Here is a 72,089-nt window from a genome sequence, read left to right as displayed (position 1 = left end):
AGGGCATTATATGCAACGAATAAGCATGTTGATATGATTGAAGAGGAGAAGGAGGATGAGAAAAGGAAGATTCAACCATATACCCTTGTTTGAGGTGGAAGGGGTGTATGGGAATACAGTGTATTCAGTACATTATAAAAAAGACATTTAAAGTGCCTTTATGTTCATTAGCTTTCCTCTGGTGTAGTCGAGTAGTTATGGTCAATCCAGGCCTTGTTAATTTTTATAAGAGTCAACCTGTCAGCATTTTCAGTTGACAGGCAGATACGCTTATCTGTTATAATGCCACCAGCAGCACTAAATACCTACTCAGACAAAACTCTGCTGGCAGGGCAGGCCAGCACCTCCAAGGCGTAGAGCGCTAGTTCATGCCACGTGTCCAGCTTGGACACCCAGTAGTTGTAAGGCACTGAGGGATCATTGAGGACGCTGACACGGACTGCTATGTACTCCTTCACCATCTTCCAAAATTTTCCCCTCCTTGTGACACTAGACCGTGCATCGGGGTGAGGGTGCTGGCGGGGTGTCATGAAACTGTCCCAGCCTTTGGAGACTGCCTCTGTTGGAACTGCTTTGTGTTCTCCCATCCTCGGTTGACCAAGGAACTACGGACTCTACCGTCAGCGTTCTCAGATAGAAATTTTTTGAGCAATTTTTCAACAAGGATCTTCTGGTATTGCACTGTTTTGCTTGTCCTCTCCACTAGAGATATAAGAGATGAGAAGTTATCTTTTTAGCGGGGGTCGAGAAGGGTGAACAACCAGTAATCTGTGTTGTCTAAAATGCGTATAACGCACGGGTCGCGGTAAAGGCAGCCTAACATGAAGTCAGCCATGTGTGCCAGAGTACCAACAGGCAAGACATCGTTGTCATCATCAGGAGGATCACTCTCAATCTCTTCATCCTCTTCCTCCTCTTCTGCCCACCCACGCTGAACAGATGGAATTAAACTTCGCGCTGAGAAGACGAACTGAGGGTGGTCTGGTTATCACCCTGTGTAATGTCTTCCCCCATTTCCACCTCTTCCACATGCAAAGCGCCCGCCTTAAATTGTGAGCAGCGAGTGTTTGAGTAGACACAGAAGTGGGATAGTTACGCTGATAATAATGTTATCGCCCCTCACCATCTGTGTTGATTCTTCGAAGTTTCTTAAAACCTCACAGAGGTCAGACATCCATACCCACTCTTTGCTTGTGAATACCGGAAGCTGACTGGAAAGGCGACGACCATGTTGCAGCTGGTATTCAACTACTGCCCTCTGCTGCTCACAAAGCCTGGCCAACATGTGGAACGTGGAGTTCCAGCACATGCTCTCATCGCACAACAGCCGGTGAGCTGGCAATTGCAAGCACTGCTGCAGCGTTGACAGACTGGCTGAAACACACACGTGGCGCACCTTCACCAGTAGCTCAGGCAAATTGGGGTAGGTTGATAAATGCTGAACCACAAGGTTGAACACGTGGGCTAGGCATGGGATGTGTCTGAGCTTGCCGAGCTCTAAAGCCACCACCAAGTTACGGCCATTATCAGAAACAACCATGCCTGGTTGTAGGTTGAGTGGCGGGTCTCTTATCCCCTGCCACAGCTCTGCGGCGGTGTGATGTTTGTCCCCTAAGCATATCAGCTTCAGCACGGCCTGTTGCCGCTTCCCCACTGCAGTGCTACACTGCTTTCAGCTACAGACTGATGACTGACTGGTGGTGCAAAATTCGGAGGTGGAAGTGGAGGAGGAGAAGTGGGGTTTGGAGCCACTAATGTAGGTGCTGGCGGAAACCATGTAGGGCCCGCAATTCTTGGCATTGGTAGCACTTGTGCCATCCAAGGGTACGACTCGCTCCCGTCCTCCACAACATTCACCCAGTGTGCCGCCAGGGAAATGTAGCGTCCCTGGCCGAATGCACTTGTCCATGTGTTCATGGTTAAGTGGACCTTCTCAGTAACTGCAATAGTCAGGGCACATGTGATGTTACAGGACAAATGTTGGTGTAAGGCAGGCACGGCACACCTTGAAAAATAGTGGCGGCTGGGGACTGCATAATGCGGGATGGCCGCTGACATCAGGCTGCGGAAGGCCTCAGTGTCCACAAGCCTAAATAGCAACATTTCCAAGGTCAGTAATTTGGAAATTTGAGCATTTAGTGCTATGGCCTGTGGGTGGGTGGCTGGGTATTTGCGCTTGTGTTCAAAGGCCTGGGGTAAGCACATTTTGTATGCTGCGCTGGGACACGGAAGTGGATGTGGTCGCTGTTGGTGGATTACACTTTCAAGGAATGTACATAAAAAGTTCGGACCACGCGTGTCATAAATAAAAGGTATAAAACAGAATTTTTTCTTTCTTTTTCTTCCTCCCTTCAAAAAGTAACCGAGGTCTGCAGATCTCCTATTAATGGATATCCTGCAACTTACAAAGAAAAACAATAGGGTAGATCCGTATGGTTTTTCTGCCCTGTGGTACACAGGTTGTACTTACACAGCACTCCTTCAATATCGAGTGTATCACAGGTTTCCTCTGCAGTTTAGTTGGTTCTCCGCAGGGAAGGTGCACGTTCACACACTGCTACACAGGGTTCAACCACGGGCTTGATTACAGCATACGCCTGGTGAGTCTACTGAGATTCCCAACTTCTTTAAATTCACAATTTTCTGTGGATACAAGTTGCTCCCACCATAGTGAAGCTCCGATAGCTATTTTAAAAAGGTTTATTAGTACATACTTACAAACATGCACTTAAAATCGCATAAAAATCCCAGCGTCTTTACTCCTTGCCCGACCCAGGTTTCGCTCCTTGAGCTTCGTCAGGGGCACACGTCGCTGATGGTGCTTGCGAAGGTCCAGGTGCAGGGCGTGAGGCATCCGGGCCTGCGCCTTAGACAGTGGATTGGCCAGCACGTAACATAGGGGAAGAGGAGGCAGTAGTGTGGCCTGCAGACACAGATTGTGGACCCAGGCGTTCGTCCCACTTATTACAGTGCGTTGATGCCATGTGGCAGATCATGTTGGTGGTGGTGAGATTGCTATTGTTCATGCCCTGGCTCATTTTTTTATAGCACAGGTTGCAAACTACTATTATTTTGTCGTCCGCACTTTCATCAAAAAAGCGCCATACTACGGAACATCTAACCCTTCGGCAAGGGAGATTAATGCAAGGGGGTGCTCCATGGAACCGTTGCCAGGCCGTCTTTATGGTGTGGCCCGCCTTCACCCTTTTGGCACCCCACTGCCTCTTCCAGCCTGTTGCGGTGCTGCAGAACCCTCCCCCTCTGTACTGCTGTCCTCGCTCGGCTTTCCAACTTCCCAGGTTGGGTCTGTGACCTCATCGTCCACCACCTCTTCTTCCACTTCCTCACTCTGATTATCCTCCTGATTTGTTGACCTAACCACAACCTCAGTGATTGACAACTGTGTCTCATCCTCTTCATCAACCTCTTGAGACATTAATTGCTGTTGACTCATTGGCAACTGTGTCTCATCATCATCTACCTTCCTCACCGTCATGTTCTTGTGACTGTGGATGCTCAAGAGGTTGGGAATCAGGGCACAAGATCTCATGTCCCTCTTCAAGCGTGCTTGGCCAGAGGGCCAAATCATGTAATGGCGATGAAAAGAGGTCCTTGGAATATCCGAGTGTGGGATCACCTTTTTGGCCAGACTGTACATGGTGGGAGGAAGGAGGATCAGGGTGAGGATTGTGTTGACTAGACTGCTGGCTACTGAGACTGGACTTGGTGGAAGACAGGGTGGTGCTTAACCGACTGGAAGCATTATCTGCTGCAATCCAACCAACCAAGTGCTCGCACTGGGCTGATTTCGCGACCATTGTCCTGCGCCGCCCTGAAAACTGAGACTGAAACTAGGTATTTTTTTTTTTGTGTGCTCTGGCAGCAGGCACAGTTTCTCCGCGCCCAGGGCCTCTGCGTGCACCATCAGCATCACGGCCACCTCCCTGTCCCTTACTGCTCGCCTTCTTCATTTTAAATGTGATATATGCTTGAAAGTATGACACACATAGTAGTGTAGGATTAGTGTAGAATTTGGAAGTGTATGCACAAAATATTTTACAAAGGAATTTGTGATGAGGAAACGTTATACAGGACAGGTACTACAGGTAATGTCACTGTTCGCAGTGTCTACGGAAAAAGTACACTGGATGTCACTGATATTTTAGGGATGCGCACACTTTAAACAGGAGATGTGGCGCGGATAATTTAACTGTCCATAGCGGACACCGTCTACGGAAAAAGTACACTGGATGTCACTGATATTTTAAGGGATGCACACACTTAACACAGCAGATGTGGCGCGAATTATTTAACTGTCCGCAGCGGCCTATTGCACTGTAGACCGTGCGCTAAAAAGATATATTGCTGCTGTCACACACAATAGTCCTTAAAAGGACTTTTGGATCTCTGAAAAGATTTTTGTATAAAAATCTTCCTATTACACTCCCTACACTATCTGTCCCTTCCTATGCACAGTTCTCCCTAACACTGAGCAATTTAGCGCAGGTTGCTCTACAAACATATATTGCTGATGTCACACACAATAGTCCTTACAAGGACTTTTGGGTCTATGAAACGTTTTTGTGCAAAAAAAAATATTCAATTACACTCCCTCTCCCTTCCTATGCTCATCTCTCCCTGACTACGAATGAGCCGAACATGCGTCATCGGGTGCTATATAGCACCCGATGAGGCGTTCCGGCCAGCCAATCACTGTAATGCCAGTAGCCAACATGGCTACTGGCATTACAGTAAGGGCAGTACTTACCTGCACGTTTATTGGCTGCGGGGAGGAGACTCGAGCATGGAGCTTGAGCACATGCGGTACTCGACCGAGTACCGCCATGTGCCGAGCATCGAGATGCTTGAGCCGAACAGGTGTTCGGCCGAGCATGCTCGATCAACACTAATATACACACATATATATCAATCATATATACTGTACATATAGTACACACACATATACAGTGCTGCCCATAATTATTCATACCCCTGGCAAATTTTGACTTAAAGTTACTTTTATTCAACCAGCAAGTAATTTTTTGACGGGAAATGACATAGGTGTCTCCCAAAAGATAATAAGACGATGTACAAGAGGCATTATTGTGGAAAAAAAAACATTTCTCAGCTTTTATTTACATTTGAGCAAAACGTGTCCAGTCCAAAATTATTCATACCCTTATCAATAATCAATAGAAAAGCCTTTATTGGCTATTACAGCAATCAAACGCCTATAATTCCTATAATTGCAGACCAGCTTTTTGCATGTCTCCACAGGTATTTTTGCCCATTCATCTTTAGGAATGAGCTCCAAATCTTTCAGTTTGGAGAGTCTTCTTGCCATCACCCTGATCTTTAGCTCCCTCCACAGATTCTCAATTGGATTCAAGTCTGGACTCTGGCTGGGCCACTCCAAAACGTTAATGTTGTTATCTGCTAACCATTTCTTCACCATTTTTGCTGTGTGTTTTGTGTCATTGTCATGCTGAAATGTCCACTGGTGCACAAGGCCAAGTTTCTCTGCGGAACGCACATTGCTGGTGTCCGTGTTTTGCCAATCCGCGGATCCGAAAAACACGTTACGGACGTGTGAATAGAGCCAAAATCTGAACATAGTGCCTTCGCAAGAGACTCCAAAATGCACTCTGCTGAATGACAGAGAAGGTTCTCCACTTTGCCTGTCATTCCCTTAACTGTGAAGTCTGCAACGGGCTGTTTGTTGACACTACCCCCCCCCCCCAGGTGTAGACAAGCCTTGCATTTAAAGTCTTATTCTGCACCATGACATGCAATCGATCATCCAGGATGCGCATTGGAGCCAAACGCCTAGGACACCGCCAGCAGCCGGGGAACGCAGCAGAATCTTCGATGATGGGAAGGTGAACTAATCCTGGCGCATGAGCAGGGGACACTTGAAGACCCTGGCCGAGGATCAGTGCCTTCGGTTCTCCGACGGGCACAGGACGGATAGCTCCTGTTGTGGGCCGGAGCCCAGCGTGTGTGCGGTGATGAGCGGCGGTACCCATTACTCCTCACAGACAAAAGGAGGATGAGATAGCCGCTGATAAACACCATCACTAATACTGTCCTCTGGCTTGGAGGATTCCTCACACGGTTAAGATGGCTGTACATCCGCAGTGTTCTGCTACTGACTCGATGTACATGATTTGAAAAATGATAGCAGACCGGTGCGTGCGTCCTGTGTATCGCTGTGTGCTAATTACATAAATTAAAGTAATACATTTAACATTTTTAGACTAAAAAATACTCTATATAGAAAATAATCTATAGATAATTAAATGTAATAAAATAGCAACCATTCATTAATTTCTAAAATTAATCGACATATAAATGATACCTCAAATTAATCAGAACATAAATATGAAAATAAAGATAAAAACTAATAATTAAAATACTTTTTATTTCATGAATATAAAAATTTACTAAATTTAAAATATATAAATAATTAAATAGATAAAAAATGGTTAACCTGTATCAATCAATTAATGTAGAATTACATGAAATAAATAAATATACAACTATATAAAAACATTTAAAAAAAATATTTTAAATAACAGCATTAAATAAAAATATATATATATACATCAATAAATACATTTAACAATTCATAATTAAACAAATAAATGATTATTCATAGACATAAATAAATAAAAACAAAACAAATTTCTTAAATAAAAATGTTAAATTAATACATAATTAAATAGAGCAATATATAATTTAAAAAAATAAAAAAACAACGGAGTTTAGGAGGGAGAGACAAGGAGAGAGATGGACAAGAGACCCTTCAACGGCCTGAACCGAGAGCGGGGGCCAAGAAGTCACTGCCGATACAGGACTCGTTCATTTTAATGAATGTAAGTCTGTCCACGGAGTCAGTGGACAGACGGGTCCGCTTGTCCACCCCACCTGCCGCGCTAAATGTCCGCTCAGATAGTACGCTGGAGGGGGGCAAGATAGTAACTCCAGCGCATACTGAGCAAGCTTACAGCAGGTGTCTAGCCTGGCAATCCAGTACTCCATGGGGTCATCAGTGCTCATGCTGTCGGAAGCACCAACAGACCCCATGTAGTATGCCACCATGCGGGCCAGCCGCTAGTGGTGACTGCTGCTGCTGCTGCTACTGGGTCGCGCAGACTGGTAGAACGACCTCATCTCACCCATAAGGTCACTTGCTCGGCTGGTGCTGCTGGGACCAGCCACCTGCTGGGTGAGATGGGCGGGGAGAACTGGAGTGTGAGGCCGAGGGTTTGCCTGCTCCAGCCGCTTGATCAGAGAGGCCCGCAGTTGATCCATCCGGGCCTGTCTACGGCTGGCTTGGATGAACTACTCCAGTTTCCCCTTGCAGCGAGGGTCTAAAAGAGTGGCCAACCAATAATCTTCCCCCTCCTTTAATCTCCTGATCCGGGGGTTCCTCCTGAGGCATCACGGCATGTGGACAGTGATAGGGAAGAGAACAGCACGCTGTGACTGTTCATGGCTTCCCGGGACCATGACCTCTTGGTCCTCCTGCTGCTGTTGCTGCTGCTCCGGGTGGGAGCTGCCCCACCCCTGGACTAACGGTGCCCCCAGCACCGGCTCTCCCTCCTGACCAGGCCCAGACTCCTTGACGTCTACAAATTCTTCCGCATCCTCCTCTTCCTCGTCCCGGGCCTGGTCCTGGTGGAGCATTGCTGCCTCTTCTTGCTCCACCAAGGCACTCTCCCCAGCCTCGAGCAGGCGATCTAGTGTCCTGTCCAGCAGGAACACTATGGGGAGCACGTCATTGAGACCGATATGCTCCCTGCTGACCATCTTGGTTGCCTGCTCAAATGGGGCCAACATGTGGCAGACCTGCTGTATCTGCCCCTACTCCATATTAGTGATATATGGGAGTGGCTGTGATGGCCCTGAAATGCCTAGGTCCAGCAGGTATTCCCTCACCGCCCATCGCTGCTCCCACAACCTCTTCAGCATGTGGAGGGTGGAGTTCCACAGCGTCACACTGTCCACAATCAGCCTGTGAGGGGGCAGGCTGTTGTTCTTCTGCAGTTTGGACAGGGACGCTGCAGCGGTTGGGGAGCATCGGAAGTGGCTGCCAATCCTCCTTACCCTAGGCACAATGTCACTCAACCCTGGCTATGTTCAAAAGGTTGAGGACATATGCCATGCAGGGCACGTGAGTAAGACTGCCAGCATGGAGGGCGGCAAATAGGTTGCTATCGTTGTCACAGACAACCATACCTGCCTCTAGCCTGCGGGGTGCCAGCTACTTCTGGACCTGAGATTGTAGTGCGGCCAGAACATCAGGTCCAGTGTTTCTCCATTCCCCTAAGCTCACAAGCTGGAGCACGGCCTGGCAGCGGACGTGCCCCACACTTGCGTAGCTACGGGGACGCTTGCTGGGGGCTCAGCTGCCGTGGAGACAGTGGCTTGTGGGGGGAGAGCAGCAGTTCTCCCCCTGGACACCCTGGGGCGGCACCACAAAGTCAGATACCGCTGATCCATCCCCGGCGCCCTCGGAGGGACACCCAATGGGCATTACAACTTATGTATTGTCCCTGCCCATATCTGCTTATACAAGAATCCATTGTCAGATGCACCCTGTCGCAGACAGCGTATGATCCAGCGACAGGGATACATTCTGCACAATGTGCTGGTGTAGGGACAGGAACGCCGGTCCTGGCAAAGAATGGGGGCTGGGGACACGCCATCTGGGTTGTGCCTGCTCCAACATCTGCCTGACTGGATTGTTGTCCACAAGATTGAAGGGCAGCAGATGTTGGGCAATAAACCCTTGCCAGGAGCCCATTGAGTGAACGCACACGTCCGGTCCCTGGGGGCGTAGGGGCGTGGTATGTCGGCAACCGAGGGCTGGTGCCGGACGGCATTGGAGGACATAGAGGAGGGTGCGGTGGAGGCAGAGGTATGGCTGCCGGTACCACTACCTCTAGGAGAGGGAGTGGGGGAGTGGGAATGCCTTGTTCGATGTGGTTAGGATGGCTGCAGGACAGTGGCAGGAGCTGCTGTCCCCTGCACACTGCTGGTGGCACTGCTTTTACGACCACCCTGCATCTGTTCCCACTCCCACCAGTGGTTGACTCGCATGTGCTGGGTGAGGGCAGTGGTACCCAGCTGAGGCACAGACCTCCCTCTCCTCACCCTGGCATGGCACAGCTTACAAATGCAAATTGTGGCATCATCTACTGCCAGGGTGAAGTAAGCCCAAACAGGCGACTTACGCACCGGCCTTCTGTCAGATGCGGTGGTGCTGACTTGTGCCTGTTCGGGCTCGGTGTGCACAGGTAGAGCTGGCTGCTGCTGCCTCCTCCTACTGCCATTACCAGTGGAGCTCCTGACGCTGAGCTCCCTGGCAACCTGTCGCACCGTTTGCCTCGGGTGCCTACCTTCCTCCTCATCAGTGCTGCTGATGCCTGACAAGGGAGGTGGCACCCATTCTCGGTCACCCTCCTCTTCGTCCCCCGATATGTCAGACCCAAGGCCAATAAGTGGTGGGCTGAGGGAAACAGCAGACGTGGAGCCCCTGACCTGGCTCCTCTGTCCCCTCACTGATGCCTGGGTCTGACTAGGTGCAGGGTTTCACTGGCTGAAACCACCCGCACCTGTTGTAAGGGATGTCACTGGGGTACATACCTCCATCCCTTCCAAAAGGTCCTGACCCTGAGGACTGAACTGCAATTCAGCCTCCTGCATTACCTCCCCCAAGATGTCCCTCTCACTGTCGCTGTCAAACAGGAGCAGGGTAGATTCTTGGGGGCTGGGGGTTGGTCCTACAGGAGACGAACTGCTGCTGCTGCTCGGAGTCGGGGCAGAGGACTCTGTGGCTCTGGCTTGTGCCATGAGAGACACTACTTCCTCAGCATCCTGAGAGGAAATGGTCCGGACAACCGTGACACCTGTGTCCACCCCTTGGTGGGTAGAGGAGCGGCCCCGTGCTGGCAGCGGTCCAGCACTGGAACCAACTACCCTCCAACCCCTGCTGCTTGAATGCGAAGACCTCATATTTTTATATTTAAAAAAATATTATAATACGGAAATTAGGGAAAAACTTTATTAGGATGGGGACTGTGGTGCAATAATTAACAAAAATTATATAGAATCAATAACAGTAAAACCATTTTTTTATTTTTTTTTATTTTAACTAACAAAAGACGTAGACACTACACCAACTAGACAGTAAAAAAATAACACTAAAACTTATAATAATTATTATTATATTTTTTTTAAATAGCAAAAGACGGAGACACTGACGCAGACAATACACCAACTAAATAGTAAAAAACTAACACTAAAACTTAGTTTTTTTAGTTTTTTTATTTAACTAACAAAAGACGCAGACACTACACCAACTGAACAGTAAGAACCTAACACTAAAATAAACTTTTTTTTATTTTTTTTATTTAACTAACAAAAGACGCAGACACTGACGCAGATACTATAACAACTAAACAGTAAAAGACTAACACTAATAAACTTTTTTTTTTATAACAGAAGACGTAGACAAAAACACACACTACACCAACTAAACAGTAAGAAATAAAAACGAATAAACTTTATTATTTTTTTATTACACAGACACTAAACTAAAACACACCTAAAGCCTACACTATACCATACGTAACCTACAACCTGCACTTGTACCTATTAGCTACACTATTCCCTAATAGAGATGCCGTGAACATAAAATTTTCCGTTCGCGAACAGCGAACGCGAATTTTCGCAAATGTTTGCGAACGGGCGAACCGCCATTGACTTCAATGGGCAGGCGAATTTTAAAACCCACAGGGACTCTTTCTGGCCACAATAGTGATGGAAAAGTTGTTTCAAGGGGACTAACACCTGGACTGTGGCATGCCGGAGGGGGATCCATGGCAAAACTCCCATGGAAAATTACATAGTTGACGCAGAGTTGGATTTTATCCCATAAAGGGCATAAATCACCTAACAATCCCAATTTTTTTTTTGAACAATGTGGTTTAAAACATCCAGTGTGTGTATACGATCAGGTATGATGTTGTATCGATCAGGTAGTGTAAGGGTTACGCCCGCTTCACAGACATTGACAGACCAAACTCCCCTTTTAATGCACTGCAAACCACCGCAAACAATCCATTTGCCCAACCGCAAACTTCCCATTTGCACAAGGTTGGATACCAAGCTAGCCATGTCCCGTTGATGTCATTGAAGGTTTCTTCCTCCACCCAGCCACGTACAATACCAAGGGTCCCGGAAAGGTGAATTGAATTGATTTTTCGAATGGGGAGATGGTTAAAAAAACGCTGGCTCTCTCCCCTTTGTTTGAATCCACGGTCACTGCGTCTGTGCCGTGCAATTTACTGTCCCACCCGATATGAGTGGTATTTCCTGTAGTTCTCTCTTCTCATCAGTTAAATCCCTGTTACGTCCCCAATCTGGGGTCCATTTATTAAAAAGATTTTTCGAACGGGGAGATGGTTAAAAAATTGCTGGCTCCCTCCCCTTTGTTTGAATCCACGCCACGGTCACTGCGTCTGCGCTGTGCAATTTACTGTCCCACCCGATATGAGTGGTATTTCCTGTAGTTCTCTCTTCTCATCAGTTTAATCCCTGTTACGTCCCATATCAGGGTGGGATTGCCTTTTGTGGAAAAAAAATTCGGCCGGGTATCTTCGACTGCCTTCACAGTGACAGACCAAACTCTGATACACCAAACTGAATTGATTTTAGGAATTGGGAGATGGAAAAAGCAGCTTGGTCGGTCCTCTTACTCCCAAGTTGGGGCACTGCGCGTGCACGGAGCAATGTGCTGTGACACACTATATGAGTGGTGTCTTAACTAGTACTATTCCTATCAGTTTAATCCCTGTTACATCCCCTATCCGGGGACGTGTGTCGAATTGATTAACCATTGTCGAATTAACGAACCATTACGACATCCTGGAATAACTTAGTTCTGAGCTTTATACTTGATTTGTATTGGAATTGTTGGGGATTTTTTAAATTGTCTGCATTATTTCTAATAAACTATTAAGAGACTTTATTATGATTTTTTTTATTTTATGTATTAAAAACCCACCCACAACTTAAAAATAGATAAATAAAAAAATTTAAGTTTTTTCTATGAAAAAACATCCAGCCGTCCCGATCGCTTTTGGTCTGATCATAAAGAAGCAACGGCCTTATCATATGGGGTGTGGCAACATTGCCAACACACTCATAGAGGTGATGATCGCTTTATTGTGATACGCAAGCCCCTTCACCACAACAAGGTAACGATCACGAAAGGGGAATTTACACTTGTATGTGCCTTTTTTTTGTTCTGTTTTTGCAGCCACAGTGCAGCACCAGAGAACAGAAAAATTAGGCATGTACACATGCCTAAAAAACAATGTTATTGTTGCAGCCTCTGTTGTAGCAGCGGCCGGAAAAATTGATGTTTTCAAGTTAGAAAGGTGACTAAAACATTGCGGCTTGAACCCTAGTTGGTGGCGGAGAATTCACGAAAGTCATCCGGTATGCAGACATTAAATACAGCAGCGTGGGGACCATTTTGAGGCCAAGGCATGTCAGGCCTTTTGTTAGTTAAACGTATCCCCTACTGTCAGTCCCTTCGGGATCCATGCCTCATTCATCTTAATGAAGGTGAGGTAATAAACACTTTTTTGACCGAGGCGACTTCTTTTGTCAGTGACAATGCCTCCTGCTGCACTGAAGGTCCTTTCTGACAGGACACTTGAAGCGGGGCAGGCCAGAAGTTCTATCGCAAACTGGGATAGCTTAGGCCACAGGTCAAGCCTGCACACCCAGTAGTCAAGGGGTTCATCGCTCCTCAGAGTGTCGATATCTGCAGTTAAGGCAAGGTAGTCTGCCACCTGTCGGTCGAGTCGTTCTCTAAGGCTGGATCCCGAAGGGCTGTGGTGATGTGTAGGACTGAAAAAGCTCTGCATGTCCTCCATCAACAACACATCTGTAAAGCGTCCTGTCCTTGCCGCCGTGGTCGTGGTAGGAGGAGGATTACTTTCACCTCTTCCCCAGTTAGATTCCCGTTGTGCTGTGACATCCCCCTTATAAGCTGTGTGAAGCATATTTTTTAGTTTGGTTTTGAACTGCTGAATCCTTTCTGACTTCTGGTAATTTGGTAACATTTCCGCCACTTTCTGCTTATACCGGGGGTCTAGTAGCGTGGCCACCCAGTACAGGTCATTCTCCTTCATCCTTTTTATACGAGAGTCCCTCAACAGACATGACAGCATGAAAGACCCCCTTTGCACAAGGTTGGATGCCGAGCTACTCATTTCCCGTTCCTCCTCCTCACTGATGTCATTGACGGTCTGTTCTTCCCCCCAGCCACGTACAACACCACGGGTCCCAGATAGGTGACAACAACGAGCACCCTGGGATGCCTGCTGTGGTTGGTCTTCCTCCTCCTCAAAGCTACATTCCTCCTCTGACTCCTCTTCCTCATACTCCTCTTGCAGCGTTGCCACAGGTCCGGCAAGCGATGATGACAAGGCTGTTTCTGGTGGTGATGATGACCACAACTCTTCCCGCTCATCTACAGCCTGATCCAGCACTCTTCGCAGGGTACGCTCCAGGAAGAAAACAAATGGGATGAGGTCACTGATGGTGCCTTCGGTGCGACTGACTAGGTTTGTCACCTCCTCAAAAGGACGTATGAGCCTACAGGCATTGCGCATGAGCGTCCAGTAACGTGGCAAAAACATTCCCAGCTCCGCAGAGGCTGTCCTAGCACCCCGGTCATACAAATACTCGTTGACTGCTTTTTCTTGTTGGAGCAGGCGGTCGAACATTAGGAGTGTTGAATTCCAACGTGTCAGGCTGTCGCAAATCAAGCGCCTCACTGACATGTTGTTTCAGCGCTGAATGTCTGCAAAGTGCGCCATGGCCGATTAGGAACGCCTGAAATGGCCACACACCTTCCTGGCCTGCTTGAGGACGTCCTGTAAGCCTGGGTACTTAGACACAAAGCATTGTACGATGAGATTCAACACATGTGCCATGCACGGCACATGTGACAACTTGCCCAAATTCAATGTCGCCAACAAATTGCTTCCATTGTCACACACCACTTTACCGATCTCCAGTTGGTGCGGGGTCAGCCACTGATCCACCTGTGCGTTCAGGGCGGACAGGGGTGCTGGTCCGGTGTGGCTCTCTGCTTTCAGGCAAGTCAACCCCAAGACAGCGTGACACTGTCGTACCCGGGATGTGGAATAGCCCCTGGGGAGCTGGGGGGGTTCAGTTGATGTGCAGCCAGACACCGCAGCAGAAGAGGACTCAGCCAAGGAGGTTATGGAAGAGGATGGAGTAGGAGGAGTAGAGGAGGTGGCAGTAGGCCTGCCTGCAAGTCGTGGCGGTGTCACCAACTCCGCTGCAGAGCCACGCATTCCATGCTTGGCAGCCATCAGCAGGTTGACCCAATGCGCAGTGTAGGTGATATATCTGCCCTGACCGTGCTTTGCAGACCAGGTATCAGTGGTCAGATGGACCCTTGCCCCAACACTGTATACCAGAGATGCCATGACTTCCTTTTCAATCACGAGTAAAGGTTTGGGATTGCCTTATTAGAAAAAGAATTTCGTCCGGGTACCTTACACTGTGGTGTCCCAATAGCGACAAATTTTTTGAAGGCCTCAGACTCCACCAGCTGGTATGGTAAAAGCTGGCGGGCTAAGAGTTCCATCAAGCCAGCTGTCAGACGCCGGGCAAGGGGGTGACTCTGTGACATTGGCTTCTTACGCTCAAACATTTCCTTAACAGACACCTGACTGTGGGCAGATGAGATGGAACTGCTCAAGGTGAGAGGCGATGTGGCGGGTGGTTGAGAGGAGGCAAGGAGGACAGCAGTGGTTGACGTGGCTGAGGATGCTGGACCAGGAGGAGGATGGTGGCTTTGAGCTTGTGTGCTGCTTCTACTCGTCATCATGTGTTGATCCCATAGGCGTTTGTGATGTGCGATCATGTGCCTTCGCAAAGAAGTTGTACCTAGGTGGGTGTTAGATTTCCCACGACTCAGTTTCTTTTGGCACAGGTTGCAAATGGCATCGCCGGTGTCAGAGGCAGACACACAAAAAAAATGCCACACTGCTGAGCTTTGCAATGACGGCATTCTGGTGGTGGCAACAGCATGCGTTGATTGGCATGCTGTCTGGCTGACCCCGGGTGCCGATACATGCTGTCTGACTGTGCCACTAGCTCCTTGCGACGACCTGCCCCTGCTTCCAACTCGTCTCCTCCTTCTCTCTGAATCCCCTTCTGAACTTTCCCCCTCTTCTTCTTCTCTTCGAGCAGGCACCCACGTGGCATCCACGGACACATAGTCATCATCAACCGCTTCACTTGTATTTGACATTTCAGCAAAGGAAGCAGCAGCGGGTACAACATCATCATCATCATCACACTGTACGTCCATGTGTGTAATGCTGCCTGACAGAGACATATCCCTGTTATCTACATCCCCTGGCAATAATGGTTGTGCATCACTAATTTCATCCAACTGATGTGTAAATAACTCCTCTGAGGGATCAAGTGAAGCGGCTGTGGTGGCTGTGGTGGTAGTGGTGGTGGTGGCGGCGGGCAGGAGAGTGGTGACCAAAGCTGAGCTGGAGGAGGATGGTGCGTCAAGGTTCTTAGCGGAAGCTGTTGAAGATTGGGTGTCCTGTGTAAGCCAGTCAACTATTTTCTCAGAATTTCTTGGGTTCAGGGTATGTGGCCTCTGAACACTGGGCATTATTCCAGGGCCAGTGGAAATCACAGCACCACGAACACGACGGCCCCTGTGGCGTGGCCTGCCTCTGTCATTTTTTATTAGATAAGTGTTACTATGCGTGCAAGGTACTGTGCCACTCTATATAAGTGGTGGGCAGTGGGCACAGTACAGTCTGTGTGGGCCTGACACACACGGACTTGCAAATGTAATTAGATCACAGTTAAATTTAAAATAGATTTTTTTTTCCTGCAAGGTATTTGGGCGAATGACACCCTGTAACAGTATGGGTGCAGGCCTAACCAGCCACTAGCCAGTGGACACAATAGAGTATGTGTGGGTGCCTGACACACACGGGCTTGCAAATGTGATTAGATCACAGAAAAATATTAAATAGATTTTTTTTTTATCTCCAAGGTATTTTCTGTCACACCCTGTATGAATGGTGTGCACTGTGCACACAGTGCTGTCTATGAATGAGCCTGCAGCCTCTCACACACGGGCAGCCAGGCAACTGCAATATATATATATATATGAAAAAAAGCAGGCTGATGCACCAGCCCTGAAAAGGGCTTTTTGGGGTGCTGTCTGGACGCTGTCCTTACAGCAGATGTGTCTATGGACACAGAACACTGCCCTAGCTAACGCTTTCCCTATTGAATCAGCAGCAGCTACACTGTCCCTCCTCTCACTGTGAATGCAGATTCCGAATGAATCTAAAATGGATGCTGTCCTGTAGGTGGGAGGGTCTGGGAGGGAGGGTCTGCTGCTGATTGGCTGGAATGTGTCTGCTGACTGTGAGGTAGAGGGTCAAAGTTTACTCAATGATGATATATAGGGGGCGGACCAAACATCGCATATGTTCGCCCGCAGCGGCAAACGCGAATAAGCTATGTTCGCCGGGAACTATTCTCCGGCGAATAGTTCTGGACATCACTATTCCCTAACTAACCTATACTATCTCACACTAAAAAAAATGAATATATTTCAGCTATCTATACCCTACACTACACCCTGCACTAGAAACTATCAGCTACACTATTCCCTAACCTATACTATTTCACACTAAATAAATTAATATATTTCAGATAACTAACACTATACCCTAAACTTTAACCTAACAGCTACACTGACCTACCCTATCTAACACTATCAGTTCTCTATAAATACGATTTAGAATTTGCTTTTAAAAAAGCATAGCACAGGACAGTATTCCGCTCCTCTCTCAATCAACACCACATGAAACTGCACAAAATGGCTGCTGTGAAAAAATCTTATAAGTAAGGGGTGGGCAACTTTCTTATTGGTTTCTAGGGATGTTCCTAACCTCTTTGACTCCTTCTATTTGGCCCACAAGCTAAAAGAAGGGATGGATTAGTGTCCTCTAGAAGTGCCGATATTCGCATTGCAAATATATTCGCGTTATGAATATTCGCGCTTGAATCACTTACTCGTCAATGTAAGTAAGATTGGAGCCTTTGGACTTTTGGGACACAATCAAGAAACAGGGGGGGATGATGACATTACTTTGCACAGCACAGATCATTGTAATATGTACTGTGGAAAAAAATAAAATAAAATTGAATATTCGTAAAGCGAATATTTCGATATTCTACATATTCGCGAAAATGGTGCATTAATAAATGCTAAGTTCTTTGCCTTTCTCTTCCGGTATGTGTCGATATTCGCATTGAAAATATATTAGCGTTACGAATATTCGCGCTTCAATCACTTACTCGTCAATGTAAGTAAGATTGGAGACTTTAGACTTTTGGGACACAATCAAGAAACAGGGAGGGATGATGACATTACTTTACACAGTACAGATCATTGTAATGTGTACTGTGGAGAAAAAAAAATATTCGTAAAGCGAATATTTCGCTATTCTACATATTCGTGAAAATGGTGCTATATAAATGCTAAGCTCTTTGCCTCTCTCTTCAGGAATAAGTGCCAATATTCGCATCGCAAATATATTCGCATTACGAAGATTCGCTCTTCAATCGCTTACTCATCAATGTAAGTAAGATTGAAGCCTTTGGACTTTGGGGACACAATCAAGAATATGTAATAAATGTGTACTGTGAATTTGTTATAAAAAACAAAAAAGCTAATATTTGTTTTTACGAATATATATCACTATATTCTAAATATTCGCTTTTCGAATATTCTCGCTCAACACTATTCAGCGGCAAGTGAATGTATCTGTGGCACACAGTGTTGGTGTCAAGAGACATTTGACCACAGACACGTGGTCTAGCAAACACAGGCATGGAAGGTACATAACTTTTACTGCCCACTGGGTGAACCTTCTGATGGCCGTCAAGCATGTAACCCGTGGCACCCATGTGGATTTGGTGTTACCGCCACGGATTGCTTGCAGACCTGCCTCTTCTTCTCCTCCTCCTACTCCATCCTCCGTCTTCTCCTCGGCTGACTACTTCTTTTCCACTGCTACCAACTCTTCCGCTGCACCCCCCAAGCTCCCCAGAACCTATTCGACGTGCCAGGTGAGAAATTGCTATGCTGTGCATCTGCTGTTGTGCCTGGAAGCCAAGAGCCACACCGGTCCTGCACTCCTTTCAGCTATGCGGTCACAGGCCGATCAGTGGCCAACCCCGCTCAATTTCACATTTGGTAAAGTGGTGTGCGACAACGGTGCCAATCTGCTGAGCGCCCGGAAACAGGGCAAAATGACACATGTGCCATGCATGGCACACGTCCTGAACTTAGTAGTGCAGAGATTCATTGCCAAATACCCCGGGGTCCAGGACGTCTTGCGGCAGGCCAGGAAAATCGCTGGCCATTTTAGAAGATCTTACACGGCAATGGCTCGCCTTGTTGACGTTCAGCGGCAACACCGCTTGCCCATCAGACGTCTGATTTGTGACTGCCCGACACGCTGGAACTTCACCTTGTATATGCTTGGTAGGCTGCTACAGCAGAAACATACCATTAATGACTACCTGTACGAACTCTGCGGCAGGACTTGTTCTGGGGAGCTTGTTTTTTTTTTCACCGCGCCAGTGGCTGCAACGCATGCAGACTTTTGCGGCCATTTGATGAGATCACCAAACTGGTAAGTGACTTTGTACCTTATGCCTTCTTTCTGGAGCGTGCATTGCGTCGTGTCATTGATCAAGCCGCCGAGGAGCAGGAGCTGGAAGATGAGGAAGTCACAATGCTGAATGAATTCCCAGGGGGGCCTACTCCTGAGACAAGTCAGCAGGAGTCTGAAGAGGAGTCAGAGGAGGATGGTTCCTGGGGGAGGAGGAGGAGGAGCAAGAAGAGCAGGCTTTAAACTTTTCTGGGATCTCTGGTGCTGTCTATGGATGGGAGAGGAGACCGGGGACGACATTCTCCTGGGCGATGAGCAGGAGCCAGGCCACTCCACTGCTTCCAATTTAGTGCGAATGGGGGTCTTCATGCTCCAGTGTTTTAAGAGGGACCCCCCCATAGAAAAAGCATAAAGGGCAAGGACCAGTACTGGGTGGCAATGTACAAAGACCCCTGGTACAAACACAAAATGGCAGACATGTTACCAGCATCACAGAGGGCTGTCAAAATGCATTTCCAGGCCTTGCTTCGAGAGATGCTGCATTCTGCTGTTGCGGGCACTGGCAGAGGAATTTCCACCCACAGAGAAACAGTTGTGAGTACCAATCCTACAGCGCATGCAAGAAGAGGGCGGTTTGAAGATGTGTTGGTCACCGCATCGACACCTGCCCTCCAGATCCAGCCTCAGGGAACACCTAGACCGACAGGTGTCTGACTACGCGGACGCTCTGAGAAGCGAGGAACCCCTTCACTACTGGGTGTGCAGACTTGATCTGTTGCCAGAGCTGGCACAATTTGCCATGGAACTCTTGGCTTGCCCATCGTCGAGTGTCCTGTCCGAAAGGACGTTCAGCGCAGCAGGGGGAATCGTGACTGATAAGAGCACTCGCCTAGCTCACGACAGTGTGGACTACCTCACATTTCTAAAAATGAATGAGGCATGGATCTCAGAGGAAGTCAACACTTGTGACGACCACGTTTAATTGAATTTCCTCATGCCAGCCCACACATATCCGCCTACACCCAGAACAAAGAAGGGTTCCTGTCTTATGTAAATACAGCAGCATAAAAGGCCTTTTCTGTGCAGTGAATGCCTAATGTTTGGGACCTCAGAGGAATTCAACACCTGTGATGACCATGTGTTATCGAATTTCAACTATTATCATTTGGGGTTTTTTCAAGAGGGGGGATTTCGTTAGCCATGTTTTTAATCCAATTTTATATTTTTTGTTCTTTTAAACATATGTATTTCACATATATTTGTACTGGCCTGCAGTAAAATTGATATCCAAAGACTGTCTAATATACCTCCAGCCACATTATCAATTGTTCTTTTCTGTACGGTGAATGAATAATTTTTGGGGCCTGTAGTCCACTGGCCTGCAGTAAAATTGATATCCATTGACCAACTAATATACCTCCAGCCACGTAATCACTTGATCTGTTCTGTGCGGTGAATGCCTAATTGTTGGGGCCTCGGAGGAATTCAACACCTGTGATGACCAAGTGTTATCGAATGCAACCTATTATCATTTGAGGTTTATTCAAGAGGGGGGATTTCGTTAGCCATGTTTTTAATCCAATTTTATATTTTTTGATCTTTTAAATATATGTATTTGACATGTATTTGTACTGGCCTGCGGTTGATATCCATTGACCGTCTAATATACCTCCAACCACATAATCACTTGTTCTTTTATGTACATTGAATTAATAATTTTTGGGGTCTGTAGTTCACTGGCCTGAAGTAAAATTGATATTCAATGACCGTCTAATATACCTCCAGCCTCATAATCACTTGATCTGTTCTGTGCGGTGAGTGCCTAATTGTTGGGGCCTCGGAGGAATTCAACACCTGTGATGACCAAGTGTTATCGAATGCAACCTATTATCATTTGAGTTTTTTTTTAAGAGGGGGGATTTCGTTAGCCATGTTTTTAATCCAATTTTATATTTTTTGTTCTTTTAAATATATGTATTTGACATGTATTTGTACTAGCCTGCGGTTGATATTCAATGACCGTCTAATATACCTCCAACCACATAATCACTTGTTCTTTTCTGTACATTGAATTCATAATTTTTGGGGCCTGTAGTCCACTGGCCTGAAGTAAAAATGATATTCAATGACCGTCCAATATACCTCCAGCCATATAATCACTTGATGATTTCTGTCCGGTGAATGCCTAATGCTTGGGGCGGGGCCTGTACTTCTGTGGCCTAAAATAAAATCTTTCTAGGCTCCAGCATGGCACATTTTTTAGAGTTTCCCTTTAAGACGCATAAAAATGGCCCCTGATTAAAATACATATTTTTGTGGGAATTTTTGCCATTGATCCCCCTCTTGTAAGTATTTGGTGTCTGCAATAATGACCTGAAGGTTTTTCAGGTTCGCCTGCCAATAAAGTGAATGGAGCCCGCCGCAAACTTGTGGTTCGCGAACATTTGATCACATTCGTGAATCGTCATGGCCGATGTTCGGCCATCATTAATGCCCTATACTCAACCTTAGCCCGAAACAGTCCCTAATGGTGGAGCCTCTCCATCCTCCTTCCTTTCCTGATTATCCGTATAATGGCCCTAATCAATGACCTTACTACTAATTACTCCAATGCGTTTCCCCCAGTGTGGGTTTATAAGGGGGTCCGTGCAAGTAAGATAAAGAGGTCCTCTAAGAAGATAAATATAGATATATAGAAAAATAGAAAAACAAAAACAGGGGAAGAAGGCTGGCAGAATTGATAAACAGCACCACGGCCCAGATGAGTCATATGTAGTAGAGGATGGAATGATGCATCTGCTCGACATATGATGGTCCCAGTGCGATCGCCAAGTCCCTCGGGTGCACAATGCTGCAGAGGTAATTAATAATCGCCGGCGCTGGGTTTTGTGTTCTGGTATACATAGATTTACTGTGCATCAAACTCATTGTCAACAGGTGGTCTAACATATAGGCACATATACCTAGTTCACCTATTGATCCCTTAATAATTAATCTGTTCTGTTATACATAGACTTACTGTGCATCAGACATTGTCAACTGGTAGTCTAATATATAGGCGCATTTACCTTGTTCACCTACTGCACCTTTAATAATTAATCTTTTCTGTTATACATAGACTTACTATGCATCATACTCATTGTCAACAGGTGGTCTAATATGTAGGCACATTTACCTAGCTCACCTATTGCACCTTTAATATTTAATCTGTTATATTACTGATTCAGTTGTGATAACCTCTGTGCCCTCACCTGTGATGCAACTGCCTCTTTCTTTTGCTGCCACTTCTGCTCCGAAAAGTTATGCATGCCGCCGGCTGTGCTCCGCTTTTTAGCAAGGACAAGTTTAGTGGGGCCAGCACAGACTTGGAGGAGAGGTCCGATGAATCTGCCCTGAGGCATGCAAATAGCGATGATGATAGTCAGTAGTGTTGACCGCGAATATTCTAATCATAAATTTTTATTGCGAATATTGGCACTTCGAGGATTTGCAAATATCTAGAATATAGTGCGAGCACTCATGCACTTGGCTACAAATTGAAGTATGCATACAATTTATTTAACAATAAGTATACATATACGCATTTAAAACAATAAAAACGATAAAAAATAGCATATAATACAGTACGCACAAAATTTGCTGTGCAAATGACTATATTGATGCAACCTATATTTGGTCTACCGCCATTTCACATTTGCTATTAAGACTTCTAAAAATATTTAAATATATTTTTTTTCCTGTGGCCGTATCCTCGGATAGAAGGTAGAATGTCACTTTGGGTGCACACGTTACACCTATTGTAAAGTCACAGAAACATACTCGTGTATTTCCCGATAAATCGCGTAGCACTGTGTATAAAGTCTTTCTTTAGACTTCCATTTTGCCAATATATTTGAACAATCTTTATAGATGTTTGGCTTAGCTCCTTCCCAATGTATACTTCGGATATCTCACGATCACTTGGCGAGGAGCTCAGAGTGTTTGCCGGCGTATCTCGTAGCTCTCCTCAAACCAAGGAAATTTGAATCTCATGGGAGTAACTCAAGATATCGCGGGAGCTCACACGCTCTATCGACTGTGATTATATTCAAATCCTAGAATCAAAGTGCTCGCCCAGCTTTCTACATATCTATTACCTACAACCAGAGGGTTGGGTGTTCCCCTCTTTTGGGCTTGTAGCACCATACCAGAGCTAATCACGAGTGAGACAGATCAGCTTATTGTAATTAGAATATAGTGCTATTACTTCATAATCGCGAATATTCTAGATTTTTTTTTTATCAGTACCCATGATCCCTCACTGCTTCTTGCTTATGGGTCAATGAGAAGGCTGAAATATCTTTATGAGTAAGGTTGATCGCAAATTTTCGTATCGCGATTTTCTATTATCGAAAATCTTTATCGTGAATTTTCCAATTGCTGATTTTCGCAATCAAGAAAATAATTACTGGAGATCACGAATTCTCGAATTCACAAATATATGACGAATATTCTCCCAAATATTTGAAAAATATCGCAAATGTGAATATTTCCCCTGCCGCTCATCACTGTTAAGCACCACCCTGTCATCCACAATGTCCAGTCTCAGTAGCCAAGAGTATGGTCAACAGAATCCTTACCCTGATACTCCTTCCACCTATCATGGAGAGTCTTGATAAACTAGTGATCCCACACTCGGATATTCCGAGGAGCTGTTTTCATCGCTTTTCCTAAATTTTGGCCTCTCGCCACACCCGCTTGAAGAGGCACATGAGGAGATCTTGTGCCCTTATTCCCAAACTCTGGTGCATCCACAGTCCGAAGAAGATGACGGTGGGGAATGATAATTAGTGTTTCATGAGGTGGATGATGATAATAAGACACAGTTGCCAATAAGTCAACCGCAATTACTGTCTCAAGAGGTTCATGATGAGGATGAGACACAGTTGTTAATAACTGAGGATGTTGTTAGGTCAACAACTCAGGAGGATGACCAGAGTGAGGAAGTGGAAGAGGAGGTGGTGTGGACGATTAAGTCACTGACCCAACCTGGGAAGGTGGCAAGCTGAGCGAGGAAGGCAGTACAGAGCAGAAGGGATCTGCAGTACCGCAACAGGCTGGAAGAGGCAGTGGGGTGGCAAATGGGAGAAGGTGGGCCACATCCAAAAAGGCTCACAACTGTTCCCCGGAGCACCCCCTTGCGGCAATCTCCCTTGCTAAGGGGTAGGTGTTATGCAGTCTGGCACTTTTTTGAGGAAAGTGCGGACGATAAAAGAATTTTCATTTGCAACCTGTGCCATACCAAAATGACCAGGGGCGTGAATACTAGCAACCTCACCACCACCAGCATGATCCTGCCACATGGCATCAAAGCACCCTAATAGGTGGGCCGAACGCCTGGGTCCACAACCAGTGTCTGCGGGTCACACAACTGCCTCCTCTTCTCCTGTGTTACATGCTGGCCAATCCCCTGTGTAACATCCCAGAGTATGACACTAAACTCTGTCTCCCTGCTACAAAATGTCAAGTGTATATTTATTGCCATCTTGTATAACCAAACTTTGCATTTTCCATCATGTGTATTTTACAGGCCTGTATTATGTATTTGCTGTAATTTCCCTGTCTGCCAGCAGGTGGCAGCAATATGTAGCAGACCATAGCCAGTTAGTATACCTAGCCTGGAATATTCCATTCCAGTCTAGCCTCCCCTGGGTGAGCAGAAGTGGGACGTTCCAATGTCCTGTCTCATGAGGTGGAGAAGGAAGTTAGTGTACCAGCCACCCCTGCTGGGGCAGGCTGTGTTGGTAGGAGCTCCCAGAAACAGGGATCCCAACCTGAGGCCAAGGATCCATCTTCCCAGCCTGAGTCATCTATCTCAGCTGGTGACAAGCAAGCAACAACCCCATTCCCTGCGAGCAGTGCTGTGAGTACATATCCAGAGACCAGGAAAAGACAAATTCCTCCTCAGCTAGTGAGGCCCAAACCAAGCAGAAGACAGACAGAGCAGAAGATAGATACCTGTCAGATTCTCTAGGCATATGACAAGAAGCAGAATATATATAGATTCCTGCCCATATTGCCAATACCTGCTGGGACCTAAAGACTATTGCTGTACTCATATGGATTTATGCTGCACCCATTAAGTAAAGACAAGTTGGATCATATTACCTGTTTGGATCTCATTCATTCCTCAATTACTCCTATTAACAACACTCATTTTATTCCAAGTGAGCCAGGATCCAGGAGTCCAGCCGTACTCAAGGTAGGAGACACCGTTGACACTACATAGAGACATTATCCCCCTTCTGGCATTCCTCACCTGGTACATGAGCTATAACATCTTAAAGGGCCCTGCTACAGTACCTGCGCAAGCTGCAATTGGCGTCACAAACAAACTAAAAACTATTAATGTTGCGCCAGTGTGCACTTAGTCATCAATCCGGCTTACTGCATATTTGGCGTCACTGGGAACAGGATCGGATTGAATTGTGTGCCACCCCTGTCCAACAGAACCGGATACAAGTGTGTGTGTAAACGGATCCCATCGCATGTTTTACAGTGTTACAAGAGCTGCAGCTTGTGCAAAAAACCCTGAAAAGTGACTTTATTGCCTTGTTGCTGTGCCAGAAAGCGCTAAACGTGCGCTCCAGCATTCAAAGGGTTAATTCACCATATTCGCAAAATGGCGCTGCTTCTTCATGCCCAGAAGCGGGAAAACACAGGAACGCCCTCTCAAGAGCGCGAAAATGCTGAATATGCCCCCCTAGAAGCGAGAAAGCTAAAGACTGCCCACCTAGAACTTTGCACTATGAGCCAAGGGAGTGCAGACTCCTCCCTCTGAGCTCCACCCTTACCTCCTGCACTCATCATTACAGAGGGAGCAAGAAAGATGACTGCCGCACTCAAGCCTGCTCCCGCAGAGGACGCCGCCGACACAGCTGCCCAGGCTTTGGACCAGCCTACACTGCGGATGGCACCTGAAGCTTCAGATGACTACTAGGAGGCACTGGAACCGGTCGCGACAACAGGTAGGAGCAGACGCGCTCCTTGAGGCCCAGGCGCGGTCCGTACCTGCCCCTGCACTGCTCCCTGTGGGTCCCGATAGCCCAAACAGGCCTAGGCCTGCTCCGCCAAGGACACATACTGCTGCGGCGGAGGCGGGCGGAACTTCCACTCCGCCGCCCAGTACTGCTACTACTGCCAAAGCAGGACACTTGAACCCGGAGGTCCCCATGGTGATCCCTGAACTCCCTGGTGCCTCAATTCTACAAGTGGCGCAAACAAATAACTTAGTAATGGCTTTCAGTCCCAGAGGATAGGGGCCCGTCTTACCCTGAGAGGTCCGTGAGGTGTCCCTCATCACGCCGGTTGCCACTCCACTGCCCAGAAAGAGTGCTCCTTACCTGTCATCGTCATCACTGGCGATACCTTTGCCAGATCCACTACAGCCAGCAGTTCCCGATGTACAGGTCCTTCTAAAAAAATTAGCATATTGTGATAAAGTTCATTATTTTCTGTAATGTACTGATAAACATTAGACTTTCATATATTTTAGATTCATTACACACAACTGAAGTAGTTCAAGCCTTTTATTGTTTTAATATTGATGATTTTGGCTTACAGCTCATGAAAACCCAAAATTCCTATCTAAAAAAATTAGCATATCATGAAAAGGTTCTCTAAACGAGCTATTAACCTAATCATCTGAATCAACTAATTAACTCTAAACACCTGCAAAAGATTCCTGAGGCTTTTAAAAACTCCCAGCCTGGTTCATTACTCAAAACCGCAATCATAGGTAAGACTGCCGACCTGACTGCTGTCCAGAAGGCCATCATTGACACCCTCAAGCAAGAGGGTAAGACACAGAAAGAAATTTCTGAACGAATAGGCTGTTCCCAGAGTGCTGTATCAAGGCACCTCAGTGGGAAGTCTGTGTGAAGGAAAAAGTGTGGCAGAAAACGCTGCACAACGAGAAGAGGTGACCGGACCCTGAGGAAGATTGTGGAGAAGGACCGATTCCAAACCTTGGGGGACCTGCGGAAGCAGTGGACTGAGTCTGGAGTAGAAACATCCAGAGCCACCGTGTACAGGCGTGTGCAGGAAATGGGCTACAGGTGCCGCATTCCCCAGGTCAAGCCACTTTTGAACCAGAAACAGCGGCAGAAGCGCCTGACCTGGGCTACAGAGAAGCAGCACTGGACTGTTGCTCAGTGGTCCAAAGTACTTTTTTCGGATGAAAGCAAATTTTGCATTTCATTCGGAGATCAAGGTGCCAGAGTCTGGAAGAAGACTGGGGAGAGGGAAATGACAAAATGCCTGAAGTCCAGTGTCAAGTACCCACAGTCAGTGATGGTCTGGGGTGCCATGTCAGCTGCTGGTGTTGGTCCACTGTGTTTTATCAAGGCAGGGTCAATGCAGCTAGCTTTTAGGAGATTTTGGAGCACTTCATGCTTCCATCTGCTGAAAAGCTTTATGGAGATGAAGATTTCATTTTTCAGCACGACCTGGCACCTGCTCACAGTGCCAAAACCACTGGTAAATGGTTTACTGACCATGGTATTACTGTGCTCAATTGGCCTGCCAACTCTCCTGACCTGAACCCCATAGAGAATCTGTGGGATATTGGGAAGAGAAAGTTGAGAGACGCAAGACCCAACACTCTGGATGAGCTTAAGGCCGCTATCGAAGCATCCTGGGCCTCCATAACACCTCAGCAGTGTCACAGGCTGATTGCCTCCATGCCACGCCGCATTGAAGCAGTCATTTCTGCAAAAGGATTCCCGACCAAGTATTGAGTGCATAACTGAACATAATTATTTGAAGGTTGACTTTTTTTGTATTAAAAACACTTTTCTTTTATTGGTCGGATGAAATATGCTAATTTTTTGAGATAGGAATTTTGGGTTTTCTAGAGCTGTATGCCAAAATCATCAATATTAAAACAATAAAAGGCTTGAACTTCTTCAGTTGTGTGTAATGAATCTAAAATATATGAAAGTCTAATGTTTATCAGTACATTACAGAAAATAATGAACTTTATCACAATATGCTAATTTTTTTAGAAGGACCTGTACAGCAGCACACTGCAGCTTTGACCAGCCTCACTACCCAGACAATACCAGAAATTTCCACAAGAGGTCAGTGGATCTCCATCACAGCAGCCAGCCTGAGCTATAAGATGCAGGCGTGCCATCTTGTGTTCCTCAACAGTTCCTGCAGTGATAAAGAAGTCACCTGGCAGGATAATCTTGCCTAATGAAAAGCCCACAGATGGAGTAAATTACAGGACTTTCTAAAAATAGCGGAAGAACGGAAAAAGATACAGAGGATGTTTAGTGATGAAGCCCCCAAGTCTTCTTCTCAGCCGCCTGCTGAAAACAGCACACCTGATATGATTCTATCCAAACCAGCACCAAATCCGGAGATCTTTGCTATGAAAGACCAAGGGTCCGTCCTTTATTGCTGTCCAGAAAACCTGTCGCCTACAGATTTTCCAGAGAAAGGTGATCCTGCAATTCCAAGTTCTGCCACAGAACGGCACCAGGAGATTGCAGATGAAGTTTCTGCTAGAGTTACAGCTGCTGAGAGCATACAGTTTAAAGAACTTTTGCGTCCTCAGACATGGGATCCAGGAGGACGTTTTCCAGACTTTCCTGTGAGGAAAATTACCCATTATAGAAATTACCCACTAGCTTGTGTGGATTACAATTAACTTTATTGTTGCCCAGTGGATTACAAGTGACTTTAGTTTATTTCCTGTGGATTACAAGTGACTTATGGACTCATTGTTCCTGTCCACAGTCAAGCACTTCAAGGAAAAAGACTCAAGTCATATTTGAGCATATTATAATAATATTGATTGCACTGATATTTGCATAATGTTTTTGCACTAACTTCATTTCAAGTTTACATTTTATACAACGTTCAAGATAACATGCCCATTGTGTGTATTCTCCTTCTAGGTGCCGCAATGTGAATTTATGCACTGTTTTTAATTTTTGCACTTAACCATTGCACTTAACAAAATTGTAGCAACTTACTTAAACTGTGCATTTTTTTACAGCTCTTGTTCTCTCCCCCCTTGTACGGACTGTCATCATAGGGACATTGTATACTAATGGCCTCCACCCGGGTAGGACCAAGTGGTAAGTCCAGGCAGATCCAGTTACTTCACAGGTACCCCCGCTGCTTCGGGAATCGTTAGAAGCCCTAGGCTGCTCCTTCCCGCTTGTTTTATGTTCAGGGTTGCTCCCATCCTGAGGTGTCTCATTTACAGGAGCGCACGGGATTAAATACCCTCCTCCTGTGACTTGCCAGAAGACACGGAGACGATAAATACCTCCCCTTCTGAGCCTTTTGCCTAAGGTAAGGCGCCTCAAACCTTAGAGCCATACTTTAGCTTCCTCTTAGTCATCATAGTGATCGTGCTACAAGCCAAATTTCTTCAGGCTATGGTGCAGGGAAGGGAATACAGGATAAAGCCACCCTTCTATTTGCGGGCATTCCCTTACATAATGGTGGGATTACGGAGTAAAGACACCCCCATGCTTTATTTGATGTTTGATGGCCATAATAACATACAAAGTCAGTCAGTAAAGGTTTTGCTTTGTGCAGTATTAGGTTACCTGGTTATACCAAGAGAAGGAAACTGTGTGTTGGACACCTTACTCTAGCGGGCAGGAACCTCGAGAAAGCTGTTATATGTTTTGTCTATGTCTGTCATTATATATAAATTCATGCACCACTTTGTATTTAGTGGGTACCTAAGAGCTGATTCCTCCACCCTCCTAGCATACGCCAAGGACGGATTAGCTTAAAGTAAGCGGGTATGTAACATCCCAGAGTATGTCACTAAACTCTGTCTCCCTGCTACAACATGTCAAGTGTATATTTATTGCCATCTTGTATAACCAAACTTTGCATTTTCCATTATGTGTATTTTACAGGCCTGTATTATGTATTTGCTGTAATTTCCCTGTCCGCCAGCAGGTGGCAGCAATATGTAGCAGACCATAGCCAGTTAGTATACCTAGCCTGGAATATTCCATTCCAGTCTAGTCTCCCCTGTGTGAGCAAAAGTGGGACGTTCCCATGTCCTGTCTCATGAGGAGGAGAAGGAAGTTAGTTAGTGTACCAGCCACCCCTTCTGGGGCAGGCTGTGTTGGTAGGAGCTCCCAGAAACAGGGATCCCAACCTAGGATCCAGCCTCGGCTGAGGCCAAGGATCCATCTTCCCAGCCTGAGTCATCTATCTCAGCTGGTGACAAGCAAGCAACAACCTCCAGAACTTCAGATCTCCAGGACGACATCATTCCCTGCGAGCAGTGCTTTGAGTACATATCTAGAGACCAGGAGAAGCCAAATTCCTCCTCAGCTAGTCAGGCCCATACTAATCAGAAGACAGACAGAGCAGAAGATAGATACCTGTCAGATTCTCTAGGCATATGACAAGAAGCAGAACATATATAGATTCCTGCCCATATTGCCAATACCTGCTGGGACTAAAGACTATTGCTGTACTCATATGGATTTATGCTGCACCCATTAAGTAAAGACAAGTTGGATCATATTACCTGCTTGGATCTCATTCATTCCTCAATTACTCCTATTAACAACACTCATTTTATTGCAAGTGAGCCAGGATCCAGGAGTCCAGCCGTACCAAGGTAGGAGACACCGTTGACACTACATAGAAATATTATCCCCCTCTGGCATTCCTCACCTGGTACGTGAGCTATAACATCTTAAAGGGCCCTGCTACAGTACCTGCGCAAGCTGCGATTGGCGTCACAAACAAACTAAAAACTATTAATGCTGCGCCAGTGTGCACTTAGTCATCAATCCGGCTTACTGCACCTGTCCAAGATGCAGGCCTGTATGCCTCCTGCCATGCACCTGGACCTTCGCAAGCACTATCAGCTAGCACATCCACTTCTGTGTCCCAGCGCAGTGTACAGATGTCTATACCCCAGGCCTTTGAACGAAAGCACAAATACCCAGCCACCCACCCACCCACAGACAATAGCACTAAATGCACACCTTTCCGAATTGTTGGCCCTGGAAATGTTGCCATTTAGGCTTGTGAACACTGAGGCTTTCCGCAGCCTGATGGCGGTGGCTGTCCCACAGTACTCTGTCCCCAGCCTCCAATATTTTTTATTGTGTGCAGTCCCAGCCTTACATCAGCATGTGTCCGGTAACAAAGCAAGTCATACCCTGGGGTGCTTCCAACAACAAGGATTGAGGGCCCGACTTCCATCAGGGTTTCCACCGCCACCTACGTTAGTGGCTGCAACCCCCCCTTCTCCTCCTCCTTCTCCACTTCCACCTCTGAATTATCATCTTGCAGCACCAGTCAGCTATCAGTCAGTAGCTGGAAGCAGGGTAGCACTGCAGTGGGGAAGCGGCAACAGGCCGTGTTTAAAATGATCTGCTTAGGTGACAAACAACACACTGCCGCAGAGCTGGTGTAGGGGATAAGGGACCAAACTGAGCTGTGGCTCTCGCCACTCAACCTACAACCAGGCATGGTGGTGTCTGATAATGGCTGTAACTTGGTGGCGGCTTTGGAGCTCGGCAAGCTCACACACATACCATGCCTAGCCCACATGTTCAACCTCGTGGTTCAGCGGTTTCTCAAAACCTACCCCAATTTGCCTGAGCTACCGGTGAAGGTGCGCAGCATGTGTGCACATTTCCGCAAGTCATCAACAGCTTCCGCCGGTCTGGCAATGCTGCAGCAGCGCTTGCAATTACCAGCTCACCAATTGTTGTACAACGTGAGCACTCGCTGGAACTCGACATTCCACATGTTGGCTTTGACGTACCAGGCTTTGTGAGAAGCAGAGGGCAGAAGTGAAATACCAGCTGCAACATGGATGTCGCCTTTCCAGTCAGCTTCCGCTCTTCACAAGCGATGAGTGGGCATTGATGTCTGACCTCTGTGAGGTTTTACACAACTTTGAGGAATCAGCACAGATAGTGAGCGGCCATAGCGATATTATCAGCGTAATCATCCCACTTCTGTGTTTACTGAAACGCTCGCTGCTCACAATTAAGGCGGACGCTTTGCACGTGGAAGAGGTGGAAATGGGGGAAGACATTACACAGGGTGATAGCCAGACCAACCTCAGTTCGTCTTCTCAGCGCGAACTGGACGATGAGGAGGAGGAGCAGGAGACGGTTGCCTCCGCTACAGAGGGTAGTACCCATGGAAGTTTAATTCCATCTGTTCAGCGTGGATGGGTAGAAGAGGAGGAGGAAATGAGAGTCATCCTCCTGATGAGGACAGCGAAGTCTTGTCTGTTGGGACTCTGGCACACATGGCTGACTTTATGTTAGGCTGCCTTTCCCATAACCCTCACGTTGTACGCATTTTGGCCAACACCGATTAATGGTTGTTCACCCTTCTGGATCCCTGCTACAAAGAGAACTTCTCATCTCTCATTCCTTTGGTGGAGAGGATGAGCAAAACGGTGCAGTACACGAAGGTCCTTGTGGAAAAATTGCTCCAAAAATTTCCAGCTGACAACGCTGGCTGCAGAGTACATAGTACCTTGGCCAACCGAGGAGAGGAGACAAGGGGAACACACAGCAGTTCCAACAGAGGTAGGGCAACACTCTCCAAGGCCTGGGACAGTTTTATCACACCCCGCCAGCACCCTCAACCTGATGTACGGCCTAGTGTCACAAGGAGGGAAACATTTTTGAAGATGGTGAAGGATTACGTAGCAGACCGTGTCAGCGTCCTCAGTGATCCCTGTGTGCCTTACAACTATTGGATGTCCAAGCTGGACACCTGGCACCAGTGGCGTAGCGTGGGTTGCCAGCACCCGGGGTAAACCATGTATTGCACCCCCCCCCCCCAACCTGTGGACTCGCCCCTTTTTACAGATAATGTAGTAGATGTCACCTGCAGTCCTATGTAACACCACAGATAACTCAGTGATAACTCTCTGAGTACAGATAATGTAGAATTCAGAACACGCACAGTGTGACCTGAAGTCTGGGGTCAGGATGCGTCAGGGTGGGCCAAATTATTTATCTACCCCCCAACCCTACCGTGAAACAGATATGTGGATGTACATAACATACATTGCTATGAAATATACAGTATAATACAGCACCACATACCTCATCCATCCAGTGACATCTCCAGTGATATAGACTTTCTTCAACGTCTTCATTCGGAGATAAGACCGCCATGATACCTTCTTTCAGTTGCGTCTCTGCAGAGTTTCACAGAAAGCATTTTTAGATTCCTCACTTTACTATCATCCTCCCCTCCTTGTACCTCAACACTGTTATCCTGCTGCCCCCCAATACTGTGGTAGACCCAGACAGATAGGAGGACCAGAGTTGAGGCACACTCATATATACTAATATTACAGAGGGGCCATTATATATTATAATAATACAGAAGGGCCATTATATATTATAATAATACATAGGGGGCTATTATAGATTATAATAATACACAGGGGGCTATTATAGATTATAATAATACACAGGGGGCTATTATAGATTATAATAATACACAGGGGGCTATTATATATTATAATAATACAGAGGGGCTATTATATAGTATAATAATACAGAGGGGGCTATTATATATACTAATAATACAGAGGGGGCTATTATATATACTAATAATACAGAGGCGGCCATTATATATTCTAATCCTTGTGGAGGGGGCACAGAGGAGGCAAAATCACAGCGTAGGGATGAGCAAATTTCATGTTATAAAATTTGTTTTTTATATATTATATTTTTTTTGGTGGTAGAAGCAGAATTGCATTATGGATTCCATTACCATGGACCATAACGCAATTCAATGACGTAGAATTCCTTCCGTCATAATAGAAGTCTATGGGCTGCATAACGGATCTGTCCCGTTTCCGTTATGCAGGAGAGGACTCCCCTCCTCAATGTGAATGAGGCCCTTCTTTATGTCATATACAGGTAGTATCAGAGTACCTCTTCCTTGTAATTTTTTGCAGCACTTGAACTTTATATACAAGTAAATATACAGGAAAGAATGTTTCCTAACAATTTTTCCTCTAAAATAGATTTTATCTTCGGTTTGGTGCGTACTATTGTCAGTCTGTAAAAGTGGCAACATCGTTCCCAGCAGCGACCTGGGAGTCCAAGATGCATCCAGACGCCCTCCCCATGCTGTCTCCGAACCTTGTCAGTGGTGTTTCCATCAATGTATGACCTTTTACTATGAACCAGACACCCTCCCCTTCTTTCATCATGTAGTACAAGTAGATAGCAGTGCAATCCATGATGTTCAGGTAGAGGGCAGTATAGTTCAAATGTATTGAACTGATTTTACTCCCAAATGTTCTGCAATAAATCTGTCATGTGTGAATATAACATAAATAGCATAGGATTGTATATCTTATTGCTGCAGATATGATTTCATATATGAATTAGCAGACCAGTAAAAAACATCAGTGCTAAGTTTTCCTCTTTTGAAGGTGCAGGTTGTTGGTAAATCGTGTTACCACATTCATTTAAGTTACTTGTCAGCACATCCTTCCCCAAATTAGAAGCTGTACACATGCAATCATTGCTGCCATGCTCTGATTCTAGGGGAAGTGGTTATGAATGGTTAGCCATGCTATAGCATGTCAGAAGTAGATGGCATGCATACATTATATTTTACATATTGAGAGCCAGCTTATTCACGGAAGCTTCCTCAGCAGGTAAATTGGTTTTTGTTTAGTGTAACACTGAGATTTATGATGATTATTATTGTTATTATTATTATTATTACTGATAATATATAATGAAAATATTGCATTCAGAGAATATAATGATTTAGGTATAAATATCAATAGCTGAGAAACAGACCGTGACTGTGATCTGTATTTCCATTTGTATTAATGTATTTACATTTTACGTGTATAATATTTTTCTGTGAATATTGGAGGACATTTATTATAGTGTTTGCGCATCTTTATGGTTGAAAAAATGCTGTTTTAAACAGCCTAATCTTTCTTTGGCGCATTTACTACTGAAAGTGTGCCTGTTTTGGAGGCATTTGCACCTTGTTCGACACATTTATCAAGCTCGTCTGTCTTTTAGACTGCAGTTAGACTGGAGCAGTGATGGCCAGTTCACATTGTTCACCCGCGAACACATGCGGGCTGCCATCTTTTTTCACAAGTCCGGCGAGGCACAGGTAAGCCCTTACCTGTGCCTGTGCGCGAGCCGGTCTGAAAACAAGTGTGGTCAGCAGGAACAGGCAGTTCCAAAAACAGCCACCGGGGGCCTTCATCAGGCTGTTCTTGGAACTGCCTGCTCCCGTTGACCGCACTTGTTTTCAGACCGGCTCGCGCACAGGCACAGGTAAGGGCTTACCTGTGCCTCGCCAGACTTGTGAAAAAAGATGGCAGCCCGCATATGTTTCCCGGGGTGAACAATGCGAACTGGCTTTCACTGGACTGGAGTAGTGGATTCGCCATTAAAAGTTGCAAAGCAGTTGATGAATGAGACAAGGTGTCTTTGTATTAGGCCTCTTGCACACGACCGTATTATTTTTCTGTTCCTTTTTTTGCGTTCCGTTTGCTGTCCGTATGCAGAACCATTCACTTCAATGGGTCCAAAAAAACAATGGAAGGTACTCCGTATGCATTCCGTTTCCATACTTCCGTTCCATTCAACGATAGAACATGTCATATTATTGCCCGCAAATCACGTTCCATGGCTCCATTTAAGTCAATGGTTCCGCAAAAAAAAACGGAATGCAGACAAAATGCATCAGTATGTCTTCCGTATCCATTCCGTTTTTGCGGGACCATCTATAGAAAATTGAATGCCCAGCCCAATTTTTTTAAATGTAAAAAAGAATCACAAACGGAAACCAAAAGGAAAGAACAGCAAAACGGAATGGAAACAGAACTACTACTGAAACAAAAAGACTGAAAAACTGATCCTTTTAAAATGGACCGCAAAACAATACGGTCGTGTGGAAGAGGCCTTAGGACTCATGCACACGGCTGTAGTTTTGGCCCGCTTCCGACTCACATGTTTTGTGGATCAGATGTGGACCCATTCATCTCAAAAATTGAACATGTCCTATTCTTGGCTGTTTTGCGGACAAGGATAGGACATTTCTGCAGAAAAAAAAAAGTGTTTTGTGGATCCGCGATTTGCAAACCACAAAACGGATACGGTTGTGTACATGAGCACTTAATCAGGTCTCTGGTTGTTTAACTTCAATTAGACTGGGCTAATTAGTATGTGCATGAAAAAAGGAGCAAATGTGCAGTGAAAAATTACACATCTACCTCAAACTGCGACTTTTAATGCAAAATGAATGAATCTCTCTGCTTTTAAGGCCTCTTGCACATGACCGTGTGTCCCCCGTGGCCGTACTGCGGCCCGCATATGGCGGGTCCCCAATACACAGGACACTGGCCATGTGCATTCCGCATTACGGATGCGGACCCATTCAATTCAATGGGTTCGCAAATCCGGAGATGCGGTGCGGAAAGAAACGGAACCACGGAAAGGAAGCACTATGGAGTGCTTTTGTGGTGTTCCGTTCCGTGCTTCCATTCCCAAAAAGATAGAACTTGTCCTATCTTTTTGCGAAACAGACAGATCGCGGACTCCATTCAAGTGAATGGGGTCGCGATCTGTATGGAGCTGGCCCATGGTCGGTGCCCATACATTGCGGACCACAATTTGGGCTCTGCAGCAAGGGCACGGGCAGCACAAGTTCGTGTGCAAGAGGCCTAAGACAGATAGTGATGCCTCAAAAAATATTTATTAATTAAAATTCCCCAAATATCCACTTTTTAAGAAAATCTACTTTTTTAAGGACCAGTTCAGTTCTGAAGTCACTTTGTGGGGCTTACATAAATGACCCCATTGTAGAAATGACACCCCGAAAGTTACTCAAAACTGATTTTACAAACATTGTTAACCTTTTAGGTGTTTCACAAGAATTAAAGGAAAATGGAGATGAAATTTAAAAATTTAACTTTTTGGGCAGATTTTCCACTTTAATCATTTTTTTTTCTTTAACACATCGAGGGTTAACAGCCAAACAAAACGTAAAATGTATTACCCTGATTACATAAACACCCCACATGTGGTCATAAACTGATGTAAGGGTACATGGCAGGGCGCAGAAGAAAAGGAACGTCATATGGTTTTAGAAGGCAGATTTTGCTGAACTGGTTTTTAGATGCCATGTCCCATTTAAAGCCACCCTGATGCACCCCTACAGTAGAAACTCCCAATTAGTGACCCCATTTTGGAAACTAGGGGATAATGTGTCAGTTTTATTGGTACTATTTTGGGGTACATATGATTTTTTGGCAATGTTTTTAGTCTTCATTTTTTACAACATTCATCTGATAGGGTAGATCATGTGCTATTTTTATAGAGCAGGTTGTTACAAACGCAATTATATCAAATATGTCTACTTTGTTTGTTTGTTTGTTTGTTTTAGTTTTACATATTAAAGCATTTTTTTTTTTTAAGTTATGTTTTTGTGTCTCCATTTTCCAAAAGCCATATTTTTTTTTATTTTTTATTTTACTGCCAATCGTCTTGTGCAGGGGCTAGTTTTTTGCAGGAAGAGTTGATGTTTTTATTGGTACCATTTTTGGGTACATATGATTTTTTGATCATTCATTATTACACTTTATGGGGCAAGGTGACCAAAAAATTGGTTGTTTTTGCACAGTTTTATTCATTTATTTTAACAGCGTTAGGTCATGTGACATTTTGCAAAGAGAAGGTCGTTATGGACGTGGCAATAATATGTATACTTTTTCTGATTTATTTAAGTTTTACACAATAATAACATTTTTTAAACCCAAAAAATTATGTCTGAGAGCCATAGCTTTTTTATTTTTTGACCGATTGCCTTATTTAGGGTCTCATTTTTTGTGGGATGAGGTGGAGGTTTGATTGGTACTGTTCTGGCGGCATACGCCTTTTTGATCGCTAGGTGTTGCACTTATGTTCTGTTACGTGACAAAAAATGTATTTTTGGCATTGTTTTTATTTTTTTATTTTTTTTACGGTGTTCACCTGTTCACCATACAAATCCTCACAGTGTGTATGTACCCTTAGAGGAGTTTTTGCAAGAGTTTAGAAGAGTATTTAGCCTCTTGCACACTACCGTAGGTGTCCCGTTGCCGTATTGCGGACCGCACATGCAGATCCGCAATACACGGGCACCGTTCTGTGTGCATTCCGCATCGCGGATGTGGACCCATTGACTTGAACACTACAGAAGCACTACGGAATGTTTCCGTGGGGTTCTGTTCAGTACTTCCGTTCCTCAAAAAGATAGAACTTGCTCTATCTTTTTGCGGAACGGACGGATGCCGACCCATTCAAGTTTAATGGGTCTGGATCCGTCCCGGGGGCTGCACGAGGTTGCCCGTGCATTGGGGACCGCAAATTGCGGTCCCCAATACACGGAACGGAACAAATATGTTCATGTGCAGGAGGCCTAAAAGTTAGATTGTAGGTCTGTCTAATAACATATGGACAATACTGCATTTATAGCTGGTGCCACCCCAGGCACCAAGTCTGAATACTTCCTACCAGGGCCCAAATTGACCAACATGAGTAGTCGGGGTCAACTCAAGTAGGTGGTGCTAACACCAGCAGTACCATAGAGGGGTAGTATATTGTTCCACACTGGTATTTTATGGCTCTGGGTCAGTATATTGTGCTGTAAAATTTAATGTCATTCTGTTGCAACCCCCAATACCATGTCCACAATGCTCCTCAAATACTATACTACAAAAAACAAAATGACTTCAGTAGTAATAATGCCCCCTAACATGTCTCCATTAATAATAAAGCCTATATAGTGCCCCAGTGGTAATAATGCCCCTACAGTGCTTCCATCAATAATAATGCCCCGTAAACTATGGATGAAGTAGAGTTAACACTTCTGTTTTCTGAGATTCTGAGTTGTGTTATCTAATCTAAGCAAACAACTTCAATTGTTTTTCAATGGCTTTAGTGTCAAAATAAAGGGATGAGTTAAGAGATTTGAGTTAAGAGCTGGAATGCTAATCCTGCTCCATCTGTACCTTCAAAAATAATTATGTCCCCTAAAATGCCTCCAATAATGATAAAAATAAACCATTGTGCTCCCAGTAATAATGCCTGTATCTCACAAACGAATCTCACAAACGGAATTCAAAACGCCAGTGTGAAAGTAGCCTAAGTTGAATGTGTCTCGATCCGTCCTGGCCGCCGCACGGACGCTGCCCGTGCATTGGGGACCGCAAGTTGCGGTCCCCAATGCATGGAACGCCCGCACACGAGCCATGTGAATGAGGCCTAACACAGATACAAATTGAATCAGCTCACTTCCATCTATTATGTTAGTGCACGAACACTGGGCTGCTTCCCAGCTGATATATGGAAAACAGAAATGTATTCAGCACTCAGATAAAATCCTCCATACTTTATTTAGTCTGGAAACATATAGAAAAACTTAAAATCAATTTCACTTATACGTTTTTGATGGACAACCACCGTTAGGGCTCATGCACGTGGCTGGATACGGGCTGTGTGCGTTCCACATTTTGCAGAACGGAATGTTCTGCTATCAATAGAACAGTCTTAGGCCCCTTTCACACGGGCGAGAATTCCGCGCGGGTGCAATGCGCGAGGTGAACGCATTGCACCGGCACTGAATCCGGACCCATTCACTTGAATGGGGCTGTTCAAATGAGCTGTGATTTTCACGCATAACTTGTGCGTTGTGTGAAAATCGCAGGATGTTCTATATTCAGCATTTGTCACGCAACGCAGGCCCCATAGAAATGAATGAGGATGTGTGAAAATCGCATTGCATCATCACTTGCTTGCTTATTAGCCGTTGCGTGGTGAAGTGAGAAAATTACAGCCCTTTATGGCGTGTATCAGTGGCAAAAAAAAATATTATTTGCCGTTCACGGCCGCAGTTATATGTTCTAAAGCCTTCTTTGGTGTGTATTAGTTAAGAAAAAAGGGCTAATTAGCCGTTGTGTGATGAAGTGGGAAAATTGAAGCCCCTTTTGGCGTGTATTAGTGGTAATAAAAAGTATTATTTGCCGTTAACGGCCGCAGTAATATGTTCTAAAGCCTGTTTTTGCTGTGTATTAGTGGGGGGAGGGGCTTATTAGCCATTGTGTGGTAAAGTGAGAAAATTACAGCCCTTTTTGGTGTCTATTAGTGGGGAAAAAATAATTTTGTTTGCCGTTAACGGCCACAGTTATATGTTCTAAAGGCATTTTTTTTTAGTGTATTAGTGGGGGGAAAAGGGGCTTATTAGCTGTTGTGTGGTGAAGTAAGAAAATTAAAACCCTTTTTGGCGTGGACTAGTGGGGGGAAAAAGGGGCTTATTTGCTGTTGTGTGGTGAAGTGAGAAAATTATAGCCCTTTTTGGCATGCATTAATTTATTTTTTATTTACTTATTTGACCTAAAAGTATGTCAAACAGAGAAGTCACAGGCACTGCACAGGGAAGGGGCAGAGGCCTAAGTGTTTCTGGCGCAGGCACAGGTCGTAGCAGAGTAAGGGGGCGTGGCAGCAGGGTTCACTTCGAGAGGCCTGAGCTCCTAGTGTCAGCTAGCGGTCGTGTCATGACCAGCAACCCAGGGGTTCTTGAATGGTTAAACTGGATCTTCGACATCAGACACCCCCTGCCAAGAGTAGGTGGGTTTGTCAGACACAACCCTTAGTTGGTATGGCCCGGGAGCAGACCCTGTCCTCAACCTGCCTCTGTCCCTTTCTGTTCCCTCAGCCAGAGAAGTACCATATGCTGTGGGTTTAGCTCCACTAGACAGCGAGGACGAGCTACTAGAGATTAGTCGGCAGCTACTGCCCAGCCAAGATCCCGAGGACACATCCGCCGCTTCCTCCAGTAGGCAGGCAAATAGTGATGAGGAGACTGTCCTAGGAGCTGTTGAGGAGGACATCAGTGACGTGCAGATAGTACTCGAAGATGATGTAGCCGATCGCAATTGGGAGCCAGGTGACGAAGGGGCTTCATCATCATCGAGGAAAGAGGGTAGCAGCTTGCGCGTAAGGCAGCGGTGGAGCTAGCAAGTTGGTAGCGTGGCCGGGAGTCAGCAGTGTGGCAGCAGTGGGAGGTCAGGAGCCAAACGTGCCCGGGTAGACCACCTGCTTCGCAGGAGCTTACCGGCCCGGAAAGTGGTGGTGCAGCGGTTCACGGAGGAAGTGGCGGTAGCAGTCAGTCAGTGCGGAGTGTTGGGGGTAAAATTTACCTACTCGTCAGTGTGGCAGTATTTTGTTAAGCCGCCGGGGGAAGTTAACATGGCCATGTGTCGAATCTGCGGGCAGAAGGTGAAGCGTGGCAAGGGTGTCAATGTTGGTACCATGTCCGTGCATCAACATATGCAGCGTCACCATAAAGTGGCCTGCCGCAGCAATCGCTGCATCACCCAGTGGCACGCACCCGATTTCAGACAGTCAAGGCTCCAGCACCTCAGCCGAAGGAAACTGTCTGTCCTTCCCATCATCTGCTGGTCCTGATGCTCCTGCTCCTCCTCCTCCTAGTCAGTCATTCAGTCAGCAATCAATCACCGAAGCAATTGTCAAGAGACAACAGTATGCGTGCACTCATCCAATGGCACAGAAGCTGAACGTGCTTCTTACCAGGTTGCGGGAACTGCAGTCCCTCCCTTTCCAAGTGGTGGACTCTGCACCTTTCAGAGAACTGATGGCTTGTGCCGAGCCAAAGTGGAAAGTCCCAAGCCGTCATTTCTTTGCCAAAAAGGCAGTACCAGCCCTGCACACATATGTAGAACAGAAGGTGGGCCAGTCCTTGAGCCTGTCGGTGCCTGCCAAAGTGCACGGCAGCGCCGACATGTGGAGCTGTAACTACGGTCAAGGAAATTAAATCTCTTTAATGGCCCACTGGGTAAATGTGGTTCCTGCCCAGCCAAACCAGCAACTTGGCCAGGTGATGCCGCTTCCACCTCCATGTTCACACGCCATTGGTCGTGTAACAATGTCCATCTCTGCCTTCTCATCCTCCACTTTGTCCTCAGCCTCCACTGCAGGGACAATTCATAGTGCCCCACCAGCATACCACATGTGCAGGGCACGGCGGTGTCACGCTGTTCTGCACCTAGTTTGACTGGGCGAATGGAGTCACACAGGGGAGGAACTTCTCTGCATCCTTTATCAAGAAATCAACTCCTGGCTTTCTCAGCGACAACTCAAAATCAGAACCATGGTGACCGACAACCGGAAGAACATGGTGTCGGCGCTCCGTCAAGCATGGCTGAGCCATGCGCCCTGCATGGCACGTGTTCAATCTGGTTGTCAAGCATTTCCTGAAGTCTTCCATCCACATGCAAGACACCCTAAAAATGGCCAAAAAACTTTGCATGCACTTCAGCCACTCGTACACTGCCAAGCACACCCTCCTTGAGCTACAGCGGCAGAACTGCGTCCCCCAACATAGGCTGATATGTTTCCACCCCGTTGGATTTTCACCCTCTAAATGTTAGACCAACTGTACGAACAGAGAAAGGCCATAAACGATTTCTTGATGATACAGGCGGACAGAGGTACTCCCCTGTGTAACTTCGATGTTAGCTAGTGGCAGCTCATGTGTGACACCTACCCATTGCTCGTGCCCTTTGAGAGAGCCACTTTATTTGTCAGTCGCCAGGACTACGGGATGAACGTCATTCCACTGCTTCATATCCTGGAAAAGATGCTGGTAAATCTGGCGGGTCAGGGGACTGGAGACGTGGCGCCTACATATCAAGGCCACATGAGCACTGTGGGGGCTGAACTGGAGGAGGAGAACATTGGAGCACAAGCAATGGGTAGCGAAATGGGTGGTTTTTCTCCACAGGTGACAGGAGAGGAGGAGATGAGGAAGAATAGGTAGATGACCCAGCCACACCGTGGCAATATGCAGTGGAGATGGAGGCAGGGCAGGGACTCCCTCCGAGTCACTTGCGCAAATGGCCCGATGCATGCTCACTTGCTTGTACAGTGACAGCCGAATTGTCACCATTCGGCCTCGCTACCAGTCCAAAATGGGGGCCCTTTTTACACCTGCTGAGAGGGAGGACAAACTGAACTACTATAGAGACATCCTGTGTAGTCAGTTAGCCGCTGCCTATCTACGCCATCGTCCATCCTCTCTCAGGTCTGACCGGGGGGGGCCCTCTGCACTCACGTTCCACTGCCATGGCTGCTGAGGTGTGGAAGGTGGCAGGAGCAGTATCAGCTCCATCAGCAGCAGCCTCAGTCTAGAGTCACTGATGAGCAGCTTTCTTCACCCGTATATTGAAGAAACTATTCACCAGCAGCTAGACATAGAGCAGAACCTGAACTAACAGGTAATGGCATACTGCCAGCCTTTTTTGAAGATCTGCTGGACTACTGGGCAGCCAAACTGGATTTGTGGTGGCAACTGGCCGAGTTTGCCCTGGAAAAGCTGTCCTGCCTAGCCAGTAGCATGGCATCAGAGCGGGAGTTTAGTGCGGTGGGGGCCATGGTTACCCCAAGGAGAACTCGCCTGTCCACCCAAAATGTAGAGAGACTGACTTTTGTCAAGATGAATCAGGCGTGGATCAGCCAGGATTCCCACCCACCAATGCCTGATACATCAGATTATATCATCCATGCTGCCTCAACCAAACCTTGACAAAAGAGACCGTTTTTTTTCTGGCTACCGGCCTCAGCTGCTATTCTGATGCTGTCACCCACCTGATGCCACACATCTGATGCCAAGTGCTCCTTCTTCCACCTACCATGGTCAGCGAGTACTGTTAGCGCCACCCACCCACCCACCACTCTTCAACCAGGTCACTCTGTGGTCTCCTGATGATGCTGCTGCCTCTACACTATGTCACCTTGCCACTATGTGGTCTCCTGATGCTGCTGCCACCTCCACACTATGCCACCTTGCCACTCTTTGGTCTCCTGATGCTGCTGCCACCTGCACACTATGTACCCTTGCCACTCTATGGTCTCCTGATGCTGCTGCCACCTCCACGCTATGTCACCTTGCCAATCTGTGGTCTCCTGAGGCTCCTTGCTACTATGTGGCCTCCTCATGCTGCTGCTGCCACCTCCACACTCTGTCATTGTGACACTCTGTGGCCTCCTCATGCTGCTGTTGCTGCCACCGCCACACTACATCAACTTGCCACTCTGTGGTTTCCTGATGCTGCTGCCACCTCCACACTATGTCGCCTTGTCACTCTGTGGTCTCCTGATGCTGCTGCTACCTCCACACTATATCACCTTGCCAATCTGTGGTCTTCTGATGCTGCTACCAACTCCAGACTATGTCACCTTGCCAATTTCTGGTTTCCTGATGCTACTGCAACTCCACCCTATGTCACCTTGCCACTCTGTGGTCTCCTGATGCTGCCGCCACCTCCACACTATGTCACCTTGCCACTCTGAGGTCTCCTCATGTTGCTCCTACCTCCACACTATGTCACCTTGCCACTCTGTGGTCTACTGATGCTGCTGCTACCTCATTACTATGTCACCTTGCCACTCTATGGTCTCCTGATGCTGCTGCCACCTCCACACTATGTCACCTTGCCACTCTGTGGTCTCTTGATGCTGCTGCTACCTCTACACTATGTTACCTTGCCACTATGTGGTCTCATGCTGCTGCTACCTCAACACTATGTTGCCTTTCCACTCCTTGGCCTCCTCATGCTGCTGCTACCAACTCCGCACTCATTGTGCCACTCTGTGGTCTCCTGATGCTGCTACCTCCACACTATGTCACCTCACCACTCCGTGGTCTCCTGATGCTGCTGCCACCTCCACACTATGTCATCTTGCCAGTTTGTGGTCTCCTGATGTTGCTGCTACCTCAACACTATGTCACCTTGCCACTCTGTGACCTCCTCATGCTGCTACTGCCACCTCCACACTCTGTCATTGTGCCACTCTGTGGTCTCCTGATGCTGCCTCTACCTCCACACTATGTCACCTTGCCACTCTATGGTCTCCTCATGCTGCTGCTACCTCAACACTATGTCATCTTGCCAGTTTGTGGTCTCCTGATGTTGCTGCTACCTCAACACTATGTCACCTTGCCACTCTGTGACCTCCTCATGCTGCTACTGCCACCTCCACACTCTGTCATTGTGCCACTCTGTGGTCTCCTGATGCTGCCTCTACCTCAACACTATGTCACCTTGCCACTCTGTGACCTCCTCATGCTGCTACTGCCACCTCCACACTCTGTCATTGTGCCACTCTGTGGTCTCCTGATGCTGCCTCTACCTCCACACTATGTCACCTTGACACTCTTTGGCCCCCTTATGCTGCTGGTAGCACCTCCACAATCTGTCATTGTGTCACTCTGTGGTCTCCTGATGCTACTGCTACCTCCACACTATGTCACCTTGCCACACTGTGGTCTCCTGATGCTGCTGCCACCGCCACAATATGTCATTGGGCCACTCTGTGGATTTCTCATGCTGTTCCCACCCTCCCCACTTCATGACTGTGCCAATATTTTGCCTTTTTGGCCAGGTTGACATAATTATTTATTTGACCCTTCTTCTGATCTGTCAGAAGGAAGGCAAAATGAGACACACAACGGATCCTGTCTGTGTAGCAGCTGTAAGGCCTGTATGGTCCCATCAGAATTGGCTTGATTTGGTAGCCAAAAACAAAAGTGGGTACAAAACACAGAAGACATGCAAATATTCAATTCACGTGTTATCTCTGTTTTGGATACACTCCTGTTTTTTTTGCCATTAGCAATACTGATGGATTACTGACCAAATGCTGACCGAGTGAAGGCGGATGCTCAACACACAGGATACGTTTTTTGGGGGGTTATTGTTCTGACGGATCAGAGGAAGGGCAAAATAATCAGTGACGTCAACACAAACTTACTGCTGACACCCTCTCCACTCAGGGCCGGATTAACGTAGGGGCTGATGGAGCTGCAGCTCCAGGCCCCTACCATAAAATAGGCCCATCCGTGGCAGGCAAAAAGGCCGTCGGGAGCGGCCTTTTGCCGATTTGTTTGTACACAGCTGATGCGCATCGCATCCACATGGTGCAGGAGGGATAATCGCGGGCGCACTGAGTTCATATCCGGCGGGCCGCGTCATTACAGGAACAGCACCAGCTGCTCTCACGTCCTGCCACTGCCACCGGATATACGTCACAGCCGGATATCCGGAGGCCGAACGTCAGAGCAGCTGGTGCGGTTCCTATAAATAATGCCCGCCAGATATGAACTCAGTAGTGTGCCCGCGATTATTCCTCCTGGCTGCACCACAGTTTCGATCAGCACAGGACGGCGACGGCCCACAGGCGCTGGGTCACAGGCAGCCCACACACCACACGGAGAGTCCGAGACAGCAGGCAGCAGCAGGAGCTTCTGGAGGCAGGCTGCAGCAGGTATGAGATACACTCATCTAGTTGGAAGGGAGGACATCAGGGCAATCATAGTGCTGTTATGATTTATGGACACAGCTCTCAGCAGGCTCAGAAACAGCCTGTGGACTGTGACTCTCAAGAAGCACAGCCAGATAGAAGGCTGGCTAAGCATGCTGAGAGCTGTGTCCATAAATCAGAACAGCACTATGAAAATTACTGACTGGCTTAGCTACTTTCACACTAGCGTTCAGAGCGGATCCGTTCTGAACGGATCCGCTCATATAATGCAAAAGGTGGCTCCGTTCAGAACGGATCCGTCTGCATTATATTGTCAAAAAAATGTCTGTGAAATTAGCCTAAACGGATCCATCCAGACTTTTACATTGAAAGTCAATGGGGAACGGATCCGTTTGAAGATTGAGCCATATTGTGTCATCTTCAAACGGATCCGTCCCCATTGACTTACATTGTAAGTCTGGACGGATCCGCTTGCCTCCGCACGGCCAGGCGATACCCGAACGCTGCAAGCAGCGTTCAGGTGTCCGCCTGCTGAGCGGAGGCTGAACGCTGCCAGACTGATGCATTCTGAGCGGATCCGCGTCCACTCAGAATGCATTAGGGCTGGACGGAAGCGTTCGGGTCCGCTTGTGAGCCCCTTCAAACGGAGCTCACAAGCGGACACCCGAACGCTAGTGTGAAAGTAGCCTAAGTCAATGGGGACGGATCCGTTTGAAGATGACACAATATGGCTCAGTCTTCAAACGGATCTGTCCCCCATTGACTTTCAATGTAAAAGTCTGGACGGATCCGCTCAGGCTAATTTCACAGACATTTTTTTTGACAATATAATGCAGACGGATCCGTTCTGAACGGAGCCACCGTCTGCATTATATGAGTGGATCCGTTCTGAACGGATCCGCTCTGAACGCTAGTGTGAAAGTAGCCTTACATTGTAAGTCTGGACGGATCCGCTTGCCTCCGCACGGCCAGGCGGACACCCAAACGTTGCAAGCAGCGTTCAGGTGTCCGTCTGCTGAGCGGAGGCTGAGCGCTGCCAGACTGATGCATTCTGAGCGGATCTGCGTCCACTCAGAATGCATTAGGGCTGGACGGAAGCGTTCAGGGCCGCTTGTGAGAACCTTCAAACGGAGCTCACAAGCGGACAGCCGAACACTAGTGTGAAAGTAGCCTAAGCATGCTGAGACTGAGCTCAGTCTAAATAACAACACATAAAGAAATTACTGTTTCTAGCTGCTAGTCCACAGTCCACAGCAGCTAGAAACAGTAATTTCTTTAAAGGGATTCTGTCACCAGGTTTCACCCCTCAGCTAAAAATATGCTGATGTTCAGGGCGTCTTCATGATTCCTAATGTGGGCTTATAAATGTAATCTGTGGGCTTATTTAGCTAAAAAAACTGCTTTTACTAACCTGTCAGTCAAACAAATAAGGTGCCCAAGGGGATGTTAATGGATGCAAGGTGCAGTCTGCACCCGCCGCCATTCGTGCCCAGCGCCGCCTTTCCGGACTTCTGCGCCGCCTCCTAATCCTCTGTGCCGCCTCTCGCCCTCCCTCCCCCTTCTGCTGTAAGATTTTGCGCACAGGGCTCTGCCTGATGCGCCGTGCGGACTTCTCCATTTGGCTTCTTACAGCGAAGTGCTCATGCGCCGGCACTTCGCTCAACCCCTGTATGCGCGAGATCTTACAGCAGGAGGGGGGAGGGTGGGAGGCAGCGCAGAAGTCTGGAAAGGCGGCGCTGGGCACGAACGGCGGCAGGTGCAGGCGGCACCTTGCATCCATTAACATCCCCTCGGGCACCTTATTTGTTTGACTGACAGGTTAGTAAAAGCTGTTTTTTAGCTAAATAAGCCCACAGATGACATTTATAAGCCCACATTAGGAATCGTGAAGACGCCCTGAACATCAGCATATTTTTAGCTGACAGGGGTGAAACCTGGTGACGGTATCCCTTTAATGTGTTATGTTATTTAGACCCAGCTCGCAGCCTTCTATCTGACTGGCTAAGCATGCTGAGTGCTGTGTCCATAAATCATAACACAGCTCTATGAAAATTACTGTTTCTAGCTGCTGTTGTCCACAGTCCACAGCAGCTAGAAAACAGTAATCTTCATGTTAAATGATCACTATAGTGTCAGGAAAACAAAGCGGTTTTCCTGACACTATAGTGCCCTGAGGGTGCCCCCACCCTCAGGGTCCCCCTCCATGTTGCCAAGATAGACGCCAAATGAAGGGGTAGTTGCAGGAACAAAATACTTTAATGGTATCGATAAAATATATATATGTAATTAAGACACTGAGTGCAGTTGGCTTTTATTTGGAGATTCAGTATATGCTGTGTCGTGTGTGTGTGTATATGTATGTGTGTGTGTGTATATGTGTGAAGGCTTTGGCCTGGATTTGTGGGAGGGGCTGAGGTCCGCCTCCAGCCTATTTAGGGCACCCCTCTACCTGACTCCTGCACCGTCCGAGGTCTGAACTTTGAGAGAGAGAGAGAGAGAGTTACTTGTGGAGTTAACTGAGAAGTTGCTTACGAGTTGCTGTTTTCTTCTGAGGTTCATTGCTTGCGGGTCCAGGATTTGGAGCTTTCCGGTTCCATCCGTCCGACTTCACCTGGTTCCTTGCGGGTCCCGTTTTGCCCGTTAAACTGTGAGTCTTGTCATACGGTACAGCACAGGGCCTCACGGCTGCCCCTGTACCAGCTCGTTCATTTCACCTTTTCATTGTCAAACCATGTCACAGTTTCACTCCAGTCACGGTTTCATGTTTGCTACGTTTTCCGATCATGCATGCACACGGTCACCACACCACATCCCCACTCCCAGCGCTGCCAAAACACGTTGTACCGGGCTCCCATGGCAGCCTCCAACGCCGTTCCCCTCCTCACCATCATCCCACACTTTCCTTCCCCTCACACACAAATATGTACATGTATCATGCTGTCACTTGCGGGGACCATTCTGTTACTTTTGCTGGATAAGTCGCTCCCCTCGCCCAGCTCAGCGGCACGCCCGCCCTCCCACAGTCACCAGTGGCTCACCGCAACCCGACCGCTCCATGCTCCCCCTCCACACACCACACCAGCGCCGCGGTTCCTCTCTTCCCCGCATCTCCGTCCTCCTGCCGCGCTGCCAATGGCGTCCGCCGCGTCCCGACGCCCGGTTTGCGCATGCGCGGCGGGGGCGCGGCGCGTGCGCGGCCGCGGCGCATGCGCAGTGACCGGCGGCCGGCCGGATGCCGCGCACGTGCGCTGTGCGGGGGGGAGGGGGAGCCGAGGGGTGCCGCACATACACCCCTGCACCAGGCACCTCAAGATTCGGCTACCGCTCCCCTCCATCAGCCAGCACCTTCAGGAGGGGGGCGCCACATCCTCAAACCTCAAATGTTCACACAAAGCACCAGAACACCCGCATGGGAAAATAGAGGAAAACAAAAACAAAACCAATATATAAACTCGCCATATGGGAAAACAGAAACCCGCCACATAACAAAAAAAAAAAAAAAAAAACCCCATATGGAAAACAGAAAACCCGCCACATAAAAAAAAAAAAAAAAAAAAAAACCGCCACATGGGAAAAAAAAAAAAAAAAAAAAACGCCACTTGAAAAAAAAAAAAAAAAACGCCATATGGGAAAACAAAACCCCGCCACAGAGAAAAAAAAAAAAAAAAAAAAACCCAATATGGAAAACAAATAAAAGGAATCATCACAATTTTTAAACCCGCCAAAAAAAAAAAAAAAAACCCGCCATATGGAAAATAAATAAAAGGAATCATCACAGTCAAACTACCCCCGGCTTCTTTTCTACATTTTCACACCACATCCACCATACCGGGTCACCATGGCAACTCACGGCGCAATCCTCTCAGGTCATGCTAACGTCCAGACCGCTGTCAAACTCTCGTCATAACACTTCTGTCTACCCCTCTTTTAGGCGGTCAAGCTCATTCTTATTTACGCTGCACGTATCCTGTGATTTTTTTCTGGCTACCAGGTACGTACACCTGCTCAATCGTCTATTTTTCCTACATTTCACTCCATCCCGTTAGGGTCAGCGTGCTGGCATTAGGGGTATCGGAATCCCACTAGAGTATCCCCCTCTTGGCTCCGCCATCAGTCAGTGGTCCGCGAGGCCAACACCCCGCCTCACACGCTCGGAGGCAGCCACCCATCGCGCCACTCGTTAGTAAGCCGCCTCGCTGTTGCATAGAGAGGGCCTCACCTGTCACTCCCTTTCCCTAGTCCTGTCTTACAAGTCACCGAGAGGCCTCACACTCCTGCCACCACGTCAGTGGCCTCATCAACCCCTCGCGCCAACTCATAGATAGTGCCTCTCAAGCCGCTCGGCAAGTAGCAGGGCCTCATCTGTCACCATCTTAGGCTTAATTATTTCGCCATCCGGCATAGCTAGCTTGCCAGCACGATCCTGTGGTTCCCCGCACTAACAAACTATTCTGTTTTAGCATGTCTCTGGAAGGAAGTGAGAACTTTTCCCTTCCTGGCACTCCGGCCAGATCCATCACCTTAGCCCAGGGAGACTATCTTTCCAGCCCAGCAGCCATCAGATCCTGGACAGTTCCGCGTATCACGACAGAATTGAGGAGACGGCAGATTCCCTTCCCCGCCACGGCAAGGAAAGCGGAGCTTTTCCGTCTACTGCGCACGTCAGCCAGTAACGCGGAGGCAGGGGAAGGACCCAGCCAGTCCAGCACGGGGGACATACACGCCATGCTGGCCTCTTTGATGACGTCCATGTCCAGGGTCAACGACAGGTTAGAGAAGCTGGAGTCGGTCACCACATCCCTCTCCTTGGCAGTGCCACCACCGGCGGCGCCACCGGCACCAGCCGGGTTGCCAGTGGCCGTGCCATCCATCAACCCAGATGACCAAGAAGTCAGCCCGGCGCACATGATACCGGAGCACTTGAAAAGGGACATTCTGGAAGGTAAGGATGTGAACCTGGCCTCCCTCCTAATTGCCTCTCAAGACATTGTCGAGAACAAAACGTATGCCTACGACGATGTCTCGGTTGTGGTCAAAGCTAGGGATGCCCGCCTCAATAGGAAATTGTCTATTCCAGAATTTGTGTTGGCTTTCGGCATCTACAGGGAGGTCATCTGCACGGTCTACCCCAACAGAAGGGAGGAGCTCGACCTCTACATGCACAAGCTGGTGGACCTGGGCAACAAATATGGAGGGTCGGCATTCTATGACTACCATAGATCTTTTTCGGCAAAAGTGGCGGGGGCTTTCTCCCAGTACGGAGTCCGCTCCAACTGGGCCAGAATCGACACCGTCATTTTTTGCCGACACTTCGCAGGCCTGAGGACGCCAGCTTGCGTGCACTGCTCCTCCACGGCCCACACCACCAATTTCTGTCCGAATGCGGCGGACAGACAAGCCCCCTCTCAAACGGCCGGCCCCTCCGGGGTCACGGAGAAATCAACCCGGGACAAGCTGGGGCGGCCAATCAAGTTTCTGGGCAAGTCCCAGATCTGCAACAATTTCAATATGGGATCCTGCAATTACAGCGGGTGTAAGTTGTTGCACATTTGTACCAATTGTTTCCGGGCACATGCTAAATCAATGTGTCCAAATAAAATGTTTTCCAAACAGTATCTATCGACCATAAATATGCCGGTTTTTACAGCATTCATGTCTCAGCACCCATCCAGACATCTCACGGATTTCCTGGTGTCAGGTCTGACCGAAGGCTTCCACACGGGCATCCTGCACATGCCGACAGGTACCCTGGAATGTCCAAATCTCCTATCCGCCCAAGGCAACCCCACCGCAATTGACGCCCTCATAGCCCTGGAAGTCGCAGAGGGCTTCGTGCTAGGACCATTCAAGACACCCCCATTCACCACATGGCGCACCAATCCCATTGGCATCGTCACCGGGAAGTCTTCCCAGAAGCAGAGGCTAATCATCGATTTATCGGCACCACACGGTTCAGCCGACCCCAGTCTAAACTCCCTCATTCCATCGGAAGAATTCTCACTCCAATACACCACCATAGATCACGCCATCACCGCCATCAAGCAAGCAGGGGTCGGAGCATGGCTCAGCAAAACCGACATCGCCAATGCGTTCAAATTGCTACCAATCCACCCGTCACTGTGGCACCTTCATGGCATCAAGTGGTCCGGAAACTATTATTTTTTCTCCCGGTTGACCTTCGGATCCAAGAGTAGCCCGGCCATTTTTGACACATTCGCGGAGGCACTATGCTGGTTGCTCTTGAACGTAGCAAGATGCCCGATGGTCTTGCATTACCTTGATGACTTTCTACTCGTGGAGGAAAACAGCTCCCCTCCCGCCAGCCTCAGGGCCACCATCAAGCTGTTCGGGGAACTTGGGGTACCCATCTCCTCCAAGAAAACAGAAGGGCCGGACACATTCATCACCTTCTTGGGCATTCAGTTGGATTCGGCCTCCATGCAAGCCAGTTTGCCACTCGGGAAGATCCAGGTTATTCTCAACCACATAGACAATTACCTTCAACTCGGCAACTGCAACCGCAAGGAGTTACAGTCCCTATTGGGGTCCCTGAACTTTGCCATGCGCATCATTCCCCAGGGTCGCTCGTTCATTTCACGGCTTCTGCACCTTTTCCCCCTTTTTCTTCACGACTCTCACAGGCTGCCCCTGGATGCCCACGCCACTGCAGATCTGGGTATGTGGAGGAGATTTCTGTCCGCCTGGAACGGCAGGAGCATGTTCCTCCCTCAGCTATCGGACTCTTCCCCATCTGTCTGGTCGGATGCGGCATCCACCACAGGCTTCGCGGCCATTTGTGGGAACGATTGGCTGTGGGGTAGCTGGCCTCCTGCGGTCCAGGGTTTGGAAGGATTCTCCACTACCTCGGCTCTGTTCGAGATCTACCCTATCGTGGCGGCCGCCGTGGCGTGGGGTCATTCATGGGCAAACAGGTCGGTCCGATGCTACTCAGACAACCAGGCGACCTGCCAGATCATTAACAAGGGTCGGTCCAAATCCCTCACAATCATGAGGTTCCTGCGCAAGCTTACTTGGTTGGCAGCTTGCAACAATTTCTTCATACACTGCTTCCACGTCCCGGGAAGGTGCAATACGGCAGCTGACAATCTGTCTCGTTTCCAATTTCAGGCGTTTCATCAGGCTCTCCCGTCAGCGTCACCCACGGCCTCCATCACCCCGTCATTTCACCAGCTCATTCTGGATTAGATGTCATCATGCGCCATAGCCAGTCATTATCCCACTCTGCACTATCAGACAACACACGCAGGTCATACAACAGAGCATTCGCACTGTTTAACAAATTCCTGTTGGAACACAGCATCACGCACCCATTTGTCATGACTTCCCTGCTAGGATTTGCTTCTTTTTGCCACCTCAAGCTCAAACTGTCATACAACACCATCAAGCTCTATCTCACCGGTATCCAACATCACATGCTAATCATACACCCCAACAACATCAGTTTCATGGCCTCACACCAGATCAAAACCATACTCAAGGGCATTCAGAAGACAGAACCCGCACGGCCGACACAGAGACTGCCCATTAACAGTCACATTTTCAAAGCACTATCCGACTTATTAGACTCCAGTCCTTTTGAAGCTGATACCAACTCCATCATCAAAACAGCGATGTACCTGGCCTTCTACGGATTCCTGAGGCCCGGGGAATTCACCACGACCTCGGCGACCCAAACTACACATTGTCTGCTAGCCTCCCACTTGACGAAACACGGGGATCATTATATCCTAACCTTACCTCACTCCAAAAGCAGTCAGCTCTCACCCGTGAACATTCCATACTACCCTACGCAGAACAGATGGTGCCCAGTCGGGGTTCTGGACGCATACAAACAGCATCACAAGTTCCTACCCTGTCAGCCACTACTTCAACTGCGTGGGTCTGTACTCACCACCACCACCTTCATGACCTATGTCAGGTCATCCCTCACTCAACTAGGCCTCAACGCATCCAACTACTCTGGGCACTCCTTTCGGATCGGGGCCGCGTCCACGGCCTCCAGTGCCAACATCCCGGCTCATGTCATTAAGAGATTGGGGCGCTGGAAGTCGTCCGCTTTCGCACGTTACATCCCCAATCCAACACGGGAGTTAAGGAATGCTTTCCAAAACATGTCGGGTTGAGTTTTCCTGTATATCGAATACAATAAACGGTTTATCTCATTTTTGCCCTCTTCTTTCTCAGGCCTACCTCATCCTCGGTTTCGGCACACCACAACCGACTACGCTTATTCCCTGATTTCCTAGGTTCTTCACTGTACTACCGTAAGTGCCTCACACAAGTGTGAAGGCTTTGGCCTGGATTTGTGGGAGGGGCTGAGGTCCGCCTCCAGCCTATTTAGGGCACCCCTCTACCTGACTCCTGCACCGTCCGAGGTCTGAACTTTGACCCTCCCACCACTCCACTCATTTAACAAACTCATTTCTTCCACATCTCTTTCCTTGGGTGGGCCCTCTTCTTTCTCAGGCCTACCTCATCCTCGGTTTCGGCACACCACAACCGACTACGCTTATTCCCTGATTTCCTAGGTTCTTCACTGTACTACCGTAAGTGCCTCACACAAATATATATATATATATATAGGCGTTCGCTTGTCTCTGTATGCGCGATTGTAAATGCCGGTACAGTCGCGCATACAGAGCGCTCCTTTCAGAATGCTCAGGTGTGAACCCAGGGTTAGGGTTTTGGAAAAGCACTACCTACATGAAAGTTGTAGACGTATGAATTAATTGGCAGCTATATGGTGGGAGAATTTGTTATATTGCTATGTGTGAAAATGTTGCTTTTTTTTTATGAATGGAGGTTTACAACCCTGAAAAGTAAGGAGATTTTGTCATATGAAGTGCACCCACACATACAAGTTCATATATAGGGCTTGCCCATTTCAGTTTTTACACATTAAAAGTTGCCAAATTGGCCAACTGGGCCTTTGTTGTCTTTCAGACTGTATGGCAGCCCAGGAATGAGAATACCCCCCCCCCCCCCCCCTTGATGGCATACCATTTGCATAATTGGACAACCTAGGGTATTCAAAATTGAGTTTGTCCAGTCTATTTTAGTAGCCAGTTAGTCACAAACCCTTGCTAAAATTAGTGTTCATGATTTTTGGTTGCTTTTTTCACACACAAACTGCCCTTTCACCAATGATGTCATATTCATTCCACATTTTACTGCTCTAGAACACTTCTATTTGGGTTGAGCAATGCCATGTACAGGTTTTATAGGGTTTTGAAAAACCTTTGGGCCTCTTTCACACGGGCGTCATATTTTTGGTCTGGATAAGAGGCGGGTGCATTGCTGGAAAATGCGCGATTTTTCTGCGCGAGTGCAAAACCTTGTAATGCGTTTTGCACTCGCGTGAGAAAAATCACGCATGTTTGGTACCCATCGCGCATGTTTGGCATCCTTTAGCCCACAGCTCATCATTCAAGAAGTAAAGAGACCGGGAACTACGCAATCAAGAGGAGAAGGTGAGTTAACTTTTTTATTTTATTTTTAACCCCTCCAGTCCTATTGTACTATGCACTCTGTATTCAGAATGCTATTATTTCCCCTTATAACCATGTTATAAGGGAAAATAATACAGTGAATAGACTGTCACCTAGTAACCATGAGTGAAAATCGCACTGCATCCGCACTTGCTTGCGGATGCTATGCGATTTTCACGCACCCCATTCACTTCTATGGGGCCTGTGTCGCGTGAAAATCACACAATATAGAGCATGCTGCGATTTTTCACTCAACGCACAAGTGATGCGTGAAAATCACAGCTCATGTGAACAGCCCCATAGAAATGAATGGGTCAGGATTCAGTGCGGGTGCAATGTGTTCAACTCGCGCATCGCACCCGCACGGAAAACTCGCCCGTGTGAAAGGGGCCTTGGAGTTATGCTGTCCCAGACACTGTGACTGGATCATTGTATAATGATGGGAGTCATACCGTACCACAGTTGGGGTGCCTGGATGGATCGTACCACAGTTGGGGTGCCTGGATGGATCGTACCACAGTTGGGGTGCCTGGATGGATCGTACCACAGTTGGGGTGCCTGGATGGATCGTACCACAGTTGGGGTGCCTGGATGGATCGTACCACAGTTGGGGTGCCTGGATGAATCGTACCACAGTTGGGGTGCCTGGATGGATCGTACCACAGTTGGGGTGCCTGGATGGATCGTACCACAGTTGTGGTGCCTGGATGGATCGTACCACAGTTGGGGTGCCTGGATGGATCGTACCACAGTTGGGGTGCCTGGATGGATCGTACCACAGTTGGGGTGCCTGGATGGATCGTACCACAGTTGGGGTGCCTGGATGGATCGTACCACAGTTGGGGTGCCTGAATGGATCGTACCACAGTTGGGGTGCCTGGATGGATCGTACCACAGTCGGGGTGCCTGGATGGATCGTACCACAGTTGGGGTGCCTGGATGGATCGTACCACAGTTGGGGTGCCTGAATGGATCGTACCACAGTCGGGGTGCCTGGATGGATCGTACCACAGTCGGGGTGCCTGGATGGATCGTACCACAGTCGGGGTGCCTGGATGGATCGTACCACAGTCGGGGTGCCTGGATGGATCGTACCACAGTCGGGGTGCCTGGATGGATCGTACCACAGTCGGGGTGCCTGGATGGATCGTACCACAGTCGGGGTGCCTGGATCAATATACAATTATTGGAGTTGTACCTTACCACAGTAGATCAATGTGTCCTCTGCGTGGGCCTAGGAGAACTCAAGATAACTGCACTAATAAACGAGCTGTTAAAAAAAAAAAACTCCTAAAGAAAGTACTGTATTTGACCATCCTTTTTATTTTTTCAACCAAGGATGAAAAAACAACGTAGTGGTTGGGAGAAGCTGAAAGCTAGAAAAGAGGAAGAAAAACAAATGCAAAAAATCTTGTCTAAAACTAAAAAAATTACAGATTTTTGTGGAAAAAGAACATCTGGAACAAGCATTGTAACTGATATACATGCTTCCGCTTCAAGTTCAACCAGTACAATTGCTGTCAGTACATCTAGCGCAACAAGTGGATCCACTGAGGTGGACTATGAAAATATAACAAAACGGCAAGAAGAAATATATTCCAATGACATTGGAGATTGGAATATTTGTGATGCCTTGAGAGAATATTTCTGTGAAAATGGGGTTACCAACTGTCAACATATGGACAGTGATTTTCGTGCCTCAGAAAAGATATGTCCAGGTGAAACTTTTACAAGGCACTGTACAAAATCTTTGTTTTTCAGAGAACAGTTGAATGGCGAAAAAGTTAAGCGTGACTGGCTGTGTTATTCTCCGAAAACTGGCAAGGTTTTTTGTGCTCTTTGCAAACTCTTTTCGAAAGACGAAACTACACATTTGACTTCAACTGGTTATTCAGATTGGCGACATGCCACAAGAGATTTAAGCAGGCATGAAAATAGTGCTTCTCATGGAAAAGCAATTGAAGCCCTTATCAGGAGAAAAACTTCTGGACAACGCATAGACAAAGATCTTGTCAACCAGTTTGAGAATCAGAAAAAATATTGGCACAAATTACTTTGCCGTATCCTGAGCGTTATAAAGCTCCTTTCATCACGAGGTCTGTCTTTTCGAGGAAGTAATGAAGTTATTGGCTCAGTACACAACGGGAATTATTTGGGCTGTCTTGAGCTGTTAGCGGAATATGATCCATTCCTTTCTGAACATATTCAAAAGCATGGCAACAAGGGAAGAGGTCACATATCGTACCTGTCATCAACAATATGTGATGAGTTTATTGAGTTGATTGGTCAGCAATTGCTACAGCAGATTGTAAATGAAATGAAACAAGCCAAATATTATTCAATTTCTGTTGATTCCACCCCTGACATTGCACATTCTGATCAACTGACCATTATATTTCGATATGTACTTGCCAGTGGTCCAGTGGAGCGTTTTACTAAATTTATCCCAATATCTGGACATACTGGTATGGAACTAGCAAACACTGTTCTTCAATTTCTGGAAGAAAAGGGTATTTCCATCAAAGACTGCAGGGGCCAGTCATATGATAATGCATCGAATATGAGTGGCAAATATAATGGTATGCAGGCCTTAATTCGGGAAAAAAATCCACTGGCTGAGTACATTCCTTGTTGTGCACATTCGCTAAACCTTGTAGGACAAAATGCAGTAAACAGCTGTCCAGTTGCAGTTTCATTTTTTAATTTTGTTCAGCAATTATATTGTTTTTTTTCTGCATCAACTCATCGGTGGAATCTTCTAACAAACCGTTTCAAAACATGTGGTATACCAACATTAAAAAGGTTAGCTGATACGCGTTGGTCTGCTCATCATGATGCTGTGAATGCCTTACAAAAAGGGTATACTACTATCAAAGAGAACACAAAGGGAGAGGTCTGTTTACAAGCAAAGGGCCTAAGCAGTGTTATGGATCAGCTGGAAACGGGAATAATGATTGAAATATGGTCTGTAATTTTACCCAGGTTTCACAGAACCAGTCAGAGTCTCCAAGATGGAAAATTAGACCTGCATACAGCAACAGGCATGCTGAGCTCTCTGAAGGATTTTGTTCAGTCTCTGCGTTCTAAATTCTCTGAATTTGAACAGCAGGGCAAAGATATTACCTGCTGTGATGAGTACCAGCTACAACGTGGGAGGAAAATTAAAAGAAATAAGAAGTGGGACTATGGTGATGCAGAAGATGCTGGTGCTGATATGACACCATCTGAAAAGTTTAAAGTGAGCACCTTTTATCTTATTATTGACCAACTGACAGAATCACTGAGGCACAGACAAGCGGCATACAGCGTCATTCAGGAAAGATTTGGCTTGCTGTTAGAAATGTGCACTCTAGCAACAGATGGTCTATGCTCCAAAGCCAGAACACTAGTGACACAATATCCTGAAGATCTTGACCCCTTGTTTGCAGATGAAATTGTACAGTTTGCCTCTCTTTTCAAAATTTACCAGTCTTCCTCTGCGAAAAAAGGCATTAATGAAAGTCAAGAACTACAAATGTACAAGTTTCTGGTCACACAATCTCTAGTCGGTGCATTTCCAAACACACATGTGACCCTCCGCATGTATTTGTGTTTAATGGTCAGCAACTGCAGTGGGGAGCGGTCGTTTTCAACATTAAAACGTGTGAAAAATGAACTGAGATCTTCAATGGGTCAGGAGCGTTTAAATGCACTCTCTCTGTTATGCATTGAAAATGGGTTGCTGAATGAGCTGAATCTTGATACTACAATTGAAGAATTTGCAAGCAAGAAGGCAAGAAAAGCAAATGTGTAGTTTAATTATAATCTGGCTGTTTGATTCGTTTTAGGTTAAAATGGAGTTTAGGATTGAGTGAATAACCCTGTTTTTGTTTTTTACTCTCTGCACTGTTATCATACAATTATATTTAATTTGTTTATATGGTTTACGTTCTATTTATAAAAAATGGTTGTTTTGAATGTTGTATTTATTATGGCTTTAACTGGTTTCCTACTGTTTACAAAAAAAAAGAAACCTTTTAGATCCGTTTCTATGATGGCACTTTAATGGTAATAAAAAAATTTCATTTGTCTTAATACAAATGCTTTGCGTTTTGATTTCATATATTATGTATATATTTCCATAAAAAGGCCCAGCAAAATCCTCAGCACCAGGCACATGATGCTCTTAATCCGGCCCTGTCTCCACTCTGTCCGGAGGGCTCTACTTGTATAAGCGTTTAATAGAACAGGTTCTGTAGTCATCTATGTGGAATCAGCTGATGACGGTGTAAAAGAAGTGCGCTCTTTCACGCTATAGTAGGATCTTGGGTCTCTGCACGGTTCTTTATACCTGAAGCTAACATCGACCTGTAGGGTTCAGTTTACACTTGAGTTATTTGGTCAGTTTTGGCCTCGTAACTGCCCAAATAAGTGAAGTGTTCAGTGATTCTAAGAGCGACACCTGTCACCTGTGTGTCATACTGATTGACAGTATTGTTTCATCACCACAGCAGACTCACTATGCATGTTGCTGCAAGGCACAGTGTTCTACACCACTACACAGGCTATCTGCAGTCAGGAAATAGCCGTTTTTTAACGCGATTTGCCACAAATTAATTTTAATCTTATCTTTTCGGAAAATTCAGCGAACCGACCGAATCGAATTTTTGAGAAATTCACTCATCTCTAGCCACCACCAAGTGCTCTCTGCATAGCTCTCTGAGCATGAACGGCCACCCAGCGATATGCCCCCATTGTCTGTGATGAAAACACCCCTGGCAAATGGAAAACAAGGAAACAGGAGACGTAGATAACATGGTATGGCTCTGTAAAGAAATGCTCTGCGGAATGCTTAACGGATATACATGCAAGAGCAATGCTCTGCAGAGTGGTTAGTTCATATGCACACAGAAGTAATGCTCTGCGGAATGCCTAGTTGTTATGCATGCAGGAGCAATGCTCTTCAGCATGGATAAATTCATGAGTAATGTTTTGCAGGGTTATCTATTCATATGCATGTAGGAATAATGCTCTGTGTGGTGTTCAGCTGATTTGCATGCAGGACTATGCCAGTGGCTGTATGGTCATCTCCAACCACTGGCATACCAGGTTATCTCAAAGATGGCAGAGATATTCTGTGAGCCATGCAAAATGTACATTGGGATCATAATTCTTCCTGGTTTACACAAGACATCCAAGCACTGTATCCTTCCATTCCACACACTAGTGCTACCACAGCTCTTTCACTCAGTCTGTAAAGATATAGTGATTATGGGGATGAATTAGAGTGATTATGGGGATGAATTAGAGTGATTATGGGGATGAATTAGAGTGATTATGGGGATGAATTAAAAGGTTGTCCAGTGGGTACGAGATTCTCTCCAATGTTAGTGATATTATTTATGGCATGGTTTGAAGAACTGTACAATTAAGGGTCCATTCACACGTCCGCAAAATGGGATCCGTTTTGCAATTTTGCGGAACAGGTGCAGACTCATTCATTTTCTATGGTGCCAGAATGTACTGCCCGCATCCGCATTTGCAGATCCGCACTTCTGTTCCGCAAAAAAAGTAGAACATGTCCTATTCTTGTCCGCAATTGCGGACAAGAAAAGGCATTTTCTATGAGAGTGTTGGCGATTTGTGGTCCGTAAAATGCTGAACGCACACTGCCGGTGTCTGTGTTTTGTGGATCCGCAAAACACATACGGACACATGAATGGACCCTTACTCAGCTAATAACCCTTTCTTGTCATGCATAGGCTGGTATGGAAGCTATATTGATGACCTGCTATTGATTTGGAGGCTCCTGTAGCTTCCACCAGAAATTAAGCAAAATAGATTTTATATTTTCTGTATGTTTCCAGAATAAATAAAGTATGATGGATTTTAGTGATGAACAAACTTCTATTTTCCAGTTCTTTTTTTAACCCGAAGAAGGGGAATTTGATCCCTGAAACGCTCTGTTTGATGTTATATTACCAATAAAAATGTTTGCATCGAGGGGTGGACTGGCAATAGACCCTACAGGGAAATTTCCTGGTGGGCCAATGACCAGTGGACCTCCTGAGTCCCCCTTGTGGCCGCCGGCAGGGTACATAACTATCTCTGATGCTCTCATCCTTAAATAATTCTAGGAGTGTCAGGTACTTACGGCTGTTGGTCCCCTCTTGAACTCAACTGTATCACTAACCTCAAAACGATGATACAGCTGAATACTGTAGGGAGGGCAGCAGTATTTTGTACTGCACTGTGGTATCTGGTTCTGATCAAGCAGTATTTTGTGCTGCCCTGAGATATTTAGTTCTGCTGGGGCAGTATTTTATGTTGCACTATGGTATTGCAGGCCCTGCCACCTTCTGTTCTCCGTACCTACTTGTGCTGGCCAGTTTTTTGTCAGTTTGGACCTGCCTACAACAAAACTTTTAGGTTTTTCCAGGGCCACTTTAAGTTCCATGTCTGTCCCTGTTTGCATGGTATGTAATCTACTTTCTTGCCATTTTTTGTCAGTTCTAAAACAAAAAGGATAGCATGATCAACGTTGTCTAAAATTTTTATATCATTGGCAGAACAAAATGTCCCCCAATTTCTCCATGCAGCTGTATAAGCAGCTCATGTGTTCAGAGCTAATGAATTACTGATTAATCCATTGACCATTTCCATATTGTCTTGCAAAGTTGTTGTGTGCTAGGAATTCCGATCTCCTCTGCTTCTGGTACCAATTGCTTGAAAAAAGCTAAATTCTGCTGAGACAAAGAATCTGCAATTAAATTAGTTTTACCTTCTATATATTTGGCCTTGAGCCATATGTTATTGCTTAAACAAGTTAAAACAATTTGTCTTAATCTTAATACATTTACTACTACCTCTGATTTAACGGATAGACAATTTATGGAGAATACCACTCCTTTATTGTCAGAAAATATAAAAATGCGTTTGTTTCTAAATTGTTAATGCTATAAGTACGGGAAAAAGTTCAAGAAATACGATGTTATTAATAAAGGATTGGCTTGACCAGTTTAATGGCCACTTTTCTGATGACCATTGATGTTTGAAAATTGTTCCATAACCTACTGAAGCAGACGCATCAGTATATAATTGTAGAGTATCTGAATCTATAAATTCTTGTTGCTACATAGTATTTCCATAAAAAAAATTCTAAAAACCATAACCATATTTGAATGTTGTCTTTTATTTGTTTTGTTAAGTGGATATGATCGAATGGGGAGTTTTTTCCTTTGGTGGCTGAATAAATCCCTCTTGAAAAAACTCTTCCCATTGCGATAATTCTGGCTTTAAAATTTAATAAGCCTAGAGCTGATTGTAACATTTTAAAGTTGTTTTCTTTGAAGATAATAAGTTGTTTAATATAATACGAGAGGAGAAAAAATTTTCTTCTGGTATTTTACATTTTTTCTGTGTCTTTGGAAATGCTCAAAAACGTTATACTGTTGTATACATTGGAATATTTAAGTATTCAGCTATGTTATAGAAAGTAGTCAGAAGTTTGCTGCAATCATCCGTGATAATTTTTTCTGATGAATAGAAAATCATCCAAGTAAAGCTAGTTCTTTATCTTCTTCCATCTACCTCCCTTCTTTTGTTTTTAATTTGGTAATTCCTTGTTTTAGTTTCCTTTTTTCATGTATGTATCTGAAGAATGTCTTATCGCCTTTTTTCACTGACTCAGCTAATTTCTCTTCTGCCTGTGCTTTAGAAGCTCTTATAACTTGTTTGGCCTCTCTCTGCCTAATCTTATAAATTTGCCTGTCTTCCTCGTTTTTTTTTTTTTTTTTATAATTACTAAATGCTATCTTTTTGTTTTTAATGATTTTGGCCACTTCTGTTGAGTATCACAGTGGTCTCTTCCTTTTTTTGCTTTTACTGACAAGCCTAATGCAATTATCTGTTTCCTTCAATAGTGCCACTTTATAGTAGTCCAATTTCTCCTGGACTCCATTGAAACTGTTCCAATCTGATAGGGACTCGTATACCACTGATCTAATTTTAGAAAAGTCAGTTTTTCTAAAATCTAAAACTTTTGTTTTTGCGTGGTTTGACTCAGTCACTGTACTTATAGTAAACCACACTGACTGGTGATCACTAGATCCCAAGCTTTCCCCTACAGTAATATCAGATATCACATTCCCATTTGTGAATATTAAATCAACTACTTGCTGTAGAGATAATCCCAGTAGGGAATTTAGAATATCTGTACTCCTGGCAGAACTAGCTATTTTGGTTTTCCAGTTTACATCAGGAAGATTGAAGTCTCCCATAATGATAACTTCCCCCTTCAATGTCATTTTAGCTATTTCCTCAACAAGTAGATCATCTAATTCTTTGACTAGGCCAGGTGGTCTATATATCACACCTACACGAGTTACCTTATGATTATCAAGCTGCAAGGTAACCCAAACTGATTCTAAATTTGTCTCGCTAACTTGTAATAAATTTGATTTTATGCTATCTTTCACATACACGGCCACCACTCCCCCCCCCCCCCCCCTCTCGCGCTGCATGATGCAGAATAATTTTTATTCCTGCATCATATGCAGTTCTGAGGTAGGGAATAGTTTTATTTTTTCTTGCGGCTTCTTTTTTATGGAGGTGGAGAATGGGGAGCATCGCTGCGGCGGAGCGCAGTGATGATGTCATCTCTTGTGTCCGGCTCTGCACTCCTGCCAAAGACTGCTGCGCAAACCGGATTAGATGATTGAAGATCCGTTTCATCAATGCTGCTCTCCTCCTGAAGGCATTTCTTCAGCCAGTTTTCACCTCTGTGAGTTTCAACTTTTTTAATCAATTATTTTAGGAGGTCTTCCATTTTTCATGTAGGTGCAGGTTTCTTCACTGCCACTTCTGTGCTTGCGCAGCGAACTGTCTTTCTCCTTCTCTTATAGGTTGATCCTCGTGGCAACTGTTGATTCTTCCTCCAATCAAGTTGCTCCTTGGCTCTTCTATGAGGATTTCAGCCTGATCCATGTCCATCTGCTTCCAGGTAAGTTGGTTATTGATGTGTAAATTTGTACATGCAAATAGTAGGGTCAGGTCTCCCCTATTTACATCCGCAAATATAGTATGTTCATATTTTGGCTTTATATTGGCATTGTATGACACTATCAGTGCAAAAAATCTGGAACTCTGCAATGTAGTATATACTTTGTATTTTAACAATGTATGGCACTAGATTGTTTCTCTCTAGGAATGGCATGCTACTATCCAACCATTCGTTCACTGTCTGTCCAGGGCCAGTATAACACAGTGGCAGTGGATATTGCACATTAATCAAACCTGTCTAATTCATGGCAACCAGAGTATAGTCACTGTATATGGCCAAATAAAATCTGCAATGTAATAGATTTTTTTCTGGCCAATTAGGCCATTTTTTTTTACAGTGAGGCAGTTTTAATAAACCCTCTGTACAAATAGCATTCTAGTTTCCTGTACAGAAAACCTAGGAGGTAATTCCCCTTTTAGCATTGCAAGCACTTGTGTTTTCTTGTGTTTGAATGTATACAGTATCTCTTTACATCAGGGATGTCCAACCTGCGGCCCTCCAGCTGCTGCAACACTACTAAGCTAAGCATGCCCTGATAGCTGTAGGCTGTCCGGACATAATGGAAGTTGTAGTTTTAAAACAGTAGGAGTTTGCAGGCTTGACTTACATCTCAGTCTGTGTACAGTGGATATAAAAAGTCTACACACCCCTGTTAAAATGTCAGGTTTCTGTGATGTAAAAAAAATGAGACAAAGATAAATCATTTCAGAACTTTTTCCACCTTTAATGTGACCTATAAACTGTACAACTGAATTGAAAAACAAAACTGAAATCTTTTAGGTAGAGGGAAGAAAAAATATTAAAATAAAATAATATGGTTGCATAAGTGTGCACACCCTCTTAATAACTTGGTCGCTAGTGTTGATTTAGTGGACTTTGAAACAAATTTCAGGATAAATTCAGCCAAATTTCCATGTGCTTCATGGTAGCAAATCGAGTTTAAAAACATCTTGCTTGAAGATCTCGCACAAAATCCTGTGCATGGTGACGTATGATGCCGAGCCAGATCTTCCATCAAGATGGTGGCGGCCAGCCTGTCGCGAGCAAATGGATCAGGTAAGTATGATTTTTTTTTTTTATTTAACACTGTTATGACTATCAGATGCCGTGATCAGCTATGAATGGGGCATCTGAGGGGTACAATGAAGGGGAGCGGCACAATCGCCTCTCCCTGTCATTGCACCCACTACTTACAAAGAAATGCGCTTCATGACGAAGTAATTTGTCACAAAGCAAGTTTTTGGGGGAAAATTCAGCGAAGCAGCCGAATCGAATTTTGGAATACTTCGCTCGTCTCTATTTGTCCCATCTCCTGCTGTCCATGCATCAGAACAGAAATCTACAAGAACCAGGAGTACATTTCTGCCTCACATGTTGGAGTCCAGCCAAAGAGTTCCCAACCACGGGCCGTCTCCTCCTGCCCTCCTTTTGGAAAAGGTGCAAGGATTCTGGAAAAATCCAATTTTATTTAGCAAAACTGCACGTGCGACAAAATTAGCAAATTTTCAACACCAAAAAAACTTGTGTAAGTCATTAGTACATGATTCCCAGTGTCTTAAAGTAAGTATCACAAAGAAAATTCCCATTTCACTGTGTAAGATGAATTGTTAGACCGCTATGCAAACCATGTTGACTTCATTAATTTTATGTTGTCTTAACAGAGAAATGAACGAGAGTCTGAACAACTGCATATTTGTAAATGTGACATCAATAATGAATACCGTACAATTTTCCATCTACATTCCTACAACTATCATAGGATTCATCCTCAACATATTTGCCCTGTGGATATTCTGTTTCACCATGAAAAAGCACACAGAAGCCTCAATATACCTTCTGAATTTGGCGTTACTAGATTTTTGCCTTGTTGTGTCTCTACCAATCAGACTCCACTTCTCACAGTTCAATGTCATTGTAAGTGGCCGGATGTGCAGTTTTTTGGAGTCCCTCTACTTCACTAATATGTATGGGAGTATCTACACAATCATGTTCATCAGTGTGGACAGATATATTGCCATTAAATTCCCTTTCCTGTCCAAGATGCTACGCTCACCCAAAAAAACTCTATGCATTTGCATTTTTATCTGGGTTTTTGTATGGACGGTGGCTCTCTGCACTTTTAACTTTCAAGACGACTTAAGACATGGCAGCTGTTTTCATAATATGTCAGACAGTATTTGGAGTACCCACATAATTGTACCTCTAGAGATTTTCGGATTTCTGATCCCTATGACAGTCATGCTGTACTGCTCTATCCAGATCATCAGGACTCTGCTGGTTCCGGTATCATCATCATCTGTGCAATGTGAAGGATCAAAGGCTAATGTCATACGCATCATTATCTCTAACTTGATAGTGTTTTTGTTTTCTTTTTTGCTTAGCCATATTGGTATCTTCTTGCAGTTCTTGGTCAGAAAACATGTCATTTCGAACTGTTTGATAAAGAAACATATAAGTCTTTTCGTGCAAGTGGCCCTATGTATTTCCAACATTAACTGCTGTCTTGATGCTATTACCTACTATTACGTGGGAAAAGAATTTCGAAGAAAATTGGTTAAGAGTCATTCAAGCGTGACACAAGTTGACAATACAATAATCTGATTTTGTCATTCGGTAAAGTTTTGCATTAGTTGAAATACTAGTTCTGTACTCATAGCCAATGCTTGTCTAAAACAGATAACGTACACTATGAATGCATTGCATTAATATGAATATATCTAAAAAGAAAACGTAAATGTTTATGCAAATTAGGTTCTAAGTTAAAAAGCTATGTAGATAATTTAGAGGCAGAAATATATATTTTTCTATATACGGTATATAGTACTGTACTTTAAGGTTACAAGGCCTTTCACCTGATGCAGCATTCTCCTACCACATGGGTCTAGATTTGATGGATAGATTCTATTACACTCACTATATTCTGGGTCTTTCACCACCATGTGATGTATTTACTTTGGAATAGAAAGAATATATTTCTTTAGGCCATCTCGTCAAAAGTAAGGCCTCTTTCACACGAACGATACGGATTAGGTCGGATGCGTTCAGGGTGCGTTCAGCGAAGCTCGCACCATTTTGCAAGCAAGTTCAGTCAGTTTTGTCTGCAATTGTGTTAAGTTCAGTTTTTTCCGCGCGGGTAAAATGCGTTTTGATGCATTTTTCACACGCATGATAAAAAAACTGAAGGTTTACAAACAACATCTTTTAGCAACCATCAGTGAAAAACGCATTGCATCTGCACCTGCTTGCGGATGCAATGCGTTTTTCACCGAAGCCCCATTCATTTCTATGGGGCCAGGGCTGCGTGAAAAACGCAGACTATAGAACATGCTGCGATTTTCACGCAATGCAGAACTGATGCGGGAAAAACAACGCTCATGTACACAGACCCATTGAAATAAATGTGTCAGGATTCAGTGCGGGTGCTATGCGTTCACGTCACGCATTGCACCCGCGCGGAAAACTCGCTTGTGTGAAAGGGGCCTAACAACCATCATTCCAACCATCTGTTCAGATCACCAACAGGTAATTTGCAATACATTTGTTCAAGGGTATGTAAACTTCTGCAAGCAGTTTGCTCAACTAAATCTAAAATCAAAATCAACTTCACAAATAGTATTGACGGAAAATCTACCATTTTGTGTATACAGCCCATTTGTGATTTACGTCTCAATGGTTACAGACTACAAAACCTTCTTCTTGCTAACTCACAGACAGTACCAGAGCGGAAATATTTAATGGGGTAACAAGTGATTGCAGGTTCAGACTAGGCACAGGGTTTTTGTAACCATAGAGATACCCAAATATTAACACACAAAATTGTAGAATACTTTTAATCAAAACTGTTTGCAAAGCTTCTTCATTTATTATTTTAGCTTAGTTGAAACACATAGTATAGCAACACAAAGGTCTCCTAATACCTTATTTTATCACGTTCAGTGTTACAGTGCCTTGAAAAAGTATTCATACTCCTTTTCCACATTAAACCCACAAACTTAAATGTATTTTATTGGGATTTTATGTGATAGACCAGCACAAATTAGCAAGTATGTGTGAAAAGAAAATGATACATGGTTTTCAACATTTTTAATAAATAAAAGTCTGGAAATTGTGGCATTCAACATTAACTAAGACCACATTTCACTCAATTACAGTTGCAAGTCTTTTGGGGTATCTCTACCAGCTTTGCACATCTAGAGGCTGACATTTTTGCCCATTCTTCTTTGAAAAATAGCTCAAGCATCTATTCTTATGCCTCTATGTTGTGCCATTCCTTTATTATTTCTACTAGAAGTTATGAATGAATTGCTAGCAGTCTGCAGTAAGGGTACAAAGACGTTGTAACCAGTTGGGGGGGTGTACCTGCACAGACTCACTCTATCCAATCAGTGCTGCTATTTTTGGACTGTGTAAGGACATCCCCCCAACTTGTTGCCACCCCTTTATACCATTACTGCAGACTGCTAGCAATTCATTCATAACTCCTAGTAGAAATAATAAAGGAATGGTACTACATAGAATACTGTGTGATGAAGTCAGGCGGCACAGCATACTGGTTTAGGGGTGCTCGGTTTGTGTGGGTGTAATCCCAAAATCTGAAAAATATGACTCATATTGCTGCTCACTTCTTGTTTGAAAAAGGCACCTGTGAGTGCCGAAACGCCGCGAGTCACCCTAATATGAGTGACCAATAAATCTATCACCAGCATAGATTTTTGGGAGTGCAGGTTTTCTTTCATTTGTCTGGTTCTACATAGAAGTCATAAGACTAGATGCTCCAGAATTGCTATTACATGGGAGATGCATGAAGCTATTAAAACAGGCATGTCAGGAGTGGTGACAGGTCCTCTTTAAACAGTAGTTTTGAAGTCTTGCCACAGATTCTCAATGGGGTTTAGGTCTGGACTTCGACTGGCCTATTCTAACACATTACTATGCTTTGATCTAAATCATTCCATTGTAGCTCTGGCTGTATGTTTAGGGTTGTTGTCCTGCTGGAAGGGGAACCTCTGCCCCAGTCTCAATTCCTTTGCAGCCTCTACCATCTTTTCATCAACTCTGACCAGCTTCCCTGCCCCTGCTGAAGAAAAGCATACCCATTTTCAGATGTTAGATTGAACAGTGCTCCATGAGATGTTCAGAGGTTGAGATATTTTTTAATAACCTAACCCTTTACACTTCTCTACAACTTTATCCCTGACCTTCATGGAACAGTCTTCATGGAACAGCTATAGTTATACTGAGAAATAAATTAGACACAGGTGACTTCTGAAGGCAATTGGTCACACAGGATTTATTTAGGGGTATCAGAGTACAGGGGGCTGAATACAAATGCACACCAAACTTTGCAGATTTTTATTTACTAAATATTTTAAAAACCATGTATCATTTTCTTGTCACATCACACATACTTGCTACTTTGTATTGGTCTATCACATAAAATCCCAATAAAATACATTTAAGTTTGTGGTTGTAACTTGAAAAAATTTGGAGAAGTTCAAGGGGTATGAGTACTTTTTCAAGGCACTGTAAATGAAGGCTTACAAATTAGATCACTGAATGATTCAGAGCTCAAGTGCAGCTCTGCTGTATTTCAAAAATAGGTACAGGGAAAATAGAGAATATGAAAACATCCATTCTTTCTGCACCCATAAAAGAAGTATTCTGATCTTATAAAGTGATTTTCTACTTATAGAATATGACATTACTTCATGGTCAGCTGGAATTCAAATCTCTCTACTTAGATAAAGAAGAGATGCATGGACATGGTCATGTGACCACAGCCCAGAACGAAAAATAGGAGCAATAAATGTAAAAGAAATGCATTACAAAAATTACAGCTCCCTTCATAAATGATTATTTTAAAGGCTGTTAATGTAAATAGGGAAACCCCTTTTTGCCAACTCAATTTCACACAGCAGTATCCTGACAGTGTTTTTTTTTTTTGTATTTGAAAGTCAAAACCAAAAGTGGGTCCACAATAAAGTAGAGGCGCAAATATTTCCATTACACATTTTCTCTGGAGGTTCCTTTATGGGTTTTGACCTATAAAAATGCAAAGAAAATACAAAATACTGACCAAAATTCTACTGTGTAACAGTGACAGCATCTTATATAAGAATAAGTGAAGTTTTTTCAAATAAAAATATATATATTGTATAAGGCTAGGTCTACACGACGACATTTGTCGCGCGACAAAAAGTCGCGCGACAGATAGGGCGCAACAGTTGTCGCGCGACATTTTGTTGCACTAATGTTGTGCGACATTTTGTTGCACTAATGTCGCGCGACAATTTTTATAATGGCAGTCTATGGTGTCGCACTGCAACATGCAACATGCTGCGACTGCGACGCGACAGTCGCAGAAAAATCCATCTTGAATGGATTTTCTGCGACTGTCGCAGTCGCAGCATGTTGCATGTTGCAGTGCAACACCATAGACTGCCATTATAAAAATTGTCGCGCGACATTGGTGCAACAAAATGTCGCGCGACAAATGTCGTCGTGTAGACCTAGTCTAAGGCCTCATGCACACGACCGTTGTGTGCATCCGTGGCCGTTGTGCCGTTTTCCGTTTTTTTTCGCGGACCCATTGACTTTCAATGGGTCCGTGGAAAAATCGGAAAATGCACCGTTTTGCAGCCGAGGCCGTGATCCGTGTATCCTGTCCGTCAAAAAAATATGACCTGTCCTATTTTTTTGACGGACAACGGTTCACGGACCCATTCAAGTCAATGGGTCCGTGAAAGAACACGGATGCACACAAGATTGGCATCCGTGTCCGTGATCCGTGGCCGTAGGTTGCTTTCATACAGACGGATCCGAAGATCCGTCTGCATAAAAGCTTTTTCTGATCTAAGTTTTCACTTCGTGAAAACTCATTTCCGACAGTATATTCTAACACAGAAGCGTTCCCATGGTGATGGGGACGCTTCTAGTTAGAATACACTGCAAACTTGGTACAAGACTGCCCCCTGCTGCTTGGCACCACCCGATCTCTTACAGGGGGATATGATAGCACAATTAACCTCTTCAGGTGCGGCACCTAAAGGGGTTAATTGTACTATCATATTCTCCTGTAAGAGATCAGGGCTGCCAGGCAGCAGGGGGCAGACCCCCCACCCTCCCCAGTTTGAATATCGTTGGTGGCACAGTGTGTGCCCATCGCCCCCCCCTTCCTCCCTCTATAGTTAAAAATCGTTGGTGGCACAGTGTGTGCCCATCGCCCCCCCCTTCCTCCCTCTATAGTTAAAAATCGTTGGTGGCACAGTGTGCGCCCACCATCGTCCCCCTCCATCTCCCCCCCCCCCCCCATCATTGGTGGCAGCGGAGTTCCGATCGGAGTCCCAGTTTAATCGCTGGGGCTCCGATCGGT

The 72,089-nt window shown here is 45.8% G+C and overlaps 1 protein-coding gene across 2 annotated transcripts; it reads left to right on the top strand.

The window, feature by feature from the left end:
- Positions 1-34,349: 34,349 nt before the first annotated feature.
- GPR55 (G protein-coupled receptor 55) lies at positions 34,350-67,831 on the top strand. Of its 2 annotated transcripts, none has more exons than XM_044291355.1 (3): positions 34,350-34,473; positions 64,560-64,657; positions 66,379-67,831. In XM_044291355.1, exon 3 carries the CDS (start codon positions 66,383-66,385, stop codon positions 67,316-67,318), a length of 936 nt encoding a protein of 311 aa, XP_044147290.1. In that variant the 5' UTR covers positions 34,350-34,473; positions 64,560-64,657; positions 66,379-66,382; the 3' UTR covers positions 67,319-67,831. The 2 variants fall into 2 exon arrangements, with proteins under 2 accessions (XP_044147290.1, XP_044147291.1); XM_044291356.1 differs by lacking the exon at positions 34,350-34,473 and adding an exon at positions 64,336-64,438.
- The last annotated feature ends 4,258 nt before the right edge of the window (positions 67,832-72,089 follow it).

This window comes from Bufo gargarizans, chromosome 4 (assembly GCF_014858855.1).
Source record: "Bufo gargarizans isolate SCDJY-AF-19 chromosome 4, ASM1485885v1, whole genome shotgun sequence".
Classification (NCBI taxonomy): Eukaryota; Metazoa; Chordata; class Amphibia; order Anura; family Bufonidae; genus Bufo; species Bufo gargarizans.
The sequence above is the reverse complement of the archived record's forward strand: the minus strand, read 5'-3'. Positions and strand labels throughout refer to the sequence as shown.

Coding starts and splice junctions, on each gene's coding strand:
- GPR55 (XM_044291355.1), top strand. CDS start 66,383: ATGAACGAGAGTCTGAACAACTGCATATTTGTAAATGTGACATCAATA.